A 70,820-nucleotide genomic window follows, 5' to 3' on the forward strand; every position below is an offset into this window, starting at 1 on the left:
TTTAGTCTCACTGCGACTTTCCTGCTATTGTTACTGTTCATTGATCACTTCCTCTATTTCCTCTGGTTGTTTCACAATAAAATTGTTCTACCAGCGGGAGGCTTTTATTGTGAAGCAGCGGGAGGAAATGTGATGTGTTTGTCATCACGTGAGCAGAGCTTTATGTCAGTGCTGTTCTTTAATGCACATTGGACTTATTCTGTGCTGCTTTGAAGAGGAGCAAGGTTGAGTCTGTCGGCACGACTTTGATCTTGGTTGCTTATCTAAAAGTTAAAAGATATGAAAAGAATCACACTTTTTCAACAAATAATTTAATTTTATTTTGAATAAAATGTTTTTCTTTTCTTCCACAATGTGTGTAGATATGGCTGCTGCAAACTATCTGCCATCTGAAGATCAGTTCCTGTGCTCCGTCTGTCTGGATGTGTTCACTGATCCAGTCAGCACACCATGTGGACACAACTTCTGCAAAAAGTGCATCAATGATTACTGGAATACCAACGACCAGAACACGTGTCCAATGTGTAAAAAGGTTTTCACCTCAAGACCTGAGCTGCTCGTCAACACTTTGGTCTCTGAGATGGTTTCTCATGTCAGACAGTCGGCTCAACAGAAAGCCAGCAGCAGCAGCTCAGAGCAACAAGAGTCCAAACCAGGAGAAGTTCCCTGTGACGTCTGCACTGGAACCAGACTGAAGGCCCTGAAGTCCTGCCTGGTGTGTCTGGTCTCCTACTGTGAGACTCACCTGGAGCCTCATCTGACAACGTCAGGCCTGAAGAGACATCAGCTGATCGAGCCTGTGGAGAACCTGGAAGGCAGGATGTGTACGAAGCACGATAAACCTCTGGAGCTGTTCTGTCAGACCGACCAGACATGTGTCTGCGTGCTCTGCACTGTGTTAGACCACAATACGCACAAGTTTGTTCCTCTGAAAGAAGGATATGAAGGAAAGAAGGTCGAGCTGGAGAAGACAGAGGCTGAAATTCAGGAGATGATCCAGAAGAGACGACTGAAGATTCAGGAGGTCAAACACATAGTGGAGCTCAGTGAGGAAGATGCAGACAGAGAGAAAGCAGAAGGTGTTCAGGTCTTCACTGATCTGAAGGAGTCTGTTGAGAGAAAATTGAAAGAGCTCATCAATACGATAGAAGAGAAGCAGAGAACAACAAAGAAACAGGCTGAAGACTCCATCAAAGAGCTGGAACAGGAAATCTCTGAGCTGAGGAAGAGGAGCACTGAGGTGGAGAAGCTCTCCCTCTCTGAAGACCACCTCCACCTCCTCCAGAGCTTCCAGTCCCTAAACATCCACCTCCCACCACCCACCAAGGACTGGACAAAGGTCAGTGTTCCTCCAGCTTCATATGGGGGGACTGTGAGGAGAGCTGTGTCTCAGCTGGAGGAGACTCTCAGTGGAAAGATGAAGAAGCTGGTTGCTGAAGCTGAGCTGAAGACGATCCAGAAGTTTGCAGTGGAAGTGACTCTTGATCCTGATACAGCTCATCCTCACCTCATCCTGTCTGATGACGGGAAACAAGTACATGATGGTTATGTGAGCAAGAATCTCCCAGACAACCCAGAGAGATTTTCTTATTGTGTTTGTGTTTTAGCAAAGCAGAGTTTCTCTTCAGGCAGATTTTACTTTGAGGTTCAAGTTAAAGGAAAGACTGACTGGACTTTTGGAGTGGCCAGAGAGTCGATCAACAGGAAGGGAGGCATCACACTGAACCCTCAGAAGGGTTACTGGACTATATGGTTGACAAATGGAAACGAGTATGAAGCTAATGACGACCCTTCAGTTGTTCTCTCCCTGAAGTCTGGGCCTCAGAAGGTGGGGGTGTTTGTGGACTATGAGGAGGGTCTGGTCTCCTTCTATGACGTAGAAGCTGCAGCTCTTATCTACTCCTTTACTGGCTGCTGCTTCAAGGAGAAACTCTTCCCATACTTCAGTCCTGAAGATTATGTTGGTGGTACAAACTCTGCACCTCTGATCATCACTCCTGTCAGAGTAAAGTAATCACTCTTTTTGGTTATTGTAATGATTTTATTCATTGAAGAGAATAACTGTACATATTCTGTGTGAATATCATGTAGTTTAACTTTACATCTTATTTCATACAGTCTGTTTTCTGTGGTGACGGATTTTCACGTCATTAAGACATTTTATTAAATGTATCCCGTTACATATAAACACATTCGTGGGACGCGTTCATCTCTTAAACTCTGCATCTTGACACATTATATGGAGAATATCCATTTCAACCTTCTTTAAAGACACCAAATACATGAAGCTGAAGTCTGACTTTGAGTAAATCTGCTAAATTAATTAGATCTGATGTGCAACCACAGAAAACATAATAGCTTTGTCATGAAGCTTCATTTAAGAGTGAGGCCTATTACATTTATAGTGTTTACAGAATACATTATGTGTTATTGTGTGATTAAAGTTAATAATTAGAATAGACGCAAATGTTTTTTTGGTGTGAAAAGTGGTTTGAATAACTATTAGTCACTTTGGCCAACTTTGATTTGTTTTGTGAATATTGGTGAAATGACTTATGAACCAAATAAACCAAAAGTGAAATGCATCTTTTTTTTTGTCCTTTTCTTTGGTGATCCTCTAGGAGCCAGTGAGATCTCAGATGCCTTCAAGCCCCTGAAGAAGCGAAGCAGAGCGTCGACGGACGTGGAGATGGCTTCTTCTCAGTACAGAGACTCCTCTGACTCCGACTCCAGATCTTTACTGGAGTTTCTAGGATGTCTCTTTTGTTCGTCCTCCAAGTTCACAGGTACAGAAATAGACACGACCTGCTGTAAAACGTTGCAGGAAGCTTATTTTTAAATGTTTGCTAACGAGAAGCTACTTTCTAAACAGGGATGACACGTGCACAGCGAGGAGGATGCGTAAATGAATTTAAAATAAAATAATCTCACAAGACAACTTCATAGTTTGTTCACATCTTTTATTTTCCCAAATATGTCATCTCTTTTTCGTTCTCGACTGGTAAGTCGAGAACGAACAGAAAGACGACTGATAACAAAAAACAAACAATGAATACTTTGCGGAGCATCCGAGCGGAGAGAAGATTCCTGTTTCTGGAACTTTCCACGACTGATAAAGGAACCATGGAGACGGTTGGTACAAACATGTCGGGCGGTGTAACCCTGGTACAGGATGCTGGCGGGACGTGTGCTGCACCACCCTGAAGGAAGGAGCGGATCCACGTCAACACCCGGTCCACTCAATGAGTACACAGCTCATGACGGTGGAGTGGGGATGGGCTCTTGTATTTCTCTGGCCGTTAGGATCCAGATACTCTTAATACCCCAAAACGGGTCATCTAACCTTCCTCTTGTGTTAGCTTTATAGTAGCATGTCTTGTGTTAGCTTTATAGTAGCATGTCTTGTGTTAGCTTTATAGTAGCATCTCTTGTGTTAGCTTTATAGTAGCATCTCTTGTGTTAGCTTTATAGTAGCATGTCTTGTGTTAGCTTTATAGTAGCATCTCTTGTGTTAGCTTTATAGTAGCATGTCTTGTGTTAGCTTTATAGTAGCATGTCTTGTGTTAGCTTTATAGTAGCATCTCTTGTGTTAACGGGTTGGTTTTGACCCATGTCTTAAATCAGCTGTAAAATACACTAAAAACAATTATCTATCATCCAATTTGTTTCTCATTTCTTGGTTACCTTGTTAGGCTTCCTTATTCATTAAAATATTGTTTTACATGTTTTAATATTTTTGGTGTGGGCCTCTGGGCCTTTTCTTTGTCAGGATACCTCGATTTCAATTTAAAAAATGGTAAAATGAACCTCAAGAGAATCATATAAATAAATGAAAGGTTGTGTTACCTGACTATAACTGAGGGGTATTAGAACACATCTCTTAAATATTGTTTTTTACACTTTCTAATTATTAACTATAGTACAATCTATGGTGTTATAGGTCAATTTCGACTCATATATTTACTTCAAGAAAAAGGCTAAAAAGTATTTTTTTCAGCAATAGAACTTTAATACAAACAAAATGAAAAGCAGAACAAGTCATAACACAACATATCGATTTGCAAGGTCAAAAAAACAACATCCAATCAAGCAAATCTTATTTTTATAACTGGGTCTAAACCGACCCTAACAACACAAAGGTCATAATTTCAACCCGAGCATTTTATAATTTAGTGAAACATTTTTGTTTTGCTTTATTTTGTTGAAATAGAGGTTCCTGACAAAGTCAAAAAGCCTTGACGCAATAACCACATTTTATATGGTTCTTTTATGCATTTAAAATCTAAAACGGGTCGGTGCCGACCCAAACACAAGAGGAAGGTTAAGTTAAAAAACAACAACACACTACTGTCATGGATGAACCAGGAATACAAAACTAAATCCACTTCAGGAAGTGATGGACGTCGGCCGGAGTGATGGAGGCCGAGGCGTTGGCAGGGTCGTCATGGAAGGTCCACATGAGGAAGAGGGGAGGAAGAGGAGGGGTTGGGGTTGTCTCCTCCTGTTCCTCTCATTCTATATCGTCCTCGCTCAGACTCTGTGCGCTCACAATAATACCAATAGATAAAGATAATAAGAGTCACTGAGAAATATTTGACTATTTCCAAATGTAGTCAGTTTCCTGCCCACACCACACAGCTCACTAATCTGCTTTGAGTTGATTGACAGGTGATATCAGGAAGTGTTCCAACAGGTTTGAGCTCACCTTTGCCATGCCCCGCCCTCTCTGCGACACAAAAACAAACAACACATACAGTCAGAGTCCAAACTATCACTGTTTTACAACATTAAAAACAAAGAGACAGTTGAAGCACATAAAAACAACAGACTTAGTTTGTTACATTCATTTGTCGTGGGTTTAAATGTTCCAATTGGCTGTTTATTTGAGTCACTTTTATGTATTTGTGATGTAATTAGTATTTGTAATAATTGGTAAATATGGCATTAATCTCCTCAGATTTAAGCCAGACTACTCCGTGTGAGTCACAGGGAGGTAAAGGTGAGGTGTTCACCCACAGAGCTGCAAGTAAGAGGCGGAGCTACACTGGAGAGGAGAGCTCCTACGTCACACTCCAGAAACGAAAGTTAAGTTCCTCAGAGGCAGAAACACTGCAGTCGAGACAAGTCTCTGCTTTTCTCTCAAAGACAATTCAAAGTGACTTCATCAGGTTTTCCTCAACAACACAACAGAGTCTCTTCCAAACACTGGTGAGTACATCTGATCATATTTACACCTTTAATCACCAGGATTAACTCTAAACTTTAGCTTTACACAGGCAGGAAGTTTCTCTCTGATCACTTCATACCTGATGAATTATTAACAATATAACTATGGCTGTCTGTCCAAAGTCCACTACACAGAAACTCACTTTAACAGCTTGGTAACAGCAAAGTGTCTCAGGAGGACTTTAGTAACTTGTAACTGAATCTCTGTGGTTTTAAGTTTAGTCTCACTGCGACTTTCCTGCTATTGTTACTGTTCATTGATCACTTCCTCTATTTCCTCTGGTTGTTTCACAATAAAATTGTTCTACCAGCGGGAGGCTTTTATTGTGAAGCAGCGGGAGGAAATGTGATGTGTTTGTCATCACGTGAGCAGAGCTTTATGTCAGTGCTGTTCTTTAATGCACATTGGACTTATTCTGTGCTGCTTTGAAGAGGAGCAAGGTTGAGTCTGTCGGCACGACTTTGATCTTGGTTGCTTGTCTAAAAGTTAAAAGATATGAAAAGAATCACACTTTTTCAACAAATAATTTAACTTTATTTTGAATAAAATGTTTTTCTTTTCTTCCACAATGTGCGTAGATATGGCTGCTGCAAACTATCTGCCATCTGAAGATCAGTTCCTGTGCTCCGTCTGTCTGGATGTGTTCACTGATCCAGTCAGCACACCATGTGGACACAACTTCTGCAAAAAGTGCATCAATGATTACTGGAATACCAACGACCAGAACACGTGTCCAATGTGTAAAAAGGTTTTCACCTCAAGACCTGAGCTGCTTGTCAACACTTTGGTCTCTGAGATGGTTTCTCATGTCAGACAGTCGGCTCAACAGAAAGCCAGCAGCAGCAGCTCAGAGCAACAAGAGTCCAAACCAGGAGAAGTTCCCTGTGACGTCTGCACTGGAACCAGACTGAAGGCCCTGAAGTCCTGCCTGGTGTGTCTGGTCTCCTACTGTGAGACTCACCTGGAGCCTCATCTGACAACGTCAGGCCTGAAGAGACATCAGCTGATCGAGCCTGTGGAGAACCTGGAAGGCAGGATGTGTACGAAGCACGATAAACCTCTGGAGCTGTTCTGTCAGACCGACCAGACATGTGTCTGCATGCTCTGCACTGTGTTAGACCACAAGATGCATGATGTTGTTCCTCTGAAAGAAGGATATGAAGGAAAGAAGGTCGAGCTGGAGAAGACAGAGGCTGAAATTCAGGAGATGATCCAGAAGAGACGACTGAAGATTCAGGAGGTCAAACACATAGTGGAGCTGAGTGAGGAAGATGCAGACAGAGAGAAAGCAGAAGGTGTTCAGGTCTTCACTCATCTGAAGGAGTCTGTTGAGAGAAAATTGAAAGAGCTCATCAATACGATAGAAGAGAAGCAGAGAACAACAAAGAAACAGGCTGAAGACTCCATCAAAGAGCTGGAACAGGAAATCTCTGAGCTGATGAAGAGGAGCACTGAGGTGGAGAAGCTCTCCCTCTCTGAAGACCACCTCCACCTCCTCCAGAGCTTCCAGTCCCTAAACATCCACCTCCCACCACCCACCAAGGACTGGACAAAGGTCAAAGTTCCTCCAGCTTCATATGGGGGGACTGTGAGGAGAGCTGTGTCTCAGCTGGAGGAGACTCTCAGTGGAAAGATGAAGAAGCTGGTTGCTGAAGCTGAGCTGAAGACGATCCAGAAGTTTGCAGTGGAAGTGACTCTTGATCCTGATACAGCTCATCCTGACCTCATCCTGTCTGATGACGGGAAACAAGTACATGATAGTGATGTGAGCAAGAATCTCCCAAACAACCCAGAGAGATTTTCTTATTGTGTTTGTGTTTTAGCAAAGCAGAGTTTCTCTTCAGGCAGATTTTACTTTGAGGTTCAAGTTAAAGGAAAGACTGACTGGGATTTAGGAGTGGCCAGAGAGTCGATTAACAGGAAGGGAGACATCACACTGAGCCCTCAGAAGGGTTACTGGACTATATGGTTGAGAAATGGAAACGAGTACAAAGCTCTTGACGTCCCTCCAGTTGTTCTCTCCCTGAAGCCTCGGCCTCAGAAGGTGGGGGTGTTTGTGGACTATGAGGAGGGTCTGGTCTCCTTCTATGACGTAGAAGCTGCAGCTCTTATCTACTCCTTTACTGGCTGCTGCTTCAAGGAGAAACTCTTCCCATACTTCAGTCCTGAACCTAATTACGATGGTACAAACTCTGCACCTCTGATCATCACTCCTGTCAGAGTAAAGTAATCACTCTTTTTGTTTATTGTAATGATTTTATTCATTGAAGAGAATAACTGTACATATTCTGTGTGAATATCATGTAGTTTAACTTTACATCTTATTTCATACAGTCTGTTTTCTGTGGTGACGGATTTTCACGTCATTAAGACATTTTATTAAATGTATCCCGTTACATATAAACACATTCGTGGGACGCGTTCATCTCTTAAACTCTGCATCTTGACACATTATATGGAGAATATCCATTTCAACCTTCTTTAAAGACACCAAATACATGAAGCTGAAGTCTGACTTTGAGTAAATCTGCTAAATTAATTAGATCTGATGTGCAACCACAGAAAACATAATAGCTTTGTCATGAAGCTTCATTTAAGAGTGAGGCCTATTACATTTATAGTGTTTACAGAATACATTATGTGTTATTGTGTGATTAAAGTTAATAATTAGAATAGACGCAAATGTTTTTTTGGTGTGAAAAGTGGTTTGAATAACTATTAGTCACTTTGGCCAACTTTGATTTGTTTTGTGAATATTGGTGAAATGACTTATGAACCAAATAAACCAAAAGTGAAATGCATCTTTTTTTTTGTCCTTTTCTTTGGTGATCCTCTAGGAGCCAGTGAGATCTCAGATGCCTTCAAGCCCCTGAAGAAGCGAAGCAGAGCGTCGACGGACGTGGAGATGGCTTCTTCTCAGTACAGAGACTCCTCTGACTCCGACTCCAGATCTTTACTGGAGTTTCTAGGATGTCTCTTTTGTTCGTCCTCCAAGTTCACAGGTACAGAAATAGACACGACCTGCTGTAAAACGTTGCAGGAAGCTTATTTTTAAATGTTTGCTAACGAGAAGCTACTTTCTAAACAGGGATGACACGTGCACAGCGAGGAGGATGCGTAAATGAATTTAAAATAAAATAATCTCACAAGACAACTTCATAGTTTGTTCACATCTTTTATTTTCCCAAATATGTCATCTCTTTTTCGTTCTCGACTGGCAAGTCGAGAACGAACAGAAAGACGACTGATAACAAAAAACAAACAATGAATACTTTGCGGAGCATCCGAGCGGAGAGAAGATTCCTGTTTCTGGAACTTTCCACGACTGATAAAGGAACCATGGAGACGGTTGGTACAAACATGTCGGGCGGTGTAACCCTGGTACAGGATGCTGGCGGGACGTGTGCTGCACCACCCTGAAGGAAGGAGCGGATCCACGTCAACACCCGGTCCACTCAATGAGTACACAGCTCATGACGGTGGAGTGGGGATGGGCTCTTGTATTTCTCTGGCCGTTAGGATCCAGATACTCTTAATACCCCAAAACGGGTCATCTAACCTTCCTCTTGTGTTAGCTTTATAGTAGCATGTCTTGTGTTAGCTTTATAGTAGCATCTCTTGTGTTAGCTTTATAGTAGCATGTCTTGTGTTAGCTTTATAGTAGCATCTCTTGTGTTAGCTTTATAGTAGCATCTCTTGTGTTAGCTTTATAGTAGCATCTCTTGTGTTAACGGGTTGGTTTTGACCCATGTCTTAAATCAGCTGTAAAATACACTAAAAACAATTATCTATCATCCAATTTGTTTCTCATTTCTTGGTTACCTTGTTAGGCTTCCTTATCCATGAAAATATTGTTTTACATGTTTTAATATTTTTGGTGTGGGCCTCTGGGCCTTTTCTTTGTCAGGATACCTCGATTTCAATTTAAAAAATGGTAAAATGAATCTCAAGAGAATCATATAAATAAATGAAAGGTTGTGTTACCTGACTATAACTGAGGGGTATTAGAACACATCTCTTAAATATTGTTTTTTACACTTTCTAATTATTAACTATAGTACAATCTATGGTGTTATAGGTCAATTTCGACTCATATATTTACTTCAAGAAAAAGGCTAAAAAGTATTTTTTTCAGCAATAGAACTTTAATACAAACAAAATGAAAAGCAGAACAAGTCATAACACAACATATCGATTTGCAAGGTCAAAAAAACAACAACCAATCAAGCAAATCTTATTTTTATAACTGGGTCTAAACCGACCCTAACAACACAAAGGTCATAATTTCAACCAGAGCATTTTATAATTTAGTGAAACATTTTTGTTTTGCTTTATTTTGTTGAAATAGAGGTTCCTGACAAAGTCAAAAAGCCTTGACGCAATAACCACATTTTATATGGTTCTTTTATGCATTTAAAATCTAAAACGGGTCGGTGCCGACCCAAACACAAGAGGAAGGTTAAGTTAAAAAACAACAACACACTACTGTCATGGATGAACCAGGAATACAAAACTAAATCCACTTCAGGAAGTGATGGACGTCGGCCGGAGTGATGGAGGCCGAGGCGTTGGCAGGGTCGTCATGGAAGGTCCACATGAGGAAGAGGGGAGGAAGAGGAGGGGTTGGGGTTGTCTCCTCCTGTTCCTCTCATTCTATATCGTCCTCGCTCAGACTCTGTGCACTCACAATAATACCAATAGATAAAGATAATAAGAGTCACTGAGAAATATTTGACTATTTCCAAATGTAGTCAGTTTCCTGCCCACACCACACAGCTCACTAATCTGCTTTGAGTTGATTGACAGGTGATATCAGGAAGTGTTCCAACAGGTTTGAGCTCACCTTTGCCATGCCCCGCCCTCTCTGCGACACAAAAACAAACAACACATACAGTCAGAGTCCAAACTATCACTGTTTTACGACATTAAAAACAAAGAGACAGTTGAAGCACATAAAAACAACAGACTTAGTTTGTTACATTCATTTGTCGTGGGTTTAAATGTTCCAATTGGCTGTTTATTTGAGTCACTTTTATGTATTTGTGATGTAATTAGTATTTGTAATAATTGGTAAATATGGCATTAATCTCCTCAGATTTAAGCCAGACTACTCCGTGTGAGTCACAGGGAGGTAAAGGTGAGCTGTTCACCCACAGAGCTGCAAGTAAGAGGCGGAGCTACACTGGAGAGGAGAGCTCCTACGTCACACTCCAGAAACGAAAGTTAAGTTCCTCAGAGGCAGAAACACTGCAGTCGAGACAAGTCTCTGCTTTTCTCTCAAAGACAATTCAAAGTGACTTCATCAGGTTTTCCTCAACAACACAACAGAGTCTCTTCCAAACACTGGTGAGTACATCTGATCATATTTACACCTTTAATCACCAGGATTAACTCTAAACTTTAGCTTTACACAGGCAGGAAGTTTCTCTCTGATCACTTCATACCTGATGAATTATTAACAATATAACTATGGTGTGTCTGTCCAAAGTCCACTACACAGAAACTCACTTTAACAGCTTGGTAACAGCAAAGTGTCTCAGGAGGACTTTAGTAACTTGTTACTGAATCTCTGTGGTTTTAAGTTTAGTCTCACTGCGACTTTCCTGCTATTGTTACTGTTCATTGATCACTTCCTCTATTTCCTCTGGTTGTTTCACAATAAAATTGTTCTACCAGCGGGAGGCTTTTATTGTGAAGCAGCGGGAGGAAATGTGATGTGTTTGTCATCACGTGAGCAGAGCTTTATGTCAGTGCTGTTCTTTAATGCACATTGGACTTATTCTGTGCTGCTTTGAAGAGGAGCAAGGTTGAGTCTGTCGGCACGACTTTGATCTTGGTTGCTTATCTAAAAGTTAAAAGATATGAAAAGAATCACACTTTTTCAACAAATAATTTAACTTTATTTTGAATAAAATGTTTTTCTTTTCATCCACAATGTGTGTAGATATGGCTGCTGCAAACTATCTGCCATCTGAAGATCAGTTCCTGTGCTCCGTCTGTCTGGATGTGTTCACTGATCCAGTCAGCACACCATGTGGACACAACTTCTGCAAAAAGTGCATCAATGATTACTGGAATACCAACGACCAGAACACGTGTCCAATGTGTAAAAAGGTTTTCACCTCAAGACCTGAGCTGCTTGTCAACACTTTGGTCTCTGAGATGGTTTCTCATGTCAGACAGTCGGCTCAACAGAAAGCCAGCAGCAGCAGCTCAGAGCAACAAGAGTCCAAACCAGGAGAAGTTCCCTGTGACGTCTGCACTGGAACCAGACTGAAGGCCCTGAAGTCCTGCCTGGTGTGTCTGGTCTCCTACTGTGAGACTCACCTGGAGCCTCATCTGACAACGTCAGGCCTGAAGAGACATCAGCTGATCGAGCCTGTGGAGAACCTGGAAGGCAGGATGTGTACGAAGCACGATAAACCTCTGGAGCTGTTCTGTCAGACGGACCAGACATGTGTCTGCATGCTCTGCACTGTGTTAGACCACAAGATGCATGATGTTGTTCCTCTGAAAGAAGGATATGAAGGAAAGAAGGTCGAGCTGGAGAAGACAGAGGCTGAAATTCAGGAGATGATCCAGAAGAGACGACTGAAGATTCAGGAGGTCAAACACATAGTGGAGCTCAGTGAGGAAGATGCAGACAGAGAGAAAGCAGAAGGTGTTCAGGTCTTCACTGATCTGAAGGAGTCTGTTGAGAGAAAATTGAAAGAGCTCATCAATACGATAGAAGAGAAGCAGAGAACAACAAAGAAACAGGCTGAAGACTCCATCAAAGAGCTGGAACAGGAAATCTCTGAGCTGAGGAAGAGGAGCACTGAGGTGGAGAAGCTCTCCCTCTCTGAAGACCACCTCCACCTCCTCCAGAGCTTCCAGTCCCTAAACATCCACCTCCCACCACCCACCAAAGACTGGACAAAGGTCAGAGTTCCTCCAGCTTCATATGGGGGGACTGTGAGGAGAGCTGTGTCTCAGCTGGAGGAGACTCTCAGTGAAAAGATGAAGCTGGTTGCTGAAGCTGAGCTGAAGACGATCCAGAAGTTTGCAGTGGAAGTGACTCTTGATCCTGATACAGCTCATCCTGACCTCATCCTGTCTGATGACGGGAAACAAGTACATGATAGTGATGTGAGCAAGAATCTCCCAAACAACCCAGAGAGATTTTCTTCTTGTGTTTGTGTTTTAGCAAAGCAGAGTTTCTCTTCAGGCAGATTTTACTTTGAGGTTCAAGTTAAAGGAAAGACTGAATGGACTTTAGGAGTGGCCAGAGAGTCGATCAACAGGAAGGGAGACATCACACTGAACCCTCAGGATGGTAACTGGACTATATGGTTGAGAAATGGAAACGAGTATGAAGCTCTTGACGTCCCTCCAGTTGTTCTCTCCCTGAAGCCTGGGTCTCAGAAGGTGGGGGTGTTTGTGGACTATGAGGAGGGTCTGGTCTCCTTCTATGACGTAGAAGCTGCAGCTCTTATCTACTCCTTTACTGGCTGCTGCTTCAAGGAGAAACTCTTCCCATACTTCAGTCCTGAACCTAATTACGGTGGTACAAACTCTGCACCTCTGATCATCACTCCTGTCAGAGTAAACTAATCACTCTTTTTGGTTATTGTAATGATTTTATTCATTGAAGAGAATAACTGTACATATTCTGTGTGAATATCATGTAGTTTAACTTTACATCTTATTTCATACAGTCTGTTTACTGTGGTGACGGATTTTCACGTCATTAAGACATTTTATTAAATGTATCCCGTTACATATAAACACATTCGTGGGACGCGTTCATCTCTTAAACTCTGCATCTTGACACATTATATGGAGAATATCCATTTCAACCTTCTTTAAAGACACCAAATACATGAAGCTGAAGTCTGACTTTGAGTAAATCTGCTAAATTAATTAGATCTGATGTGCAACCACAGAAAACATAATAGCTTTGTCATGAAGCTTCATTTAACAGTGAGGCCTATTACATTTATAGTGTTTACAGAATACATTATGTGTTATTGTGTGATTAAAGTTAATAATTAGAATAGACGCAAATGTTTTTTTGGTGTGAAAAGTGGTTTGAATAACTATTAGTCACTTTGGCCAACTTTGATTTGTTTTGTGAATATTGGTGAAATGACTTATGAACCAAATAAACCTGTAAACATGATTGTAATTAAAAAATAAACAAATGAACTAGTTGTTGAACACGAGGCCTGAGTAAGAACTGACTTATGTAAACAACATACACTGTCAAAAAGTATTTCTCGAAATGCGAGCAAACTACCGTAAAAGTCGGGTTACAAGCCGCTACTACCTCTGGTCGGTGTCCCCACTAGCTCCCCGCTGTAGCCTGCTAGCGCTCCTGCTAGCACTACGCTAGTTCCCCGACAACCACCGAAGGTAGCGGGACCAACCCCGGCTCGACACACGACTCGGGCAGAGGGGACGCGGGCAGTAGCAGCAGCAGCGCTAACTAGCAGCAGCGCTAAAGCTAGCTTGCAGCAGCGCTAGCTTGCTACAGCGGGGACACCCACCGAATGTAGAAGCGGCTTGTAACCCGACTTTTACGGTATGTTTAAATACCGTCCCTAGTGGTAGCTAGTATGTATTACAATGTGTTTACAGGTTAAAGGTCAAGCCAAAGGATTAACTTTAATTAAACTTAAAGGTCAAGTTAAAGGATTAGCCAAAGGAATGTATACAATTATATTAAGGAAGTAACACTGAACGTATTATGATCCTATATTAAGGAATAACACTGAATGTAGTCGGTGAATTTAGCAGATATGTACGTATAAGAGACAATATTTATTATTATTATTATTCCCCTCTGATCACTTATGTGTAATAGAGAAAAATAATGATACGCAAAGAACACAGTGACCGTTTTAAATTTAGTTTTTTTTATTGATCAATGAGAGGTTTGACTGACACAACATCTCTAATCACACAACCATGTTCCCGGTTTGTCGCACACATACACGCATATAAAAAAAGCATGGTGATTTTATACTGCCATTGTACACCTGAGAGTATACATGTTGATTCAGGCCACTTAAGAACAGGGTCCTTTGACACCGGCTGCAGGCAGGACGAGTGTCACGACATCTTAGAAAAGAGAGCAGGGACATCGTGGCAGAAAAGCAATCTGAGGGATGAAGGAATGTCAGACGTACACATTGCTCCATGATGTGTTGTGGCAGGGATTTCATTGGTATTTAGACGGTTCCAAATTGTAATTGGCATTGATTGCAGAGGCCGTGTTTTTTTTTTTTTTTTTTTGTATAAACTGGGGGTATCCGTTTAGAAACTATCAGACAGGAAGTAGTTTGTTGCCATGGCGAGGATGGGAGCTCCTGTTGGGACACCGGGGAACGGCCCACTGGACCCAGCGATGTCAATGTGGGAGTACGGCAGAGGGGCGTTAGAATCCACGCCATGCTGCGTCGGAAATGAAGAAATAAAAGTTCGTCACAGGCAGTCCAGGTTCTATTGTTCACACTTACAGATAAATAACAGCTCAGTCTGACAATATGCGAGCACCTTGTCGAGCCCCGCGGCCAGGATGAGGAACGCTGCAGGGGCCTGATGTCCTCGAGGTGTCATGGTGGACGGCAGGTTGTTGCTCTGCAGAATGTCCTCGTACTCAGACTTTCCCTTGTGGAAGGCGTAGTCCTCTCGTCTGATGCTGGACACCTCGAACACGTCGCCCAGCGCCTCTCCAGCTGCACGAGAGCGGACGAAGACCAAGAGTTAGTTGTTGGTGGAAGAAATAAAGTCAAAATGGCGACATCTGCTGGGCAGCCAGAGTTACTGCAGTTATACAAAGACTATCCAAGATGTGTAGAGACATGGGTGGGAAATAATGTTCAGTCCAGGGGGACATTTGGGCCAAATTTGAAGAATCCCCCCCCGAGGCGTTCTGGAGATACTGTGTTCACGAGACTAGACCGGACGCCTCCGGCCATGACAGTCGTGGAGGCATAAAAATGATCTTTCACCGTTAAACGGATCTCTACAGTTTTCTCACCTTTCTGCCACTGAGCAGCGTTCCCGTTGCGATGGGCCGGTCCGTTGTCCATGATGATCTACGCAGGAAATGTACAAGTGAACTCGGTACAAACAATGATTTCTACAGCGGAGAATTTGTTGTTATTTTAAAGTTTTAAACATCACCATCTCCCAGTAAGTCGCAGTACTTACAGAGTAGTCGGGTCCCATGGCTCTGATGGCGTGACCGGTCAGAGTAGCAATGGTAAACAGCTGAGGAGACTTCTCGCGTACCGCCTGCAGACAGATGATCGGAGAGAAGGAAATTAGTTACGATTTTAAAAATGATTTAAGAAGTATTCATAAACGGTGATGTTCCGACCTTCTCCTTCATCTCGCAGAGCAAGTCGGCCATCACCATGCGACCCTCGGCATCGGTGTTGCCCACTCTCACTCTGCGGCCGGCACGGGAAACCACCAGCTCATCGGCCACATAGCAGTCTGAGGAAACACACGCGGGGGCTCTAACAGAAATACAAACAGGAACGTGTGTGTGTGTGTGTGTGTGTGTGTGTGTGTGTGTGTGTCACTGACCTGCACCGACGCTGTTCCTCACCATGGCCATGGAGCCGACAACCTTCAGATGTTTTGGCTTCAGTTTGGCTAAAATCTAAAGAGTTGGGAAGAAAGAAGTGCTGTAAACTTAAAAATAATGCATAACTTTTGACCAATGGATTTCCATGACTTTTCCGTGACTTTAAACCAAATTTCCATGTAAAAAGTGAGAAAATGTAGTATTTAAACTAACAATGAGAATACAAAGCATACAGTAAACCTTAAATGACACAAATGAATGAGACAATAGTTTGATTAAAAGAGTAAACATGTGATGCATTACATTTGATTCATCAGGCATATTTGTCAATGTATTGATCCCAAAAATGTTTATTTTAGAAACAATTACAAATTATGTTCATTGCTTTTGGAACATTTGAGTTGGTTTGGTGCTTATTCTTCCCAAACGGGAACCTTTTCAGTTCGAATTGTGGAAGGTAAAAAAACATTTCTGTCCAAAAATATGGACCTTTTTAACCATCTAAAAGTAAACAACTGATAGTTTACTCCCAATTTCTTTTTTTTATTATTAGGCAATATAACAAAAGATTATGATAGCCAAGGATTTTGTATTATCTATAAAAAACATTAATGTCAACTCAATATATCTTACTTGACATTTCTACCTTTAATTAAATGATCAAAACAGTGTATTTGTCATTTTTATATGGTATAATCCAGATTATTATAATGAAATAAAATACAATGGCGATCCTTTAAATACCTGCTGTATCATATTTGATACAGCATGACTTTTCCAGGTTTCCCATGACCGTAAGGACCCTGCAGTTGCACGGTGCATGCTGGGATCACTGACCTGAAAGAAGCCGGCCACGGCAGCAGCTCCACACTTGTCCCTGTGCATCCCAGCCATGCAGCCTCCGGCCTTGATGTCGGCTCCGCCGGTGTCGTAGGTGATGCCCTGGAGAACAGCGCACGTTGAGACCTCTATTCACCAAGCCGTCACACTCTAACGCGCTCGCTGTGGCCAATTGTCCTTCATTAAAATGTCCCTAGGCTCACCAGATCTTCTTTTGTTTCACATCACAAGGAGATTTGTTTAAATGTATTATATTCATTTAACTTTCATGTAAAATAAAAGTGGAAATTAGGTTGGAACCAGTATATGTTTGGCAATTTTTGTCCAATAAATGATATAAAATAGTTGCAGTTAAATGTTCTCTCAAAGATCAATCATTCCATGTTTATTAGTGTTTAATTTAATTGTTTGCATCCATTTTTGCTCACATCATATTATCTCACACCATTTCCCTGTAATTCAGACTGACATCTGGTTTCTTTAGAAGCAGTTTGCACTGGAATTTAATTAGTTGTACATTATTTACTGACTTTCATATCATAACATTGACCTCCACTGTTCCATCTCAGGCGTCTTTCACAAAACTACAGATTGATGTTCCCGTCATTTGTAGCTCCAAAAAAAAAAAAATATATATACTTCTACATATTATGTAGCTTGTGCAACATAATTAAAGTGTTTTCAGCCTAAGAGACACTGTTGAACGATGTTCATTTCTCCCCTGAAGAGTTTATGACTGAATATGTTTTCCTCCATAAAGTCCATAAAGTCTGAGAGTCTGGTCTCACCTTTCCCACCAACATGAGCGTCTTCTGGACCGGTCCCTCTCCACAGTACTGCAGCTTGATGACTCTGGCCTGGTGACGGGGAACGTCTGTGTGAGGAGGAAACTATGAGCACGTGTGCAAACATCTAACAGAACAAATAATCTGCGTTATTAAGTGATCAAAACTAAATATGTTCTCCTACAGTCGGCACAGCGGTTGACGGCGGCCAGACAGGGATACTCCTTCTCCAGAACCTTCACGTCGCTCAACACTTCCACCTGGAGGTTCATAAACAGATGTTTTTGGGGTCGGGAACCAAACACCCACACACTCTTCCTGGACTTAGACTGAAATAGTTTCTACACATTTTTCTGAGTATAAAAGGAGGAACACCAGACCATGACTTTAAAACCAAATGTCCATGACCAAACAAAAAAACAAGTTTCTCGGTGTCAACATGAAAAAAGTGAGAAAATGTCATATTTAAACTAACAATGAGAATTCCAAAGCATGAGACAATAGTTTGATTAAAAGAATAAACATTTATATAGATGCCTGTATGTACGCCTGCTTATATTTCGAGCGTCTTTCTTTTAAAAGCATATTCATTAATTCAAACTCAGCGTAAATGAACGTCATGAACACATGAATATAACACATTTACATGACTTTTCCAAAACCTTTGAGATTTTATTTTTTTCAAGGACTTCTCTCTACCTTCACAGGGCTGTTCTTGAAGAGCTCCTGGACGTAATCAGCCACACGAGGAGCAGCCATGCGTTCGGGGTCAGAGCCGCCGATGTCTCTGCACGCCAGTCTGAGGAAAGGGGGAATAATAAAGAGAGGGCAGCAGGGGGTGAATGAGTGAAAGCCGTCACACGAGAAATCTCAGCAGGGAGGTGAAGCGTTTCCAACCCACCTCCCACTCTCCAGGGCGTCGGCGAGCTCCACCAGCCGCCGTCCCTGAGTCTCCTGCGCCGCCCACAGACCCAGGACGCACACCTTGTAGTTGGGTTTCACGTTCCCCTCCCTCAATTCCAGAGGCTTTTTGGGGGAGAGGGGGAAAGATTAGTATGTTCACAGCTGACATCTTAAATCGAGGTACATATACAACCACAGAACAGCTTTTTGTAAACATGAGTTTATGTCTCAATCTCTAGTTTGATGTCTTCTTCAATGCAGCATGATGTTCATTTAGTACATTATTTAGTAAAATAGACCATAAAGCAGGGTATGCTTTAGGGCGGGCGTTACCTTGTGATTGACAAGTTGTCTGCTCTGGGATTTTTTTTAATGGCCTTCAAACTTTATCCTTTTGGCAGTGAGGTTTTAATTCACGAAAGGTAATCGTTCCATTTTTGGTGGCCGAAAAATGTCTTATTCAGTGTTTTGCATGGAAGACAAGATGGTGACCGACAACCCAAATGCAAAACTCAAGGCTTCAAAAAGTCGAGACGTTGTCTCACCATGTAGAGGGCGTGAAGGGCCCCGAGTGCAGCCACCATGGTGCTGTTCTTGTAGTCCTTGTGTGGAGGGCAGACCAGCAGGGGGCGCTGCATGCCTGCTTTCAAGGCCCTGAAGAAAATGACGAGCAGGTGAGTGACCGACAAAGAAACCAGCGATATGAGACACTAAAAAGGGGGGAAAGGAAAATGAAAACAATAATAAATTCAGCTGCTATCGACCGACCGTTTGATCCCGTTGACGGCCGCGTCGCTGAAGCGCCTGACGTCGTCGTAGTCGCGGTTCAGCGGGCCGGTGGAGGCGAACACCAGGCGGTTACCGGGGAGACCGGGGACCTTCATGACCACCACTTCCTCCCCGAGGCCGCTGTCCACCTGGAGGGAGAGCGGAGAAAGGAAGTAAGACCACACAGCAGCACGGTGCACACGTGAAACACCAAGAAGGGGTTTAAGAGAAAAAACCTCAGTCTCAGCCTCACGGTCATAGATTTTCTTGAAGAAATCAGTGGCGGTGAGTGGTAGGGAAACCTGAATCCTGGTCCTCATCTTCAAGTTGGATTTAGAAAGTCCTGATATGAATACATTTCATACGAGTCATAACACGCAGAATATATGGAGGTGCGAAGGTCCATCTGAGGACTTTGAGTATCTATACTATCTAACTTAAATCCTAAAATGTGTTGTTTTTTCTTCCCAGTCCTATATAACGGATTGTCATGTCAGTTTAGTCTGGGTGTGATAAGAGACAAAGGCGGGTCAGGTGAGGAAACACATGTTTCTGGGGTCGGTGATTGGCTGCTGCTGGTGAAGAACACGGCTTACAGAGCTGTAGTCCTGCAGCGGTGCTTTCAGACACTCCAGCTCGGAGGGCAGCGTGTCATGGCTCCTGGTCACCAACACGATGCCGTCAAAGCTAAGAAGAAGAGAGGAGACCATCATCTAACACAACTGCCTGGTTCAACATGCACAAAATAACTCCAACACCCCGACAGCTAAAGAGGAAGTCTGGCGTTTCTGTCGATAGCAATGCAGAGAGCACTTTATACACTGAAGCTGATTGTGCAATACTGGTGTCATGTTTTTGTGCCTTATATATATATATATATATATATATATATATATATATATATATATATATATATATATATATATATATATATATATGTGTTCTTCTACTATTAGCATTCATAGCAATGTTTTTTTGTATTCTTAAATCTAATTCAATTGTTTTTTACCTTAAGTTTATTCAGGGTTTATACACATTGTGACCAATGGATTTCCATGACTTTAAACCAAATTTCCATGACCAAACATTTTGTGAAATCTCTGTGTAAACAGTAAAAAGTGATAAAATGTAGTATTTAAACTAACAATGAGAATACAAAGCATACAGTAAACCTTAAATGACACAAATGAATGAGACAATAGTTTAATTAAAAGAATAAACATTTATATAGATGCCTGTATGTATGCCTGCTTATATTTTGAGCGTCTTTCTTTTAAAAGCATATTAACTATTTCAAGCTCAGCGTAAATGAACGTCATGAACACATGAATATAACACATTTACATGACTTTTGCAAAACTTTTTTTTTTTTTTTTTTTTCCCCCCCCCAAGGACTTTTCCAGGCCTGGAAATAAACATTTTAAAACTCCATGACTTTTCCAGGTTTTCCATGAGCGTAAGAACCCTGTTTATTGCATTTCTGTGTGTAAGGAGGACCTAGAAAAATAAGCTTTTCAGTGTTGGAGTGGCTGCTATCTGTGCATATGGTGACAAAACAAATATCTTGATGCTCACCTTTGGTCCTTGAGGTCGGCGGTCCATTCAACAGGCTGGACGCTGCAGGGAGGGAAACACAGACACGGGTTATTTCCTGTCACGAGAGCACCGTCAGCAGAAGACGAGGCTGATGCCGTTTACAATGCAGGGCGATGATAACAGAGAGGGTCAAAGTGTGGAAACCTTTGAGACCAGTTTGTGCATGATAACGTTATAAAAACCTATTAACTAGTGGTTTGAATATCCAGAATACATATTGAAAAGGAAAAAAAAGGCACAGGTGGAAAGGTCAATCTAAAGACTGAGTATTTATAATAGCTAAGTGAATTTTAAGTCACAATAAACCCAAAAGTAAATCCTAAAGTCCACACAGTTTTGTCCACACTCGCCAGACATCATATGACCCACAAGGGAAGCTTAGTTACACTGAAAGTGAAATCTCAGCATAAAAAGAAAGAAAGAGGAGAAGCCTGTGTGGCCCTTTTGGAGGAAACAGAATCCAGAAATGAGCAGACCTCCTTTGCAACACGAGAGCTCCACTTTGATCTCACAAATGATCATGAAGCATCACGTTTATATCAAATGATTAAACATAAATTGTCTAAATTAAGTCAGCTGAAGAAAGAACATTATAACAGCTGTGTGTGAGTGTGTGTGTGCGTGTGTGTGTGTGGGGGGGATATCTCTGTCTCTCTTCGTGCACAAAGCGCACGCGGAGAAAGACTACCTTTCTAGAAAACCGTTGCAAAAGAATCTCGCGCGTGACGTTCTAATGAACGCAGCAGGTGATCTCACCTGGAGCACATCTTGTCCTGCTTCTGCGGGGTCCTTAGGGCAAGAGAGACAGCTGATAAACGGTGACAACGGCTCCTTCCCGTCAGTACCCTCCGGTTGATCACGTGATCCTTTAAGACGCGCTCGTGCTGCCTTCGCGAACTTCTGGTACCTCGTAAATACGAGTGTTTAAGCGGTACAATGCAACTTTTCGTCAACTAATATCAATTAGTGACTTTGTTGGAATACCTTTCGTGTTTATCTGCCTCTGATTAATAACACAAGTGAAATAGCTAATCATGCTTACGGGTTTTTGTGTGCGGTTCAGAAAGTTCCCACTGTACGTGAAGGCGCATTTAAGGAGACAGTAGGGAGTTGTAGTTCCACGAAGTGTTTAAGCAAACGAGAAAAACAGCATTTAGGTGACTATATAACTAAAATAGTAATTATTTATTGACATAATATAATATAAATCCCACCTAGCTTCCGTTGAGAAATATATCTCCTCTGACAGGACTGACCTCGTGAACTACAAACACTACCCGGAAGTAGTCAAAAAGCAGTGTGTTTTCTGCGCACAGCCGGAGAGGTGAGTATTAACGAGACGGTACAAAGGGCAGGAGAGAAGTGGCGGCTGCTCCGGTCCTTCAGTAGCAGGTTACAGCCTCACGCTCCTCTTGATATGGAGGTTTATCTCAGCTAAAAGGTCCGACTGCGCCGCTTCCGCTCGAGCTGCAGGTAAACACTGCAGGTAAACACCTCCACTGCAGGTGAGCAGCTCCAGTGTTCAGCCTCTGATCACTGCACTGGTACTTATCTGACTACTTTCTGCGGCCTCCTCGATAAACTAGTTTGGCTCCCGAGTTTAGCTCTGGTTTTATGAGTGTCGAGAGTTTTAAAAGTTTTCCTCCAGACAGTTGAAGTCAGAGGAGTTTGTAAACATCACAAGTCAGCCTGACTTTCAGCAATTTGAACATAGAATTACATTTCTTATAGTAACATACCAGAATAGTGTTCCCACAATTTCGTTTTTGCATTATATTCAAGTTTTCAACTTGCTTCAACTCAAAACATTTTTTTTTAATATATAAATAAAAGACTAGCAATGAAAAATACCAAACTTTCTCAGGTTCCAGCCCCTTAAGTGTGGGGATTTACTACTTTGCTCTCTTTTGTATGATAAAAAAAAAATCAGTACCTTGATTTTTAAAGTTTTTGGACACTTTGCACTATTTTAACAAGGAATCGCTAAATAAAAATCAAATAGGAAGATACAGAGGTTTTAATGTGTGCAGGTGCATAGATCTCTTGAGATTGTGTGTTGATGACATTGTGAATTTTTCTTCTTGCATCACTTTTTCACTTCCTCTACAGATGAGACTTCCTCTTCGGCCCTTTTGTATCTTCGGGCAACAGGCGGCAAACCCACAGAGACGAGGCCTCAGCGGTGCAGCGATGCGTCTGGTGCAGTTCCGACGCCGCGGGGACGCCGCGGGCGTCCGGGTGGGGGTGGAGCAAGACGGCGAGGGGCTCGGCGTGGTGGACCTGAAGGCCTTCGACCCCTCCATGCCCTCCACGATGAGGGAGCTGCTGGAGCTGGGAGACGAGGGTCTGGAGCGGGCGCAGAGGTATCGAACGCATCCATCTTTGCGTGTTCCGTTCCCACTCTTAAATCACGGTCTTCTTCTTCCTCATAATTGATCCTCATAATCTTCCTTAATTGCTTTATGTCATCACAAAATCAGTGTCGTCGTCACGTTACAGTAATCGCCCCAGTTTTTCCTGAATAAATGTAATTGCACACAAACAACCTCCTTGTTTAATCATTCTTGTATTTATTTGTCCCACATTGTAAAACACGCAGATGGTAAACCAGCATCCTCCTCAATCAACTAAATTGTCTCCTTAAATCTTCTGCATGAACACCCTTTCCTCAAATAACTTCCTTTTCTTGATGAATCATCTTCCTCCTAAGTCATTAAAAACGTCTCCTCTCTGTGGTGCGACGTCATCTTCCCTACATGGACTCGTTCGATGAGCATCTTCTCTTTAACAACTTCACCTGCCTCAGCGTCTTCCTCCTCCTCCTCCTCCTCAGAGCCCTGTTGTCCGGTCGGTGCGTGGTGGAGCGCTTGGACATCCAGCTGCTGTCCCCCGTGTTGGCCCCGGAGAAGGTGGTGTGCGTGGGGATGAACTACAGGGACCACTGCCTGGAGCAGGACGCCCCGATCCCCAAAGAGCCCATCATCTTCAGCAAATTCCCCAGCGCCATCACAGGGCCGTACGATGACATCATCCTGCCCGCAGAGAGCCAGGTGAGCGCGAGCGCCCAAACTTTATTTAGATGTCACTTTTTCAAAAGAGGTGGGAAAGTGTTTACAGGACTGAACGGGAGATATAAGAAACACAGGAGGATCCTCTTGGTGGTCGGAGCCCACGACAACTCTTTTAATTTAAAAACCAACCCCTCTAGGGGGGGAAGACTGAGCGATTGTTATATAAAACTGTAAATCATAGCTTGTTTTTTGAAAAAAAGAGCCCCAAACTGCTGTATTTGGATGTATTGAACACCATAAGTAATATACAAGTGAAACATATGGTTTGGTACATGAAAAAATTCAAATGTCACAGATGTGTCCCAATGCAAATCTTGGAAGACCTCGCCTGAATTTTCTGTGCACTAAACTCTCTCTAACTTTGTTCTGCTTCACTTTATCAAAGTCAACTTTTACAGGGAGAATGTTCACATATTGAGCTATGATTTGGGTTAGTGAATGTTCACATATTGAGCTACGATTTGGGTTAGAGAATGTTCACATATTGAGCTACGATTTGGGTTAGAGAATGTTCACATATTGAGCTATGATTTGGGTTAGAGAATGTTCACATATTGAGCTATGATGTGGGTTAGAGAATGTTCACATATTGAGCTATGATTTGGGTTAGAGAATGTTCACATATTGAGCTATGATTTGGGTTAGAGTTGGACCTTACAGCTGCATCATTTCAAAGAAATAATCATCCTTTTTTTTTTTTTTTTCCCCTAGGCGGACCTGAAACCTTTTAATTTTTTTCTGTGTGTCGTCTTCATTTACTCTTAACCAGTAACATGTAGACTGACATTTACACATCTGAACTAAATCTCACATGTATACATTTTATTCTAACACCAACATTATTCAAATAACCCTAGTGGTTGCAGAGATACACCCTTTTTAGTTTTGGGATGCAATTTTCGAGGAAAGGGCCTAAAAATAGTTTGGTTTTCAAAAGGTTAAGTCGAATGTAGTGCCTTCTATTTCAAGAGTAACGTTCTAATCAGTGCAGCAGGTCACAGGGAGCCAACGGAGAGAAGTGGAAACTGCTGTTCAGTGCGACTCGTGGCTGCAACGTTGCAGTGGAAGATTAGTTGAGGCGGCAGAGCAGAGCAGGACTGAACGGAGCGGAACATTTCAGTTGGGATCCAAAGTAATCCCAAAATATTTTTTTTATTTGTTTCTTTTGCAGGGACAATGCACACTAATCAACAGTAAAACTGTGAGTGAGCCAGAGAGGCTAATGTTCATCTGCTGTCCCTGGACAGATTTATGGCAGCCTGAAATTACAATATTTCCAATAACATAATGCAACTGAGATCCGTCGATAGACAGACAGTAACGTATAGACAAGACTAATTCAGTGTACCTACAGTCTACGCACATAAAATACATCCATCAACACTAAACAAGACAGATGCACTAAATAAACAGACAGTACATTAATGCTTCACACCTTATTGGCAACAAGCCGTTCCTTAAGGCTACATTTTAATTTTATACATTTTATTTAACACTTTGACAAGCAGGTGAATTATATTTGAATAATTAAGTACATGTGGGCAAATTAATTCAATTAAGTCAAGACTAATGTATTCAAGAATAATTCCTGATGCTTATTGAGTTGCATTATGATAAAACCAGAAAACCTCCATCCCAGCTGAAGATGTTCTTTCTTTCGTTTCAGAGATCAAATCCTGCACTTTCTTCCAAGTCAATACTAAATAGTATTACTCAGTACGTACAAGCTTTATATAGTGTACTGCTCTTGTGATAACAGGAAAATAGGACACTGTGGTGCTGGATTTTCCAAGAGCCAACACTATTAAATATAAAATGCTGTGCAGGTGCGAGCAGCATCTTTATTGCACTGCATTGGACCTTTAAATCAAATGTAACTTTTGCCACTTTGTGAAGACACTACAGGCTAAAACACCTGCTTTAGAACTAGTGTGAGCATTTGCTTCCCCTCTTGCCTGACTGCAGGAGGTGGACTGGGAGGTGGAGCTGGCCTTTGTGATCGGACGAGGAGGAAAGCACATCAAGGTGAGCGTCGTCACCTGTAACCTCCGGCGGCCACGCCGGTGAAGGAGCGCCTCTGACTCCGCCTCCTCTGCTCTCACCCAGGAGGAGGACGCTCTCGCCCACGTGGCCGGCTTCGCCGTGGCCAACGACGTCAGCGCCCGCGACTGGCAGATGAAGCGCAACGGGAAGCAGTGGCTGCTGGGTAAAACGTTCGACAGCTTCTGTCCCCTCGGCCCCGCCTTGGTGACCACGGACGCTGTGAAAGGTGAGGGAACTGGAAACCACAGCTTTCTGTTGGTGAAGACTATCCTGATTCATGCGCTTTCATAGTCGAGGATATCACTTCAGGTTGGCATCAGGCGGTGTACTATAACCCTCGGGGTAATAAAAATTAATACCGGCTACTTTTATGTTCCAATTGAACATTTACAGGCCTGTGATAATTACATTGAAGATAATTTACCACCTTTTACACGGCCGATGCCGATCAAAGATGACAGAAAATCGAAGTACAAAGCTGAATATTTATTAAGCCCAGGAATTTATTGGCATTTCTGTCACATCTGTAGAAACTGCTTCACATTGTTTAATAATTAATCAAATAATGTAACCTGGATCCTGATAAGCAGCAGTTCATGGATTAACCAATCAAAAAAACCACGAGCTGAATCTTAAAAAACTAAAACAATCCAGTCTTGCACAAGTCTCACTTACACACCAAAAAATAAATCTCATGTTGCAGCCTTTGGCAGGCAGGAACACGCATTCAGCAGCTGTGTAAATTCACTTGACGTCTTCTTGACTCGCTCCAGATCCTCACAGCCTGGGCGTCCGCTGCCTGGTTAATGGAGACACAGTCCAGAGCAGCAGCACCGACCAGATGATCTTCCAGACGGAGGCGCTGGTCGCCTGGGTCTCAAAGTTAGTCCACTCTGTGCACCACACACACATTTACATGTAAAACTTTGACTTTTGTTCTGCTTCAATAACTCAAGCGCAGAGTTTCCATTTAAAAAAAGAATGCCAATGTGTCAGAAATGAATCCAAACTTGGAGCGCCGAGCGTGCAAATGGAACCGTTCTTTACGGACCCCGGGCTGAAATTACACGCCTCAACGCAGACCTTCGCACCACCACTGCCACCCGCTCGCCCTGAAGGCACCCGGACCTACTGGAGCGACCCGAGAGGTCTTCCCCTCCGATGCCCCCCCCCCCCCCCACACACACACACACTGTACAGATAGGCACCCTTTCACAGGGTCTGTTCACTCAGGGATACTTTGGGGAAGTTTCCAGTCAACAGCAAGTCGTGCTCTTTGCTGAATCTCAACCTCCCCCGTGTGTGTGTGTGTGTGTTTTCTTCCTCTCCTGTCAGGTTCGTGACTTTGACTCCAGGAGATGTTTTCCTGACAGGCACTCCTCCAGGCGTGGGTGTGTTCAGAAAGCCACCCGTATTTCTCAAGGTGATTTTTAATCCTGCAAACTGGCATATAATGCACGTCTGCCACTAAGCGGAGTGTAAGAGACTCTGTACGGTCGGTGATGTCATAGACAGAGAGGGTTGAGTTTAAGAGGTGTAAAAGTTGTTTCTCCTTCCAGAAAGGAGACGTGGTGGAGTGCCAGATCGACCAGTTAGGCTCCATTATCAACAGAGTGGTGTGAAGCGCCCTCGGTCCAAGAAGGAACGCCAGCCGGTGAACTGCACTTCTGATCCGGCCGCGTCACACGATGACTTACTGAATCCACTAAAGTGTCACTGCGGATTTTTCTTCCGCTCGAATGTTTTATCATTGGGAATGTTTGTGTTCATCATTCAGTAATTGCGAGGGAGGAACCATGCGGTATTTTTACTCCAGGAAACTGTAATTACGTGACTCAGTGTGACGTTTGCAGCTCGACCTCCGCCGGCTGTAAAAATACCCCTCTAGAAATCAGCAGCCGCCCACTGTAGATTCAGGACTATGTAAAAAAATAAAGTTTTAATTATGTTTAATATTCATGGTGAATTGTTTATGACTTTGATTCGTGCGCTTGATTCATTTCCTTTTGGCTTAAATCACTGAAGTTGATTTTTTTTTTTTTTTCAATGATTTATAAACAAGCTTTAGAGAAATCCCCACACTGAATGGACTCATTTTTCATTTTGTAGTTGGTGACTTTTTATGTTTTAAATAGATACAAAATTCAGCGTTAGATTTGGTCCAAAGGAGCTTACATTCCTCCGGTACACACACTGTACGAGGGGGACGTTTGTTTTGCTCAAGGACACAAACCACCAACCCTGGAAGTTGCAGCCTGCTCTGCCTCCTTAACTCCCCCAAAATCACATCTTTCTAAATGTGAGAACCGAGGTAACAAGAGTGAAGACATATTTATATTCAAAGAAATTCCTGAAATAAGTTACTTTTATAATTATAAAAAAAAATAAAAAATAAGTCCTGCAACAAATCTTATCTTCATCAAGATCAGTGTTGTTTGTTTTGGAGGTGTCGATTCAACTACGATCGTTTTGGGGAACATAGTTTAAGATAAAATAAAATAATCCTTTATTAGTCCCGCAGTGGGGAAATTACAGGATTACAGCAACATTGCTCAAGTGAATAAAAGAATAATAAAATAGAATATAAATAAGCAGTAAAACAGTAGAGAAGAATATTAATATACAGACTGAGTAGAAGAAAAAAAAAAAAGTACTTAAACGTAATATTGCAAAGTACCTTTTTTATATATACTTTTTTTTTCTTTAACCGTGTCCCAGTACACACTAGTACTTAAAAGTAAAGTATGTAGTATATTATAACCGTTATAGAAGAAATCAAAATACTTAACTTGCACTAGTTTACTCTTGCAACACATCAGTGGTGTAAAACTAACCTGTCTCATGACGGTCTATGGTATGAACAGGAAAGGACATGTGAATGCCGTACGTTGATCAAACTGGTTAAATGTGTTTATAAATATAAATATATATAAATATATATAAGTGTTTATAAATATATATAAATATAAATATATATATATAAATATATAAATATAAATATATATATATATATAAATATAAATATATATATAAATATAAATATATATATATATATATATAAATATATATATATATATATATAAATATATATATATATATAAATATATATATATATATATATAAATATATATATATATATATAAATATATATATATATATATAAATATATATATATATATATATAAATATATATAAATATATATATATATATATAAATATATATATATATATAAATATATATAAATATATAAATATATATATATATATAAAAAAAAAATATATATATAAAAAAATATATATATATATATAAAAAAAATATATATATATATATAAAAAAAAAAAAAATATATATATATAAAAAAAAAAAAAAAATATATATATATATATGCATTGCTGAATGTTGACAACCTGCCTGCATCAGTATGGATTTCCCCCCTAGCTGCTGTGAGGAGCGCTGAGGTTCAACACCGGGGGGCAGTAGAGCTTCACAGTCGACTGGAGCCGATGGTTCGAGTTTAAAGAAAAAGGACAGAAACACCCTGGACTGTGCAAACGGACGGCTCTGAGCCATCGATTCGTCTCTGCTCCTCGGTTGTCGAAAGGCCTACGTCCAAACCGGCAGACTCTCCTGAGGTCCGAGTCGGCACACATTTAGGAGGAGAGCGAGCTGCAATGACGAGCTGGTTGGAGGGAATCACGTTCACGAGAAGCAGCAGGATACACGACTGAAAACCAGTTAGTGACCATTCCGGGCACAAGGAACCCATTGGAGTCAACATTTCTTTATTGTCAGCCTGAACATTGCTGAAGTGACCAACTTGGGAATAAACACAGAACTAAACTCAATGTTTGCGCCACAAACAAAAAAACGTTGGCGACCGCCACACACAAACACGGTCGCAGGCCACTACTGATTACGGCGACTACACACTCCTCGCCTCCCGTGGCTTTATGCTAATGCTATTACTAAAGATAAACATAAAATCAGTCGCTCATCACTGAAAAATCAGAACGCAATTAACCTAAAGGCACGAGCGCCGTGCCCCGCTCGGCGTGTATTTCAGCGACGAGGAAGAGGTCATCCTGCAACACAACAAAGCCCTCCAGTCACGCACAGTTAAACACATTAATTGAAGAGGTACTGAGAGATGAAGCGCTGCAGTTTCTTCCGGCTTTCTGGCGACTGGAACAAAGGGCCGACGCCCAAGAAGACGCCTTCTCCTCTCCGGCGCTCCTCCGAAAGGACCTGAAGGCGGACGGAAAACACAAGCGACGCTGTCAGGGCACACGCACACGCCACCGCAAGGCCTTTATTTAGAAACCTTTATTTGTTTGAACACTGGGAGCTCGGAGCCTTTCTTATCTTTAGTGGTGTGCTTGTTGTTGTTTTTTTATTGCACAAGGTCGTATAAAGAAAGAAGAAAAAAGACGGATGTAATAACAGAGATAAAAATGAGACCTTTCAAAACAAGAACACCAGAAAAGTCTGAAATAAGGAGGTGAAATGAGGGACTCAAACTTCAGCCTTTTCTGTTGTTTTACAGGTGCATCAACCCCGATTTGACCTGCAGATGTTAGAAATCCAGTTGTCTTGACATCAGGAAGTGGATTAGCCGTGGAAACCATAAAGAAAAGCCGGATGCTTGATAACGACTAATTCTGACTGGCAACCTTGTTAAGAAAGTTAATAATGGCCCCATGAGATCTTCGCAGATATATGGGTCAATGATGCTCTATTTTTAAAAAGGCAGTGATTCCCAACCCGCAGACTGATGGATGCAGACGCCGTCTACTTCATCCAGTTCAAAGGCTTAGTGGTAAATTGTGAGCGCAGGGAACTGATGAATATATATCTGTCGTTATAAAAACATTAATTAAAAAAGGCAGCATCAGAGTTACGAGGCAGCTGCGGTGTCCTCCATCTTTACGACTAGAATCGGCCTGTTCCTCTTCCAGAAGTCGCCGTTTATCAGCTTCGTCGCTGATCCCTCCTTTTTTATTATTCCGCGCTGTTGTTTGCAAAGTCGGTGCAGATAGAGATAACAGACGCTCGTATCAACCATTTGCCTTTCTCCTGAAACTTCTTACATGAAAAAATAAATTAAAAAAAAAAAACGTCCCCGGACAGGAAAACTGCCGCAGCCTGATAAGGCATCGCGGTAAACGTGAAGCCTTTATCAGGTCTCAGAGTTGGATCCTTGGTTCCTTGTGTCTGAGGTTCAGGTCGCCTCACAACTCGCAGCGCGATAAGAGAAACATGTCAGAGGGGATCCTCAAAAGTAAGAACAGGTTCCCCGCGTTCAACATATTCACTGTACTCAGCTAAATGTACTGTATTTATGGGAAATAAACGCAGCCGCTTTCTCGCCGAGAGTTAAATGTTGAGACATCTGTACATTAGCTTAGCTTAGCATGAAGCGGCTAGCCTCGGTCTGACCAAAGATCAAAAGTACTATCAGCCCCTGAGAAAGAAGCGTGAGACATCTTTCAAAAATAGCTACTGACTACAGCTGCCAGATAAATGCAGTGAAGTAAAAAGTTGTGTGAGTGTTCTTGAGCTTTGAGATGATTTTCCTTCTGTCCTACGCTCAATACTGTGCGTGAACGCATCATGTGTAGAGACAGGCGGACTGAAGCTGCTGCTCGGCATCAAATGGATGGACTTCAGTTTGTTTGTCAGAATTGTACTTTAGCACACCGCCGATTCCAGCCATTAAGACTGAATCCGTGTTAAAAAGTGGATTTGAGATAATTTACGAATGTTCTGAAAACCTAATTCATCCTTCACAGATAGAAGCATAATGCTGGTAAATGTAAAGCAGATATAGACAACACGAGTAGGATTATAGGTGCCCAGTAGAATTTTCTTATCGAAGCCTGAAATGTGAGATGTGCGTCACTTCGCCAACTAAAACCAAGTGTTGCCCGCGCTACACCTTCCCACATTTTTTATTTAAAATCGCTTATGTCCTTGGCTGAGTGAATTCTCTTTAAAGATCGACATTTCTGCCTCACACGTGATTGGATATGGCTGGCTCGAGTCGGGCTTGGTTTCTGTCTTGTTGCAGCAGATTGGATCCCTGGAAGCTCCAGAATGTTGTTGAAAAAAACCTCATCTTAGTGAATGAAAAAGATTTATTATTAGCGGTTCTCTCTGCATTTGGAACCGATCGACGTCAAAATGTAACTTTTTTTTTTTTGCCTAAACTTCTAAGTCTTGAGTCGAGCTGTGATTCTCTGCAGACAGACGCATTTAAAAACACACACACACACACAGAGAGGCTGTCACTCACCCCGAGGTCTATTAGAGATCTAACTGCAGTGCGTGCAGCTTCCTCCGAGCAGCTCTCTGTGAGATACGGCACAAAGGCACAGCATTAATCAAAAAGAACAGACAGATTTATCATAATAATAAAAACAGAACACAGCAGTTACAAGTGGGACTGATGAGTTTTCTACACTGTGCATCATTGAAGGGTGTCATTTGGGTGGTTTCTGATTGTCTTATGTTTTTTTTTTAAGAAGAGGAAAGCATGTGATGTGTGTGTGTGTGTTGACTTGTTACACGCTGACTCAGTGGGAAATAGAAGATCTTTGTGCAGGTGATGTCAGGTTTGAGCTCACCGTAGTGCTGCTTCTTCTGATTTGCTGCGTCACACAGATGGGAGTGCATCTGAGCCACGAACTCCGCCTCTGAAACACACAAACGCCGTCACCGCGTACACTTCATGACCGGGGGAAACACTGCAAACGGCTCGGGGTGAAACACGAGCATCAGAGACACGGAGAACGCCGTCAGCATTTGTTTTTGACGTGAATGTGGAATTAATTTAGGGTTTATTGTCCTCAAAGCTGTTCCTGAGATGCACGTACCGGGCAGAGGCGTGGGCAGGAGGTCCAGGCAGCTGGTCGCCCAGCACAGCGCCCTCATGTGACCAGCTAGCATACTGCAGAGGAAGAAGAGCATCTCTGGACACTGACTCGGCTGGCTTATCTGGGGAAAGTGGCGGAGGCAGAAATAAAAAATAAAATAATCTTCTGCTACGATGAGCAAGTTGATGTCAGTTGGCCCCAGAAAGTAAAATGGCTGCAGGACAGGGAGGCACACAATTATAAAAAGGAACACTTGCTGGAGCCGCACACTTTCACATGGGTCCAAATCTCAGTGCTGGCCATGTACAGAGGATCTTTACACCATTTTATTTCCTTAATCTTCCTCTTATCACACAAGGGGTGGGGCATAACTCTAATATTAATGTAAATGTAATCCTAGTTTTTTTACGCTGTTGTTTCAAATAGCCCTTTACACTCACACCTCTCTTTTTCTAGCTGTATTTAATTTAGAATTTGATGTTTTTATAGGGTTGTTTAGCCATTCATGGCTTTTATGTCCCGTAATTAGTGATTGTTTATTAGGACGGGAGAACTTTACCCTCCTCAAATCTCTGCACACTACACAAAGGAAAGCAGTGCACCCACAAACTCAGAACAGCGGTTTATTCACGGTTTCATCTGGTAATGAGGGAGACCAATACATCCCTTTATAAATAGTTAAACATTGTGTATGGGGCCATTATAAACATGTAATATGGAAATATATGGGGAATAAGTTTGTATTGTAGAGTTAAATTGATCCTGTGGCCATTACACATCCATACAAAACCCTTATGAAGGATGGATGCTGCAGCAGACCTCGTTGAGCACATATCCAGATTTCCTCTTAAAGTCATGTTTCATTCAGCGGGGCGTGCTGAATGGAACTCATCCAATTTTTCAACGAGCAGCCGCCATTTACTCGATCGAGCTAATTCAATCGGCGTTCAAAACAATCATTGTGTTAATGTGCAGCACTCAGAGGCTTCAATGCACAGTGCAACTTTAAAATCAACAGAGAGAAAGAGAGAGCAACTGTTTATAGAAAGAGTTGTATGAGCAGTAAAAACACATTAGGCCAGAGGGGCTGCATGGCAAGAACCAAACAAATAATAAGCATGGAAATGCTCTCGCAGTATAATATTTAGACAAGCCTAATAAGCAGATTGGAAAAAAATTAAATAATAATTTGCACAACACGGCGCCAAAAGAATATGACAGCATGTTAAGAAAGAATAATATACGGGCTCATCACGTTGATCCGATAAGTGAATATAAATGACCAAAACACAGAAATGTTTGATATAGATAGGGGTCATATAAATATTAGTTTTGTATGTACATCTCAGGGAATATATTCCTTCTTGTCTTGCATGAATAACTTAATAAACGCAATAACAGATAAAAAAATAAATAAACATGTGAGTGCCTCTGGAAAAACAATGTTCTACAAGGACAGTGAACACAATGAAGCTTTTAAAAGTTCAGGTGAGGCGTACATCGCTAAACTTTGAGCCAGGCCAGGCTTTTCCTTGAGAGTTAGTCATTATAGCAGCTCAGCTCGGATTACTGCGACCACCTGAAGTCGTGCCGACTGATAACCGGTGCGGAGGTCGGTTCTGACCCGGCTCAGGGCCGGAGCCGAGGACCGCAGGGCAGAGGCCCCCCGGGGGGGAAGAACAGCGAGTGCGTGGGATGGAGAAAGCTAAAAGGGTCGGAGTAAAGTGTAAAGACACCGACGAAGGCGGAGAGAGGATTGTGTAGCGGTGTGGAGGTGGCAGCGGTTTTACTGGGCCGGAAAATCGACTTCCTTGCGGCTCAGGTACCGCAGAGTTCCAGCGCTCCCTGCATGCTTCTGATCAAAGCAGCAGGGAGTCAAACAAAGGCTGCAGTGAGTGATCCCAGGGGGTGAAGGTGAAGTACAAAAGCAGCACAAATGAAGCGAAAAGAGAAGACGGTCCACACACTGAATGATCCCCCTCCAAAAAAATGTTAAAGTAAAGCTGTCATTTTTAGTTTTTTCGTTACCCGACGACAACTTTGAAGGCCGGATCGCTGATGGTTTTTTTTTGGAGCACTTTAATATTTATAATATTTAATGTGTGGACTCATTTTCATGTCACGGTTTTGAACATTCATTGAAATGCACTTTCCGTTTACTCACACACACACACACACACTTTTTGTATGTGAAGCACTTGTTGTGAAGCCTTGTTGTTAAAAAGGTGTAACAAATACATTTGCGTTGCCTTAATTGCTTAACTGTACTATAACCACACCTGTGTGGAAAAATCTCCATTTTCTGATCACTAACACATGCTGTTCCTGTTAATTTGTCATTGTAACATATTTACACAAACATTACAGTTGTTTAAAATGTAAAAACTCTTTAATTTTTTTGTTATTAAAGTCATTACAAGTGGAAAATTTGAAAAAAACTGCTTTGTCCGTAAGATGCATGTCTACCCATGTGCTTTGCTAGCTGCTCTCTCTTGATGCTCTTGAGGCACCTCAAAGTCACTTTGCGGTGTCGATAACCGACGCGTCTGCACTTCCTGCTTGGTCCCTCTGGAAGCTGGGAATCTTCCTCGCGTCGCTTTGACAAAGCACATATAACACTCATGACAGACGGGCTTCTTTTAAAGATGACACACGCCGCTAATTGACATTCAGGTTACGTCACGCAACTGTGTAGGTGCTTTTGTAATGGAGATTTAGTTACTTCAAAGTTCCTTTTCATGTGGGGTTTCTGGTGTTCTTGTACGTGCCCTATAGGTAGTCAGCTTTTGTAAGTCGGCATGCATGAAATCTCTTTCCCTGCATATAACCTCTGTACCTTGTAGGAACGCAGCTCCTGCTCCTGTGCGTCACAGTCGGAGTCGCTTTGATAAGGGTCGTCGGAGGCGGTCCAGGACAGGGCGCCGTCCTTCTTCCAGAAGTCACAGATGTGAACTTCTCTGGGAATCTACGGAAGATGGAGGGTAAAAAAAGAACAAAAAGAGAGCAGCATTTTTAGACTGTAAGTCTTCTTGGAACATCTGTGACGGCCATCAAATACTTTAAGTCTCATGCTGACATTTTGTGTATAATAACGTATAATACATTTCCACTCTTGACCCGCAGTGTACTTTTCTAATTCGCATACCATTCAACTAAACAAGGCCGAAGTAACTTGTTTATTTAACGAACACATTCAGCAGTGAAGGAGCAAAGTTATCGTTCATTTGAAGTTGTGTTTCCCGACCACCTCGTGAACCAATATTCACTCTTTCGGCTCCGTGTTTGGTCTCCACAGACTCAGAGTTAAACAGATTTCTGCCTCTTTAGCTGCTAAATGCTGCTGTATGTTCAGCAGCTAGTCGCTGACTGTGTCTGTCTGCCATGTGGTGCTGAACGGGTACTTCATAGTGGGGTGTATAGTATATATAGTTACTTCTCTTTAGAGTAAAAACTTTGAGAAACAGAGAAAAACTATTATATTCTTACTTCTTCCATGATCAGGATGCCACAGCGTACCAGACTGTCAATTGCATCCAGAGCGAAACTCTGGGATGACTGACAAGGCTGGAGAGAGAGAGAGAGGGAGAGAAAGAGAGAGAGAGTTAGACAGCACTACAACTCTACCTACTGCACTGTGTGAAATATCAGAAATTTAGATAAAAAAGGTACTTTAGGTGCATCCATCTGCTTGAAGTCAGTGTGCAACAAGCTCTGTAGTTAATCTGTCATGTTGCTTTCAAGGTTATTCATCGTTATTTAAAATGTAATTATATTTTTTAATTAAATTATATTGCATTGCATATTTGCATATTATTGCTGATTCATTTCGAGTCATCATCTGTCAATGTTAATCATTTTCTGAGCCGCTTTGGCAATATTAACATCGGACCCGTCACGCTAATAAAGCTTATTTGAGTTTGAGAGGCGCAGTGATTGGAGGGTAATGGGGGAAGCTCAGAAGTGATGAAAGGTCGGATGCACACGCAGCTCCGGCCCGTCACGTCTCCATGAAGTTCAGAGGGAGGCAGCTGACAGAGAGCGCGAGGAAGTGCAGTAGAGACGCAGCAGAGCTCAGAGGAGGAGAATGAAAGATGGCCGGCAGGAAGGTGAGACTGGCGCCATCGTTTCTTTTTTTTCGGTGAAGAATGTGGGAGACAGTAAAAAAAGCTCCGAGGAGAAGAGACAAGAAAGTGCAGCTGCCGAAATGAAAGCTGGGCAAACAGAGAAAGGAATAGTATTTCTGGCTCGGATTCGGAGCCCTTTAAGTCAGCCTGATGGAGAGCGCACACACACACACACACACACACACACACACACACACACACACACACACACACACACACACACACACAAAAACTCTCTCTGCCTGAGATAGAGGCAGCAGAGCAGGATGAATGGCTGTTCAGCTCCATTAAACATCCATTGAATGAGGCACACTGTGTGTGTGTGTGTGTGTGTGTGTGTGTGTGAGATATGAATTCCTACTCACTGGCATGAAGCCCGGAGGCAGGAGATGGCAGAGCTGCAGGGCTCTCTCCGTCAGCTCGGACTGGCCGAGCATCACATTGAACTCCATGTCGCCGTTGACCTGCTCTCCGTCCACGCCGCCGCTCCTCACCCTGCTGCTGACGCCGGTGCAGACCACCTCGCACAGCATGGCCGACACCGCACACGCTAGGAACACACACACGCACAAACATGTGATTGTTTGCTCTAATATGAAATACACAGCGTCGGAAAACTATTAGGATATTGTCCAACGTAAACAGATCTGTTTTCTTTGCAAAATACAGCAAACTGTTTCTGTTTGGGAGGAAATGTGAAGACAGTCTTTGATGAACAGGATTGATTATTGTGGAATCTCTTTTATTAGTATTGTTTATCCCTATTATCCTGCTTTCATGTGCTGGTGGGAATGTCTTGTCCTTGAATGAGTCCCAGACTTTGTCACAAAAGAAAAAGGAAGGCTGGAAGAAAAACACTGAACTGAACCACAATAATGAGAACTTTTACTTTTTGCACTTAAGATTCATTTGCTAATGCTGATACTAATGCGTTCGTACTTTTACTTAAAACGGTGCTAAACTCAAAATTCAACTGTTTGATCTTTAAAAGATATTTGGAGTAAAGTCTACCTGAACAGAGAATGTCTCTTCCTCTGTGTGTGCTGTTATCCGAGCTTCTCTGGGCTTTCAGTAGCCGTTCCAGGTCTGTTCATTTACCGCCGATAACGGCGTCACGGAAGGGTGGCGCCCACTTTTCGGCACATACTTATAACTCTGTCAGCACCGTAGACTGTATATAAACGGTAAATGGACTGTACTAGTTTTAGTCTTCCGACTAGGGCTGCAACTAATGATTATTGTCATAATCGACTAATCTATCGACTATTTTTTCGATTAGTCGACTAATCTAATGACTATTTTCCATTAAAATGACTCAAAATGTTGGAATTTGAACATCAGAACATCATTATAACAAATATATTAAATAGTAATACAAATTAAAGTGCAAATATGCTTTTAAAAGTAAAGAAAAAGTACAAATAAAGTTTTAAAAGTAACTCAAAATAGCAATCAAGCCTCTGAAAGTGCAAAATAACTGACATTCAAAGTCCAAAAGTAAAAAAAATAGTCCATCCTACCTGACAATTAAAGTGCAAGGGTTTAAAAGTAAATCAAAATGACTTATCGCAGTCCCACGTCTTGCTGCTCCCTCCTTCAGGGCAACACAATTTACACACGTTTTAAATTGCAATGCAGAAACATGAGCATATTGACATGCTCTGGTGCAGGGGTACCCACACTTTTTAAAAGCTACTTTCAAAATGACCAAGTCAAAAATATCTACCTAAATTAATAATGCTAAATATATATAAAATGACATATATATATATATTTGTCATATGTAATTACATATGACAAATATATAGCCATTCATAATTAATTAATTAATAATTACATATATATATATATATATATATATATATATATATATATATATATATATATATATATAATTACCGGTAGCTCTGAATCTTTTCATTACAAACGATGCATCCTCATGTAAGACGCGGAAGGAGTTGTCGTGAAATCATTGGTTTGTATTTTGAAGCCTTGAGTTTGGCATTTTGTCCGTCGCCATTTTGACTTTTTGCTCCCAGTGAACGGACGTGGCCATATGTGGAATGCGGAAGAGACGCCGTGACTCTGATTCGACCGTCATTTACTAAATGAACATCATGCAGGGTTCATACACATTTTGACCAGTGGGTTTCCATGACTTTTCCATGACTTTAAACCAAATTTCCATGATCAAACATTTTGTGAAATCTCGGTCTAATCATGAAAAAGTGAGTAAATGTAGTATTTAAACTAACAATGAGAATACAAAGCATACAGTAAACCTTAAATGACTCAAATGAATGAGACAATAGTTTGATTAAAAGAATAAACATTTATATAGATGCCTGTATGTATGCCTGCTTATATTTTTTAAAAGCATATTAATTATTTCAAATTCAGCGTAAATGAACGTCATGAACACATGAATATAACACATGACTTTTACTAAACTTTGGGGATTTTATTTTTTTCAAGGACTTTTCCAGGCCTGGAAATAACCATTTTAAAATTCCATGACTTTTCCAGGTTTTCCATGAGCGTAAGAACCCTGTCATGATGTATTGAAGAAGACCTGGAACTAGAGATTGAGAACATAAACTTATGTTCACAATGTTTACTGAGGGAATAAATCAAGAGAGAAGTAGAGTCATTTCTCATAGACTTCTATACAATCTGATTTTGAATTGAGCATGACTTTTCCTTGTAACCGAGTATTTCTACTTTTTTTCCGTTGAAGTAATGATCTTGAAGATTTACTTTTACTAGCCTTGGGCCGGTCATTCCCAGGAAAAACAGTAAGGGGTGCAGACTGTGAGCATCCCTGGGAAGTGAGAACCCCAAAAAACATCACCAATTAGAACAAAAACGGAACTTCAAGTAAAAGATGGGAGTACATCTTCCACTACAAATCTCATGACCGTGATACAGCATCCGTGTATTAAACTGCAGTACAACACAGAGGCTTTCAGCAGCCCACTGCCCACCAGCTTCACTTCCTATACGACCAAAACTAGGCATGCAGCAATAATGAATCATGCAGGCCAAGAGCTTCCTGTTCTACACCACATTATTTTTAACTCCAGCAACAATGCTTCAATGGGGCTGCAGTATCTGTGACGCCCCCCAGTCTGCCTGTTAGCATGGTGCACGCTGAAGTACAATGCATTTAACAGGCGCAAGGATGAGCAGATATAACACTAGGCTTTCCACGACCACATGATTACCATATATATACTTTTACTCATTATGCATTTTCCAACAAGAACGCCAAAACTGGGCGGTCCTTCGTTACCCCAGATTATGTTCAATGTTTTTTAAATTATCACGGAAAAGGGAGTTATGGAAAATAAGCCGTGAAGTTGAAGTACGGTCTCGTATAATTCTGCTCACATTACAGGTGCAGCGCTTCATCGATCATCTCCACACGTCTGGGTATCAGAGGAGATTATCATACAAGAAGTGACAAAGGAAACAGTTCAGCTAAAGAGCTGCACTGCCTTCTTTCATTCCACTGGATAAAAAAAAAAATTGCCACTTTGCCTCTTTTTAACATTCAGAATATAAAGTACGCACACTTTGAAAATGTCATGTTTCAAACGGATTTTCGATACCGACGTGCCAACAGTCGGGAGCCGCAGCCAAGGCCGCCCACTAAAAATAAGGTGCCCGCGGAACACAGGGTCACGAGATGATATTTAGGCTTAAATGTTATATCGGGAAAGTTTGGTCAGCCACACAAAACACACGCGTGCAAAGTCACTCACCGCCAACAGCTTCCAAAATAAAGGTGTGCGTGACAATCTGGGCCTGGAGGTTGAGGTGAAGCGTGGCAGCGAGAGAAGGACGGGGCACAATCAAAGGGTCTCTCCTGCAAGGTGGGAGACAAAGACAGTAATGGAGACGGAGGCGTCGCAGAAAGGGAAATTGGATTTTAGATCGCTTATCAGTGTTCTTCGTTTCGTTTCTTTTCTTCCCGACAGGCAGAAAAACAAACCGAGACGGCACTGCGGCTACGATGATGTGAGGGCGCAGCAGGGAGAGGGAATAGCGGACCACCTCCTCCAAACTCCCCCCGAAACCCACGTCCTTGTTCCTGAACAGCAGCTCCTCCGTGAGCCAGGCCACGTCCCGGGACAGGGCCGAGGCGCTCACGCCCTGCGGGGGAAGAGGGACGGAGAAGCCGGTGACGCTACGCTAAGACACAGGTGGGTATGACTGTCACGCTCTCATAAAAGCGGCAGGAAAACCAATTCTGTTTATGAGCCTCTTGGAGTAATGATGGATCCTTAGTGGCGCAGGGGGCGGATTTTTAAAAATTGCTCTGCCGGCACACCAACACGGGGGGGATGAATGATGCATGTACCTTGCGGTGTTTGTACAGCAGAAGACTTGACACTAGACTGGTGGCCATCACAGCTGTGCAGGAGGCTGCAGCTAGAAAGAGAGACCACACACACACACACACACCCAGATAATGCGGGGCAATTTGCATACCATTAAAACAAAAGCTTATGAAGATTTGTTTACGATTCAGCAGGGGAACATAATGCTGGACCTACAGAAGATGAGGTGGAGGACGACGGCGATGCCGAGGTCTCTCTCCGGATGACGAGGCGGCTCGTTGAGTTCAGACGCATAATGAGAAGAAGGCAGGAGCCACGACATCCGCCTCCGCCCGAAAACACAGTCGGCACTTGAGCGGATAAAAGTGAGACGAGGAAAGAGGAATCACTTTTTAAAACAGTTAGGATTTTTTTTATAAAGTACGCTCCGCGGTGGAGTCAGCGGATCCCACGCTGGACTCAAGTGCAGTTTTATCTCACTGCCATCAGCCTCACTGTTTACTTCTCCCTCTGCAGTCAGACCTGTAACTGCTGATGAAAAACCAAAACGTCCTGCTGACGGCACTCGACATTGAAAACGCTCAACTGGCGAAACGTGGGGTGTGTGTTCATACTGTGAAGCTGCTACGGGAAACAAAAATGAATTTTACGTTGCGGTCAGCACTAAAATCAATGCGATCTTTGATAAATAAAAGAAAACGTGGTCACATTCGACATTTCTTTGACAACGTTTTAGATATTGTGACGTAACAGAAGGTAGCCGACTTTTTATTGCACAATAGTTTGTTTGGCCGCGCCGTAAACAGACACACTCGTTGCCACTTTGCTGTATTTCCGACAAACATCGCCGCTCACACTGATTCTGTACTAAAACCACGGTAATCACATCTGTCGCTTAAATCCACCAGAACTGAAATTCTGGACTTAGAAGAAGGATAACACAGCCGGTAAGAAAAGACCCAGAGTTGGCCTCGTGCCATCTGGATGTGTCGCAGTAAATTTGATTTATTGTCAGGGGAGTTGCATAACAAATCAAGTTGTAATCAAGTATTATTCGCTACAGCTGAGAAAAAAATTTCATTTAATTATATGGGACATTTTATGTAATGCTCAATTTGCTTTTATGACAACATTTGTGGGTAGGGAGGAAGAGGAAGGAACATCCGCTGCGTTTCTGGTAAATGCTAAACGGCCGTTATGAGGGTTCAGGTGATGACTTGACACCGTGTTTCTGAGAAATGAACGGAACACCTCAGTGTGGGTGAAGACACACGTCAGCTTCATCAATCGTAAAAAACAATAATTCATGAGCTGCTTGTCTGAGGCTACGCCGGAGTGATACGAGTGTGTTATTTATGAGTCTCAGCGTGTGAGGGAGATACGCAGCGGTGTGTCAAACACAGCGTGTCATATCTGGCTCTGTTAACGCGGGAATCCTGCAGATGATGACAATGTTGGTCTCGGGCCTTAATAAAGTATTTAGATCTTTCCTTGCCTCGCGGTCGCTGTGTTTTGAAGACATGGGAACAGATACAGGAGTGCTCTCAGAAGAATTAAACACAGGAAGGGCGACGCCACTTTGCTCGTCGTGAGCCGAGCCGAGATTGAGCGAGGGTGTTGTTTTCTTTCCGTTATCTTTTCTTCTTTCTCCCGCTGGCAGGCTGTGTAATGTTGATGGTAATTGGACCAAGTCTAAGAGGATAAAAAAACGCTCATCAGAGCTCGCATCGCGTCTGTGCCAGATTCGAGGTTTATCTTCAAAGTTTGAGAGGAAGTAACTTTCCGATTTCACAGATGTTAAGATAAAACTCGATCCAAATCCGCGTTGCATTGTGGTTTGTCCACATAGAGTGTAGACACTCACTCGTGCACATAGGTGTGGGTGGGGGTTAATACCTGTTGTGGAGGATAACGGGCAGCAACAGGTCCTGCAGGGGGAGCCATTTATCTGCTCTGCACCTCCCCGACTCGCACATCTCCTACACACACAAACACAAACATAAGTAGAACGCTCTGGTGGAAACTAAACGAGGAATATTAGACCAAGTTTACATTAAAACATTTAATCCCAGCTATCATTGCTGCAGCCCACTTCCTCAGTTGGCAGTTTATTGGTCACACCTACGCAACAGTCCTCAGTGAACTAACGTTATAATGCTCAGTTTTATTTATTTTTTAACTGAGAGGAGCTTGTGGTTCGCACTGCATTATATTGGGAGATGTAACTATGCTCCACAACCAGAAGCAAATCTGGCTCTGTTGAGACAAATCTGTTCTTGAGTTTAGATGCCCCTTTATCATCATAATATATAAATATATATATATATATATGTAAAGAAAACAACGTCAACAAGCCAAGTCCGTTTCTCCACTTCCAAGGTGAGTGTGATTTATGAGAAGTCTTATTCTTTTCCTGTCCAACCTCCACAATGTGATGATTTCAAGGACAAGAAAAATAAAGGCTTTCTTTTTTTGGACTTTTCCTAAATCGTTGCTTATTTTGTTGCTACTGGAGATCTTTAAATGAAACAATCAGGGACATGAACACCACTTTTTGTTCGCATCTAAATCGCACCTCATGCCCGCTCTCCGTCTATAACCTGTGAGGACGTGTCTTCATTCAAAAAGGTCGGGCGCTGCTTTTGTAACCTTGAGAGAAAAGCACCTTGAGAGAAAAGGGCTGAGCGAAGTGAACCCTCACGCTTCCCTCCGGCGTCGTCCAGAGTAGAGACCACAACCACCGAAACACAGAGCTTAAGCCGATCTGTGAGGGAGAACACACACACACACAGTTAACGATAGTATCATAATAAGGCCTTGCCTTTAGGAGGGATATTAGAGCAGAAATACCACTAATGAGCAGGATCTATGATGAGCAGTAAGATAAATAGCCGGCCTGATTGTGCTGGTACTAGGACTGTGTGTTCAGAACTGTGTACTGGATGACAGGACAAAATGATGAGGCGAGCACCTTATTATGGCAATTAATCGAGAGCAACACCCACTCTCCAGCATCCTCTCAAAGTGCAGATAACAGAGGGCAAGACTAATGGAGACTAATAACAATCAATCTGCTTAAAAAAATGAAAAAAAAAGAATGAAATGCAAACCTCAACTAATCAGCGAGTGTTGGCCTGTGAGAAATTAGCAAAGTTGCGAAACTAAACTTTTAAAATGGCCATTTTTTTTTTTTCATGCTCTGTTTTGGAACTATGTTAAATTGCATCATCTCCATTATGCAAAATAAAAGGAATCAAATTCAATAAATATATGTTAATATTCATTGATTTTGTAACACCGATTATTATTGGTTCTATTCGGTTTTGGAACTTAAGTTTCCCATGATGCTTTGGGGGGTGTCAAATAGGCATGATGTTGCCATGCAATGTGTGCTTCAACTTCATCCCTGTTGGTTTAGCTTTTTTTTTTTTTTTGCCTGGATTTGTTTACATTTACCCAATTAAAAGTAGGCCGACTGGATTACTTTGATACTTCGCAACGTGCTGATTTTTCAGGCACGTTCTTTTATGTGATTTCTAAGCAGATGTATTAAGGGTTTGTTAGAGATGCACATCAAAGCATACTTGATATCCCCAGGAGGACTAAGTGACATTGAATCTATAAATATGTGCATCTCATCTGTGGGGTTGAGATTTGACCGAGTTATGCCTCCGAGGGAGAGCACGATTGCGTGTCACGGCCTCGGCTCCAACGTGATAATAAATCGGGCCAAACTGTAATAACCGACTTCCTGTTGTTTTTAGCAGCATTCTTCGCCTCAAGTCTTTTCCGGGGCGCTGCGTTAAACCAAGGACTTTACAGATGGCTCGTATTAAGTGTGTCTATGCGTGTGTGTTCACACCACACCCACCTGTGTGTTGGTCTCGGGCACACAGTCGTAGGAGATGCCCACAGGCACCAGACTGACATCGGGGACAGATCCCTCTTTGATGAGTTGTGTGACGTGAGCCAGCCACCGGCCGCCTCGGCCAGACTCCGCTGACACACCGACGCTCATCGCCTGACCCTCATGTAGCAGCTCACGTACCAGCTGTGGGGAGGAGGAGGGAAGGGGGGGGGGGGGATTGGCAGAGACAAAGATCTGAAAAGTCTTGGCAGTAGGGGTGCAATTAACATAAATGCCGGTCCTGCATTTCTAAAATATCCATAAGCAATATGGTAAACCAGACCTCGCAGGGAATAAAAAGAGGCAGGAAAACAAAGTGTGGAGGACGGAGAAGTCAAACTGCAGGAAGCAGGCAGGATAAAGAGCAGAAATACAGGGGACACTTCAGAGATACTCCCCTCACCCCAAGTACTGTTCTCACCTCACAAACAGGGAAAATTCAATTAGCATTGAGCCGCAGCTAAACAGGCATACACTCAATAAACAATAACGGTCTATTAACATTGAAATACAACCAATAAACACGCCTGCCTGCCATCACACGAATACTCCCATGAAAAATAAGAAGTAAACTACTCGCTGCATTACTTAAACAACCCTGCTTATGCTCCACCGTGGCTGGAGTCTGGTAGATTGATGCCAGACTGGGCCGTGTTATTGAGCTGGACGGCACAATATTGATCTTAATAACGTCAGTAACTTCTCCAAATGAAATGCGTCTTCAGGCAAACCGATGCAATGCACAAAAGAGCTCCCTTGTCCGCTATAAGCGGAAAGATATTGTCGATGAACAGGTGTTGATCATTGATAAAAAAATAAATAATAAAAACAGGAAGACGGCAGTAGGCAAAGATTACCAAGGAGATACAAGAGGAAAGTGTGATGGATGCAGACGGAGAGAGGAGGGAGAGCAGGCAGCTATTAATACAGACCACATTCATCTCTGAAATAAGGCCAAAAAAACACAAATTACCTTCCCATAAAAATAGAAACAACCCCCTCAGACCTGCCAAGCTCACACAATCAAGCTAGCCACCATTCTTCCCGTTTCCCCGCCCTCTCCTCATTGCTTTGTCACTCCGGCCAACTGCAAAGCTACAATCTCGAAAGCCAACCTCGAGCCGCTTGGTCATTTTGAGAATGAATAGAGAGTGGGATGAGGGAGAGGACGATGGAGGATGGGAGAGAGACGGGTTGTATTCTGAGTGAGGAGCTGACTGTGATAACACTTCACCGTGAAGTGAAATGAAAAGTGTGTACGCGAGTGAGTACAAATTGGACCGAATGCACGAGCGCTAAACGCCCAAATTACAAGGTATCTTTTGCTTACCCTGCAATTTTATATAATTACCTGCTGTGAGGGTTCTTTTCCTTTTTTTCTTCTCCCCTCAGCAAAATGCATTAGCGACGTGTTTTCTGATTCTTGACCCAGTGCTCCGTTTGTTGTAAACAGAATATTTATGGGTTTACATGCGCGGCTAATAAGAGCCGCTCCGATTGACACACAAAAGGATCGTGCTGAGAGGATGTTTTTTACCGCTGGTGACTCTCAGAAAAGGGAACACGAAACCAGAATTAGCTTTTGACTGTTGAAGCGGGCGTCTGTATGCGTGTTGACGGTTGTTAAAAGCCGCTACTGTCCATGTGAAGGAGTAGTCGTCACTAACCACGAGCTCCAATCAAGGCTAGCAGCAAAATTAGCTTCATGTAGCTTCTCCAAGATGGTCTTCCATTGACAGCGACACCTATAAAATACATCTTTTTAGCTAAACTACTGGCGTTGGCTCCAGGGATGGAGGTCGGTCCATCACTTTGGTCCAGACTTAACTATCTCAGCAGCTGTAGGATGGATTGCCGTGACATTTGGTACATATATTAATGGTCCCCAGAAGACAAATCCCACTGTACTGTACAAACTTTTTCCTCCAGTGCCACCATGAGGGTGACCTTTGTCGTTTGGGATGACATATATAAACTATTGCATAGGTTACCACAAAAAATTGGAACCGTCATTCATGCAATTTAGCTTTTAAGTTGTCAGAAACCTTTGTTGAGGGATGAATACGTGGAACATTTAAGACATTTCAACACACATTTCATGCCGCTAGCCTGTAGACTCTGTCATGTTAAAACTATAAACGGTCCGGATCCCAGTCAAGCGCACACTTTTGGTTCTTGGTTCTTCAATGCTGACTCAGAAGTCCATCACATCCTACCACTGTCCTAAAAAGGGTAAACAAAAACAAACATGGAAACCTTACGGAGGTCATGACAGGTAAGTACAGACTGTCCTTCTCAGCATCCTGCTCCGTCGGTGCAGAAGGAGGCAGGAGGATCACTCCGGCTTTCTGCAGGACCGATCTACAGGATTAAACACATAACTAGATTTATTCAAGACGCTTGGAGTGATGATGCGTTTCAAAAGAAGGCTGAGCTTAATTATGGTGAATAAGAGTGATAAATTCAGCATCATTGTGTCTGCAAAAAGGTGCTCATGCATTGTTTAGACTATTTTCTGTGTGTGTGTGGCTGTACCTTATGAAGGAGCTGGTGATGTGGAGGGGACACACACTGTATGGGACTCTCAGGTTGTGACAGAAGAGCACGAGACGGATGAGAACGCAGTCCGCGGCGCTCTGACGCACATACACATACAGCAGCGGAGATGCCTGCATTACAGGAGAGAAGCAGCTTGGGATAAACAAGATTCTTCACATTACTATTCATTAAGGCCGGACAATGGTGGACTTTGTGGAGGTGGCGCATGGGTTAGGAGAGTGTTTTTGGGGACTCGTATTCAATCAATATTATAATGAAGCTCCACGGGCTTCAGATTGTATCGGGAGAATGGAAGAAAAATGCACTGATAATTTAAAAACGGCACCGTGATAGTTAAGAAGGATCCAGGCAGAGATTATGGTCGTACGTGTGTGAGAGACTGAATGAACTGTAGCGTTCGACAGCATACTGAGAGTTTGGTTCAAGGTCAGCAACAGCTCTATTAATCTGAACAGTATGGGGCCCTTTATCTTTTGAGTAGCATTTTTTATTTTTTTCCAAAATACAAATGTGGAAAATAAAAAGAGAGGCCACTATCGAAAACTCAATTATATGTCGAGTGAAGTCAAGGCAGGGAGATAAAACATGATTGCACTTTAGTGGATATGATTGTGTCCCTTCAATAAAAAATAAGTTACGCAATAAAACAGAAATGCGCATTCAATGTAGTACTCCTTTTAAAGCCAGGATAAAAATGCCTTTTCTCAGAAATCTCAAAAGACTATCGCATGATTAAAAAAATTAAATAAAAGAATCTATAAATCAGTTTGATGAAGACATGACAGTCTTGTTATACTAATTAATTACAAGGTAAAAATATAGACAATCGGTTCATACATTTGAGGGAAACTTGTAAAAATGGGCTTAGTTTTGGATTTAAATCAGTTTCTCAATGTCCCATTGTTCACAGGTTTCATTTGGACAAATTACAAAAATAATTCTGAAAAGATGGGACACCATCCAAGAACCCTGGATATGCACTGACAACCAGCATCAACATAATAATGTCCTGGGTGGCCTTGCCTTCATTTATGTAATTTACTGTTTACTAATTTACTGTTTGTAATTTCTAGTTTACTGCATTTAAACTAAAGCCATAGTTCACTGGAGTCATTCATGCCCATCTTGAACCTCAGCAACAGCCGCCTGACAAGACTTATTTACTGCATTTATTTAGTCAACCATGTAATTAGTTGTGTAGTCTTCTGTAAAAAAAAAATGACAATAATTAAGTAAAACGAGAGAGAAACTAGAAAGTTTTAGCTATTTTCTATTTAGTTTTTTTTTTTACAGACTTTCAAAAGTACTTTTCTTCACTGAATAAGACCCTTACATTTTGTCTTTACCTTGCATATGTGCACACACAAGTGTGTAGGTGTTCACCATCTCATTAGATAGCTGAGCACATCCTAAGTGTGTTAGTGTGTGTGGAGCCAAAGCATCAAGCGCGTGTAAAAAATGTCTAAATGAAAAGGATGCTTTCCATGTTTTGCATGAGGAGTCGACACCCTTTGGGGGCAGCAGTTCATAGTAGCACATTTAATCATCTGTGAATAAAATAAGGTTGGCAATTTCATCTGCATAAGTATGTGCGTGCTTGTAGATACTTGCACCTCTTCTGAGGCTCTGTGCAAAGGCGGCAGATGGTTGAGGTTGACTTGAACACTGCCAAACACGGAGGAAAACATCTTCAGCATCACCCAGCTCAGGAATCTAGCCAGGGGAGGGTTGGTGGGAGGAGACATGTGAAGAAAGAGGAGCAGGGGGGGGGGGAAATGTAATTAATGACAGGAGATAATGACAGCAGGGGGGGGGGACAATGTCCACAGGGGAATAAGAGACGGATAACGCCGCGGATAAGATATAGCCAAAAGGGGCTTCTGCTATTGGGCGAGGATGGAGTTGAGTGTGAGAACATGTAAACAAGACAGATGGGAGTGTGACAACGTGGGGAGAAGAGGGATAAGGTCGAGAGAGAAACTGATGACATAGGGAAGACACGAAATGGAAAGCGATAAAGAGGGGTGTGTGTGTGTGTGTGTGACAGCTGTAGATAGAGACGGAGGCAGAGGCTGTCAATGAGGAAGAGGGAGAGAGGAGGAGGAGGAGGGGAGAAGAACGACAATACAGGGCAGATTTTAAAGAGAGATTCCTGCAAGTGGAAAGGCAGCCTAAAAAGTTAATTTTAAGCCACAACTTTCCACAACATTTCTCCAGGGAGCAAAAAACAGTTACTGGGAGCACGCACGCAAGACCTGACGAGAGTCCCGGCAATTTCAATTTAAAGCACGACGTGCATCTTTTATAGCGGCTGCGATCAAAGTGGGATGTATGTCCTCCGCTGCCCGTGGACAAGTTTATGCCTCAGCAACCGATCGAACACCAGGGGGTACTTAGAAAACATTTGCCTGCTACAATAATCCTACATGTCAAAAAGTGTGTGTGTGAACCATGTCTGTGTTTGTCTCTTCCAGGTGGCACCAGGTGTAGAAAGCAGTGCCAAGTATGTTTCTTTCTTTCTATTGTTGCCGTTTCATTTTCTCACAGTTCTGTTGCAGAGGAGGCAAAAGACAGGAGGCATTTTCGGGGGGCATCCCGGGTCCTGTTTGTTTTTTTCTGCACAGGCAATGTTACATTTTGTTTCATCGCACAATGAATTGTTCCCGAATTCGCTACGGCTCTGATCACCCGCTCTGACGGTCTTCTTCTCCACAGCAACGGCGGCGGATGCCCTTGGGTACGGGGCTTTTAGGGGATAAGGCTGGCAGTAGTCTGTACTTCTGTTATCGTCAACAAATCCTCTCGCTCAAAACATTCAAACTTGTCGCCTGTCTGTCGCTCTCAGTCCATTTGTTCTCTCAGAGGAGAAACCTGGAATATAAACTTCTTTGAAACAGCTGGGAGCTGTAGTTCTTTTTAAACGCACATTACTCTCCCAGGCATGGCAGCAGGGATGGTGTATGAGCCAATGTTCATTATAACGGGGAAAAACATGTCAGCCGGTGCAACAATGTGGCTCATTGATGGGCTTTCATTTCTTTTGGACAACGAACCGAAGGTTTAAGCTGTACCACGCTTTGTTTGTCTCCACAGAAAATACTTCATCAGATGGAGTCAGTGTGGGTTTGTTGACAAGGAGAAAATTACACAGAGTATGACCAGCTTACCCTTTACTGCACGTCGTGGAAAAGGATATAAAGGAAACTAGGATTACCGCCTCGCGGGGGTACCGAGCGCCATCGCCCTCGGCCCAAAATGTCATCACTTCATCCCATTAGACACGTGTGAGAAATTGTCTTAATTAGCATATGAATCCTTACGTTTTGGACAAGAACGTGTCGTGAGGTCACCGGGGTCGCTGACCATCAAATACTAATCAGTTCATCCTTTAGCCAGGAGGCTCCAAGTCACGTGATGAGTCACAAATCGCCGCGTGGTTTTTGTTTCACGCCGTTCCATCTAAAAACATTAGAATAATTAAAACGCTGTACTCCAGATCCCTGTGCTATTTAAAGACTACATCGGCAAGCGACACTTTAACGGCAACGCTTTTCTGTTTTGCTGCACTTGTCGCTCTTAGCGTGAACGTAGCATTAGCGTGTTCATGTTTCACGCTTGGCTGTTTGTTTTTATGGCGCCTCGCTTGCAAAATGAACCTCACAAATCTATTTTCAAAAGCACACCGACGACCGAATGACTTCTCAGTGAAAGGGTTGCTTGGTGCAGCTTTAAATCAATATGTACAATGTATTTATTTTTAATCGATAGACAAAGAGCAATCTTTGAACCTCGCTCTTTTGCCCACACACACAAACAAACAAACAAACAAACCGCAAGAAGCCAGGGGAGATGCAGGTGTTAATGATGGAGAGGAGTGGTGAGAGCTGCCCTCGGCCGTCTTCCCCCTCGGGCGCCGCTGTGAGCGCCTCCTTCACCCTGAAACACATGGTCACAGGACAGCTGGGTGAACGCATCACAAAGCCTCCTCTGTGCTGCATGCAGACAAACACCCGCCTTTCCAGTGAGACAACAACAACAACATCCCCGGGTAAAGAGGTCAGGTTACATAAAGGTTAAACTCAATCACACCCGAGGAGAGAAAACAACAGATACGAACAAGAGGCACATTGAGAGGAGGAGAAAGTGTTCATTCTCTCCGCCCAGACCCCAAGATGCCGTGCATTTTCTGTATCTTTTGTTTGTGTCTCTTATCGCCTCTCCGGCTCTCAAGAACTGCAGGGCCCTGTTTAATTTTCGGTATCTTTGTGCATCATTTATTTACTCTCTTCAGGTATCTCTCTTCCTCCTCCCCCCTCAGGTACCTGTTGCTCTGACAGACTCTCTCCAGTCTGTTGCTAGCAGGGCTGGCGTGAACCTTGCACTCACTCACAAACAGAGCGCAGCACACCCTCCGCACCAGCCAGCCGCGATACCTGCAATACAAAACACACAGAGGCAGACATTGTGCATGGGTTGACTGCGCTCCGGGGCCGCAGCACTTTGGGTGTTGTGTCGTTGGCCTGAACGATGTCATCAATACCTGGTGTGTGTCTCGTTGACGCTCAGCAGGTTTTGGAAGCCAAGGGAGGTTTGTCCGAGCTTCTTGCCCTACACCACGACAGAAGAGCACACAGACAGATGACGTGGGCGACAAGATCAACCCAGATCCATATATATACACACAAAAGGGCACATGCAGCTGAATGTGGGCATCTATAGAGAGAGAAACAATTCATCGCTCGCCACTGAGCATTGGCCTCTTTTGTGAAATGTCAAAAAGCTGCAGTGCGTTGCGATGCTTTAACAACAGGGTGAAGAACCCAGAGCTAAGTTTGTATAAGGTACCACATAAAAAGCTTGAAAGGATACAGGGCATAAGACGTGAAGCATTGTGTCTCTTAGGCTCACTATATTTATTCGCTAAAGCAGTTGGAAGGTATAAAACCTGTGTTTCAGTGGAATGTGGATACGTCTCACAGCTATGCAGTATTTCGTCGGCAAGGGCCTTCACTAACTACGGTAGCTTGCTGACACATAGCTAACGTTAGCATGCTAACGTGCCTGATTGTCATTTGAATAGACATGCGTCGGGTATTAAATCATTTTAGTTATCAAAGGCTGCCAAAAGAATCCTTTGTTAGCTTCAACCTTTTTCAGAGTCTCTATAAAAGTGTCTTTAAATTCCCTGAAGCTGAGACCGTCATGTGAGGTCAGTTTACGTTCAGGCAGTCAATTGAATTTGTTGGGGCGGTACGTAGTGCTGTAGTCAACCTTCCCCCTCCTCTCACCAGACTCTCCGGGGTGCACTGGTGGCAGCACTGGCCAACAGGCGGCCTGAACTTGCCCAGACAGGAAGGCACCGTCTCCAGCCTTTTCTTGATCTTAAATTCCCATGACAACTGAGCGGGAAAGAATCAAATGCAAAAATGAACAACACAAACAAAAAGGTTATTATTTTTTATACAAGTGAGGGTTCGGCAAAATAATAGAAACACCTCTGAATCAACTCCTCTCTCTCTCTCTCTCCAAAAAAATAAATCATAATTTTCACTTTTTTATGAGGCTATATTTTAGACTTAATTAGTTATTGCTAGTTTGGTGGAGATGGTAATACATGGGGACTCTTAACATGCACTTTAGGCTCATTTCTGCACAGCCAGAAAAAGGAGGGGAAAAAAAGGTGTTGCTTTCAACATAAGGTCAGGGGGGAAATCTGATTACTGCTGCTTTTGTACAAAGATGCACATTTGGTTATTACAGTGCAGGTGCACATGTTCTCCGTTCTCCACCTGTACAACCCCGATGTCTCCCGGTCACCTGCTCTCTCATGTGCACGCACGTACCAGAAATAGTGTATTTTATTTCATCAGCTCTGCAGAAATGTAACAGCGCTGGTCATAATAAAGAAATAATATATATATATAGCCAGTTCAAATGCTTCGATTCTCTGCTCTTGATTTCATAAGGAGTTTGTTGTGATCTCTGTGATTGGGTTACTCTGAATCCAGAGCGTGATACGGGGCCCATATTGGACCCGGCCTCAAGCAATCAATGCACATTAGGTATAACGCAGCTCGTGTCCTCACGCACAGGCCAGACTCCGATCTCCTCTAGCATGCCGACTGCTGGTCAGTTGGACACATATTTCTGTGTTAATGCAACCCATTCATCATCATGCAGCGAGTGCACGTGTGGGCCGTTACTGTGCTTGAAATGAGGCGTTAGTTCGGATTCAGACTGATTACCCCGTTTAGACGAAATGAGCTAATGAATCTCCGAAAATCAATAACACTTTCTTCCTGGTTGATTGATGATGATGGATCCCAGAAAACGGAGCAGCTGACTGAATTAGTGCCTCGGCAAAGGAAGGGTCGATTTAAAAGACAAAACATTACCGCTATAACAACGCTTGGCTGGAACTATCAATACTTTTAAATGACCATACGAGTATAAAGAAAAAAAATGTCCGCGAGGATCCGATGATGGAGCGACATGTTGGGTAGAATTCCACTCCTGCATATGTGTGAAAGGGATATTTCGACATATTGGGTAATACGCTTATTCAGTTTGTTGAAGACCGACTCCGGGATTACAGCATCCACCTCCCAGTAAAACCACAGAATGTTGTTTTTACTTTTCTATTACGCTATACTACGTTATAATGTAATAAACGCTGTAATTCAATAAACGCTCATCACATAACCTTAAACGTTAATAATGTTTTGTACATAATGAAAAAGTTGAACATTGTAATAAATTTAGCGCATGGGTACCATTTGACTTCTCTTCTTATTTTACGTGACACAGGTGGAGTCCTAATTAAAAGCAACTGGACCTTGTCTGTTTGGTCTAGACCTCATAGTTTCCTATATTATGTGCTGATTATTGTCTATTATCTATAGAAGAAGTGGACGTCACCTATTGGTTTGTGGACTGCCATTTTGCAGCCTTGAGTTTGGCATTTAGGCCGCCGCCCAAAATTATATTTGGACTGCGGGGGAGTAAAAAAAAAAGTTGTATAGGACTGTCAAAAGGTAGCCCCGCCCTAAAGCATAACCTGCTTTATGGTCTATTTTACTATTCTTTAGGACCACAACTTACTAAATAAACATCATGCTGTATTGAAGAAGAATTTAAACTAGAGATTAAGTCATAAACCGATGTTTATAATGAGGTAATAAATCATCATCAGTAGTCATTTTCTCATAGACTTCATTCACTTCTCAGAACTTGACGTAACCGCCTGATCACATTATGAGCGTCTAATTCGTTTAAATTATTACATTATGCAGATGTATTACATTATGAGTTGCTGAAATGTGCTGGTAGCCTTTTGAACCTGTTTTTCTGCTATATAACCAGCCGGCTCCAGCTCCATATTTCATACAAACACCGACCTTCTCCTTTAACCCTTCGAGGTCTTTGAGCGCGCGCACGCGCTATACGATACTGCCGTTTTGAAAATATTCACTCAATCACGATAATTCTGCACAGAAATATGGTTCCACGTCTCCAAGATTTAGTTAAACTTCAGCTTCCTCTGCCTTTTGTCCATGAGATCATATGAGATTCACACAGCAAGATAGAGCATTCTACACACCCAGACGTGTCATATGATGCGTACACAGCTTCACCGGGAGAGAGAGAAAAAGAGCAGGCTGGCTGAGCTAAGCTATACTGGAGAACAGCGCAGCTTCAACTATAAATAGAACCTGAAGGAGTCGATCCCTGAGATGTACAGGACAACGCCAAGCAAAGGGATCCATTGGAAGATGTGTAAGTGCATTTACTGAACTTTGCAATAGCATATTTACGTTAGTAATGGGACCTGTAGCCAGATAGAGCTGCTGCTAACACGAAGCTAGCGGGTAGCGAGCTAACGATCGCTAACGGGGTTATATATGTCTACAGGCTGACTATAAGACTGAACGGTGGGTGCTCAAATATTGTCACGATCCCCGTTAACTTTCTTTCAGTGAACGTAGTACTCTTAGTGTTATAGCTCTGTTAATCGTTACTGCCGTAGTGTTTACGTTAGCTGCTGCTCACACAGAGCTACCGAGCGAGCTAACGATCGCTAACGTGGTTATATATGGCTACAGGGTGGATAAAAAACTGAACGGTGGGTGTTCAAATATTGTCACGATCCCTGTTAACTTTCGTTCAGTGAACGTAGTACGCTTAGTAGTGTGGGATCTCTGTTATGTGTTTGTGAGACTGAAATGACCATGTTGTTAGGTTAGCTGCTCGCTAACCGGAAGTAGCGGTGCAGTAGCTAAATGGGTCTGAGACTGAACTGGTCATAATCAAATATTGTCACTATCCTGTTACTTTCTTTCAGTGAACTTATACTAACTATTAATAATGTATTTTACAGAGAGGATTTGCAGCTGCCAGGGTCCAGAGGACAACATGCAGCATCGCTTTAGCAGCCTCCAGTCCGTCTATGCCAAATCACTGCAGGCCACAACGCCAGCCACAGCTCATCACCTCACCATATAATAATAAATTTGATTTTAGACATTTATTTACATGTTTCTACCATTTTTGTATTCATATATTTCACTGCTTTTGTGTACCTAAGACCTTTGGTAAACTAATTTCAAGCACCAAAACAGTTCGACCTCCTGAGTAAAGCTATGTTTTCACAAGAGATATGAAGATTTTCCAAAATCTAGATTAAATTTTTCAGCTTTAGAGTAATATTTCTCTTTACACTTTTGCCTTATGACAATGGTGCCTCATTATATAGAGAGCTGAGATTGTTCTGCAATTTTAGATGTAAAACACATGGGTATCTATCATATGCAAGTGACTTTAAAAAGTGAATTTAAGAAATTATGTAAAATCAAAAAAATGACCCATGACTCCAAAGGGTTAACAGCAAATAAGAACATTTCCCAAAATGCTGTCGTATTCCTTTACAAAAAAAATTCTAATAATATCGTCACTCTGCTGGAGGAGTACGATTCACTGATAAATCACATCCTCCTATTTTGGAAAACCATCAAAGGGAGTGAAGCACATGTGGCCGTGCATGTTTCTCTGGTGATTGTGAACAACAAAGAGTTTGCACATGGGGTGAAGTGGGTCATGTCAGTGGGAGAGAGTCATGCAGGCAGTGTTCTTACTGCAGGTCTATTTTGTTGGATTAGTGGAAGGATCATGTCTTTGTCTTTCCTGTCATTCTTCTCATGCGCCATGGTGAGCCCCCTGCAGACTTCTACTCAGCGTCCTGGCAGAGAAAAGACAAAACATTGGACAGTGTCACGTTAAAACAGTGCATTCTGGTATTGTGTGCAGCCGTACGGGTCCTTTAAAAGCACATGTGACTGAGAGGGTTTTTGTTTTTTAGGAGCAATTTTGTGACTTTTCAGAGGGCAGTGCTTTTTTTGTTGTTTGAAAAAAGGCCTCTACTCTCCAATTTGAGAAAATAAACACATCCACTTGCGCACACAACATCTCAGTCACATTTATTTAGTCCTCTGGTCCTGTGGCAGGAGAGAGCTGGTAGCACTCACCGATCCATCACCATGTGCCCGCAGCTACAATTTCGCCCATCTAGCCGGCACTTCTTCCCCGCCGCCGCCCTCAATCCTCTCCAATTTCTACCCTTCCCTTCATCCTGTTCAGTTGAGGTTGAAAGTCGCTTCTCGCTGCCTGGTTTCCTCTTTGTTTCCTTCTTATTTGACTCCGTGTCCCGGGACCTCACATCAGGAAAAACTCCCCCAAATAAAGATAGTAAATAACCCTTTCACAGGGAAAAAGGGAAGAAACCTTCGGGAGAGCAACAGAGGAGGATTCCTCTCCCCGGATGGACAGAAGCAATAGATGTCATGTGACCAGAAGGGAGGACGAAACTGCAAATTAAAAGACTAGCGATTGAGAGGAACTCAAGGTTTTCTTTGCTCGGCGGCGTACAGGTGGAGCAGACATATTAAACCATTAAAAGCCGGGTCCTTAGCCGTCAGCTGAAAAGCAGTCTTTGCTGTTTCCCTTGCCCGCTCAGAAACAACAGTAATGAGCGTTGGCATCGGAGGTCACCATGTGATTTGATCGAGCTTAAATAAATTACATTATTGATGCCGTTGGCCGTGCCTGAGCTCAAATGAGTAATAATCATCGGAGATTAGAGTGGATTTAATGCAGATCAAGAGGCAGCTTTTAGTGAAACACAAATACAGATTGCTGGTTTCACGCATTGAAAGAGCGAGACGGCTGAAGGAGACATGCCTCTAGTTGCTGATTGCCTTCAAGTCCATGATGGCTCAAAGACATTTGCTACCAGGCCGCAAGGAAACGGCAAATACAGTACGGTTGCTCGTCAGCAACTGGTCCGACGGTCACTGTTTTTAATGAAAACTCAACTCCTGGCATTTGCTTCTGGTGTTCTTCACCAATATATTATATATATCATGATATTCCCCCACTGCGGGACTAAAAGTAATATCTAATCTATATCAAAGGACGTACAGAACTAGAGTTTTAAATTCCTTTTTAAATAAGTGCTGTGTGGTAGATCTAGTTTATGCCTAATTTAATTTACGAAGAATGCTCCATGTGGATTTGAAAAAGCAACTGATAGATATTTAAATCAGCTTAAAAGTTTTAAATTTGAGAACGGAAGTTTAGTGTAGTGTTGTGTTACCTAGTAGGGAAGTCATTTTAAGGGTAAAAGGTCAGTTACTTGAAATACAGTTTTAACAACAAACATGGAAAATAATTGTGCTAAAATCGTGGATCGTGATCCAGCCTGAAAAAGAAAAGGTGATATAGCTCTGCATTTTAAGCGTGTGCACTACGTTCAACACCGAGTTCTTTGGGTCTCCAGGTGCACACCTGCCAAGCGTGAGGAAGATCGGAGGGGAGGGATGGTTCTCGATCTGGGCGAAGGAAAACACAGACATGCGTCCAGGCCGAGATCTCTTGCTTTATAGTGACAGGGAAGACTTTTCTTCTGCATCTGTGTCATCCGCTCTGTTAATCCCACTCTGCCCCATTAACTTTGCTAATTAAAACTTAAGCCGTTCCCCTATGGGAGATGCTCCATTTCAACTGGCTCAAGTTCCCACATTCATTACCGTCTCTGGTGAGAACAAAGGCGGCGCTGCGAGGGTCCCAGGGCTGCCGAGTCACAGGTGCAGAGGGTGACGGAGGCAGCAAGACAGGTAGGTTGTTAAACTGTAAATTAAAACCCGCCGGAAATTCGGCGAAGGCTCTAATAGGGTTGTATAAGAAACTCCAGGGGGAATACAGGAAACGCCCTGGAGACAGCAGTATCCCAAGACTACGAAGAACAAAGAGTCTCATTTTCCTCTCAGTCTTACCGGTCAACAGCGAACAACATCATTCACACACCGACGCGTAGAAAGACGACAGGCATCAGAAGTCGGAGTCGGACGTTCCGCCTCACAATTTATGCTAATTTAGTTCATTCTCCGCCCGCGTTAATTGATCACTTATAGTCTTTAATTAATATGCTGTAGTTTGAGAATGCGATAGCCCAAGCACGTAGTGGGTCCGCGATGAGAAAAGATTAAAAATCAGAAGCCATTACGAGCTGCCAGGTCAGATTAGAGTTAATTGTCGATGGCGGCGGTCTACTCCCAAAACTGCTCAGTGATTAGAGGGCTTTAAATATATATATTAGTGCTGGGCAAAGTTGAAAAAACGTTATTGATAAATCGCATTATGCGCAAAATTCAATTATGAATGAAAAACTAGTGTATTGCATGTTTTTAATTTAAAGTAATGTTTTGCACTCTCGGAGCAACAGCAAGTTAGACATACAGTATATAAAGATGTTTTCTTCTGAACAGGTACCTGCTGAAAAGTCAGCTAGCAGCTAGTAAAAAGGTTTTTACAAAGAGATGGCACACAATGGAACTGTTAACCCACAGAATAAGAGCTCAAGAGGAGCAATGTCGTGACAAGTGGGAGAAATGGACGATGTTTACGCGTCAACAATAGAACAAAATGAGAAACACGTCAATGTTTCTCAGGATTTGAGGGTTCCTGCTAGAGTGACAAGCGACTCCTTCTTTTGTCCATTCTAAGGACGCTGGTTGGCTGCTTCAACGCTGTGTAACGCCCTTAAGTGGTACTTCAGGCTCGTAGTACTCCGGTGATAAGATCATTACAGTTTGCAGTGGTTACAAATAGCTTTGCTTTTAGCAACTACGCCGTCTGGTAGAGATTAAAAATGAAAATGTCCATTTAAAAGTGCAGTGTTGTCGGCGTTAACGCATTTATAACGGGTTAACGTGCCCAGCCCTAATAAATAAATAAATATATATATATATATATATAGACACATAAACAAATATTCAGTTCAATGCCAGGATGGAGGCTGAGTTCCTATTGGAGAGACCTCAAGGTCACACTCAACAACAAGCATGCGTAAACACGGCACACAGTGCAACGTGAATAGAGGTACAAACACAGCCATACACTGTGTGTTTTTAAAGGGTGACATTAAATAACCTGAATTGAAAAAAACAACTGGAGAGCAGCACTGCCATTGCTCACCTGGCAAGAATCCAAATGGAGTGTTTTTTTTAAACATCACATACAGCAAATTCAATTATGAACAGCCACATGAACGGCAAACCAAGATCTGTATTTTTGAGGGTCAACAGGGGAAATGTTAGCTGCCTCACCTTTGTGCGCTGCAACAAGCTAATTACACTCAAAACTTGTTGATCAAAGATGAAAGGCAACACCCAGGAAAGAGCAGTATTCTGTAGGTGCACCTTTGGGGAAACCCAGCATCTCCATCCAGAAAGAAACACACCGTAATGTGAGCTATTGACAAGATTTAAAGACCTTGATGGAGGGTTACTTGTTTTGCTTTTATATTTTCTTTCCTCCAAGAAAAACAGTCATAGGTAAATAAATGGAGGAGGAGGAGTTAATCGTTTTAGTGCAGGAGCTTTAACTATCCGTCGCGAGGAATATTTTTACTTGGTTCACCCGCTGTTGTCCAAGGAGGTCCAAACATCCGGTCGGATGGCGGCCAAACTGTCGCAGACAAATCAAGCAGTAAAGCTACTGTGAAGAAATTGTGGTGCCGGAGAATTCATTCATCTTTGATCAAATTAGTCGGCGACGCCTGCGGTTAAATTACTCCAACTTCATCAACATCGTCATCACGGCACGCAGCTTTTGGTTTCTTAGTAAATCATATTCCTCAACTGAAGTCCTCACTTAAATCCTGGATGTGAGCGGCTGAACTTATTTGACAACAACCATTCCCTCAGTTACATAATGTGGAGAAACTACACTGTGATGGCAGTTACACTGGGGAACACAGACAAAAGAAACGTTCAATCTGAGAACCGCTTTGGCAAGGAAAGGATAAGCCCTGTGATGCGTCACGTACTTTGAGATAGCGCTGACAGGATGCGGTATCCGGTTTAAGAGATGTTGTCTCTAGTTGTTTGCACAAGATGTATTTCATAAATGTAAATAAACCTTTTTGAATTTGCTTTGTTGTATTGGTGCAATGTTTCCTTTTTTAATTAAAACATAAAATCCAGCATAGCAAAAATCAAGAAATAAAAGAAAACTACAATAAAAAGTGCAATGCATCTGAATTAAAAATCAAAGCGCTGTGCATTTTTTAGAACACATCCTTGACACGCTTACGAGTCTTCTTAAACAAGCCAACGGGGAGCGAGGGTTGTGTTAGAAAGGCCGGATAGACAACGCCACAGGGACATCGACGTGAAGGGCTTTCATTTCCAGTCTGCAGGTAAACCAGACGATTCAAAAAGAATGTTTTTATGGTGAACACACGCACGTCTATGCATCCGGATGCCTCAACTGTCTCACACACCTGGAAAATCAATCAGTAGCCGTGTGCGTCACGGAGCCACAGAGCGTTATTGATTTCCAAGAACAAAAGGAATTATTTACCTTTACGCTCCGTTCCTCCCTTCCGCTCGGAGAAAATCCTCATGCAACACTCTGACGGCCGAGAACGAAACCAAAATGGGGTTTTACACTCTAATTTGACGATGTACGAGCTATTCATGTTATTTATGTCCATCTGTAATTCCAGTTTACTTACAGTACAATACTACCAACGCAGGAATCCGTCTGAAATTAAAGAACCACATAATCCTCTCGTTTTTATGAATGAAAATCAGCTCCTGCACGGCGCCAACGTTCACGGTAAAATGATTAAATAGCTACATTTTGCCTGACAAAGGCATTCTTTTCACTGCCCCAAAATGAAGCTATTCAGTATATTTAGCTCTAGCGATGACAGTGTGCCACAGAGTTTTGTCACCTTTACTTGTCACTTCACGTGTGCAAAGATCCCTTTTCTTGTGTGATGGTATTTGTATTTGTTAGTAAATGAGGGGGAAAAAAAAAATCGACCTATTTCACGATGATACAGCAGGTTTATCTCAGCTGTCATTTGGATCCTAATCCATTCAGCAATTACTGATTTGACCTCTCGGGACAGCGCCAGTGTGCAGACTGTGCTCCACTGACATTTCTCCAACTCTCTCTTGTCAGGTCGGGAAAATCTACACCTTTTATTCTTTTTTTTCTAGGGATTGTCCCGTCCCACCCCTCAATCAAGTTTTTTGCTCTTTTTTTTTTTCAGCCCAGATCCCCAATACGAGCCCTTTAATCTTGGATGTCTGCCAACACCGAGTCCTATTCGGCTTTTTTCACGAGAGTCTTGATCCAAACACTGAAGGTCCTGATTCAAACCATCAGGTCGAAATGAACTGAACTGGGGGAATGTGACTCCTGGAATTGTTGTGCAGACCTATTACGGAGTTGGAATTGTTTAGGAAAAAAAAAAACGCTTCTTTAACCTAAAAAACAGGGAACAGACACAGGCTTGCAGGGAGTCCACACCAAGTTTCATGAGCCGGTTGCTGCGTCTGAGAGCATATAACCATCCACTGACAGCCTCCTTGTCGGCTGGAGACGCGTAACCGAGTTACCAGGCCAACCCTCACGTGAACTAACGAGTCTGAACTCAAGTGGACGTCTCACACATACAGTGCATTGAAGCGTTAATGATGTCACAGAGCGGTTTGTTATGAAAGGAGCAGTGCTGGTCCCTTTGTGATTGTGTTGGCTCACTTCTACACGGCCATCTGTAGGATTTAGTTTCTATCTTTATCTTTCCATTGTCAGGCTGGTGTGTGTGGATATGACCCAAATGCACGCACGCACACACACACGCACACACACACACACACACACACACACACACACACACACACACACACACACACACACACACACACACACACACACACACACACACACACACACACTGCAGGCTGACAGAAACCGTTCCAGGTTTGCAAGGCTACGAGATGGTCGTGGTGTGATAACCACCAAAGAAAATATCACGTTTTCAACATGTCACATTTTTGTTACGATTAAAATCGGGATGATAATGACGACGATTATTATTATTGCCACCAGTTACAATGACCCTCTAAGGATTGAGAACAGGACATGTTATATAACTGAAGCATGTTACTTATTACATATCACCTTCCTAAAATAATGGCCTTAAAGTAAAGTCATTTTTTCAGGTTTTTCAGAAAACAAATACCAATGTAATAGGGGTGCACAAGCTGCCTCTAGACATTGCACAACAGGCATACTGTCATAACGGTCAAATTATGTTATGATTACTACTGTTATGTTCGAGTGAGATTTTCATTGACAACAATGCTCGCAAAAATGCTAAATTGCTAGCTTAAATGCAAGCTTCAAAATGCATTATTAAAAAGCTTGTACAATTGCCTAAGTCAGATTGTCTTTTGACTTAGGCAAAATGAAAAGGTCTAAGTCACACTCCTGACATTATACTAGAGGGGTAGAATCACATGATATGTTCAACTGAAGATGTAGGACATTTTACCAGAGGTGGCCAGTATCACGAGATGATTTAGGCAAGAAAATCATTTTGGTCAAAAAATGACGTAGGCCATTATTTTAGGAAGGTGACGATATTACATATTAGTCCTGAGGCCATCTGATGGGTGGATGGTTGGAGAGTGGTAATTAGGTGAGCTTGGGGATTAAAGAAGGGAGAGACCGACCCGGGACTCGCATAGGCGTCAAAATGCTCTAGAACCTGGATGTCATGGCGCTCATGGTTTGTTGTTGAAATAAGACAGATGGTGGATGGATATGATGTTGTCCACGCTCATCTAGCCGCAGAAAGACGAGGCCCAGACAGAACGATAAAAAGATCAAATGTTTGTGTGAGAAATAAGAGGAAATTGCTGTGACCTTTGATGTTTCTTTCACGAAACAACATTAAAGCGTGTGCAAAAACCGTACACGGTTATGATTGAGGGGAAACAGTGGGGCGGGAGACAGACAGGCTCCGGGAAAAAGAGAGATCAGAATGTTTTCGACTAACAGGATCTGATGGTAATTACACCGATCGTCGTGCTTTTGACTCCAGATCTGATGATAATTACGCCGATGGCTGAGCTGTTTCTATCCGATACTTTGAGGTAAAAATAAAGGTTTCTACCGCGCACTGGATTCACAAAGAGGGTGCTAATTACACGTCAGACACCCATCATCTCTCACTCTTCACACCTCCATGTTACTTCTCCTCTCCTGCCTTGAAACAGGTTTTCATCCCTCCCCGTCAGCCGTGATGTTTTATGAAGCGCCGTGCGATGGCAGCCGAGCTTCAACAGGGAAAGGCGAGTGTAAAAACCAATATGGAAGCCGTGGGCAAGATGAACACATCAAATGCGTTCAAGCATGTGGTGAGGAATGAGAAGAAAAAGCCTTTAACAAAACAACATGATGAAACTTGATTTCTTCTGCAACTGGCCTATTTAGCAATTGGTTCAAGAACCAAAAACAATCAGGAAGCGTTGGCAGCTTTGATGAAGAACTTTGAAGAAGTTCTGGGTTCTCCCTGCCATCTACCAGAGGAAACAGACTTCTATACAATCTGACATCTTTCTGCAACCAGAGGAGTATGCATTGAATTCAATGCATAAAAATCTGCTTGGGCAATTTAAATGGTGCCTTGGCTCAGCAAGATACTGTGGCAAGTATCACAGTGTGGAGTCCTTATAATAATATCCTCCCATATTCAGCTAACAGCTGCATTTGTGGCAAAATAAAAATGATGCAAACTACAGCTCAGTGTTGAGAAAAGTAACAACCACTTTATGAAAAGTTTAAAACTATAAACCTGCACTAAAGACAGAGACTGCGATACACAATTACCTCGTCTAAATCATAAATAACACGAACATAACTTAACATTTCTGATCGAATTCATCAGTGAAATCAAACTATTGTCTTAAGCACATCTTAATAAACACATTATTGAGAGAGAGAGCGACAGACAGACAGACACAAAGCCTAATATCCAAACTGATAAGTCAAAAAGTCTGAAATGTCATGAACAAATGTTAATGCTTCTCTGTGTATCGGTGCAAAAATCACACCTCAGACTTCCCCTAAGGATGCACCGACGGGAAAACAATGCAAGCCTGTTTGACCAACACCAGCTAGCCCACATCACCCACGTATCAACAAACAAACGTTTACTTCATCTTTGACCCGCTGGCCTCCTCCTGCTTGTACACCACCGGCGCTGCAAAGGAGGAGCCGATTACACTGATCCGATTGAAAGCGCGTCGAGCACGCCTCCATACCGTACAGCGAGCGAAATTCCTCAGTGGCTGAAAATAATTTAACAGAGAGAACTGATTGAATCTTTTTAGGTCAGAAACACTGGCTGACTGTCTCGTCTTGAAGTCACAGAGTAAAGAGAGGCAGACGGCGAAGACATCTGGTGCGGTGTTTACCGTGAGCGGATACGCTGGAACAACTTTAAGGACATCTTCAACAGAGTGGAGGCATTTTTGTGCAGAGTTTTCCTGACAGCCTGGTGTGTTGCCGAGCAGAAGGATAAGCAGCACGGCGGGATTAAGCAAAAAAAAAAAGGGACAAGCTTGAGCTCTTTAAAAACTTATCACAGTTGTGAATAATTGGTTTTGTCCGAGGGCGGCCAAGAAACCCTGAAGCTGAGGCACATTTTAAAGAAGGGCTGCAAACAACCTTTTTAATTACTATTATATTTATCAATACATTATTTGGTCAATAACACTTAATTTATTGACTCTGTTCCCATTATCTATCTGTCTACCTAACTCTGGATTAAACTCACCCTGTAGAAATAAAGAGCAAATTAAAATACATATAATCATTGACAGTGAAATTTGGGAATTTTTGATTACTTGATGATTTAGCAGATACATTTTCTGCCCATCAATGACTTTGCTCTAAAGCAAAAGAAAATCCATTGCTTTTTGGTTCAGTGACTAATCAATTAATAGACTTAATTGTTGCTCTTTCACCGTCCGCCACCGTCTGGGATCAGCTGAGGCGGACACTTAGTCTGCTAATGATGTCTATAATTCAATAACAAGAGAAAAAAACAGAAAAACGTATTCAGCTTCCAGCACATCTCTGCTGAACCCATGATCTCTGTACGCATGAAGGCAGAGCACACACACACAGGTTTGAAAGATGTGACAGAATGATAAAACTATGATGTAAAATTGAATGAATGGAAGGTGGCAGAATCTGAATCGCCTGACCGACAGATGAATAATGGGTGGCAGAGTGCTGTATAATTACCCCTGCTTTTATTCACGGTCACAGGAGTTATGGCGGTGGTGTACAACAAAAGAGTTGACAGCAACTTTAAATCAGACCAGAAACAGACAGCCGCAAAAAAAAAAAAAAAAAGCAGACGTGCTCAAGGCTTTAGTCACACCGTACACAGGGCTGCATTTATCTTGGAGATAGGAGCTACTTTTAAAAAGAGCAAGGTGAAGCGGTTCGAGCCGCGAGTGAAAATGATGAGGCGTTGGAAGGCTGCAGGATGGCGGCAAAGGGAGCAGCGCGGATGAAGCCTGAGGCCACCGGACAGAGTAAAAAGATATACGAGCTGAAGGGCGCCGCATGGAGTGCGGTGACGGATGATGGGGGGTCGAATCATTGGGAGGCACATCACCGCTTTAGTGGCCTCACACGGCGTATCGGCTCAACGGATCCATAAAGCAGTGTGTTAGATCACCTGGCGCACACATTTCAGTCAGTATTTCAGCTACGTAGACTTATACCAAGAAATCATTGCCATATAAAGCTCATAGTTTCTTAAAGTCAGCTGCAAGATCGCAAAGTGGTGGATTGTGGGAAAACGGCTTTAAATGGCCAAACTTGAAGCAGCAGAGGCCGCGATATCCTAACTTTTAGTTACTCCTGAGAGTCAGACACGTGGATGCGTGAAGAGAGCTGCAGACGGCACCATCACTCATGTCTTGCAGCCAATTTGTCAGCAGGGCTGCTCGGGAGACCACAGACCATGATAAAGGAGTGTGTCTGTAAAGCTGCTGACGGGACAACTCCAATGTTTATTTGTGAAACTCTCTGGAAGCCGAGAAAAGACATTTTTATTTGCATGACGTCACGCCAATTTAACTCTTACGATCCGGCCGACACGAGTCTGCATTTTGACAGTGTCTACGTTTTTAAAATATTCATATCTTCGCGATAATACATCGCAGAAATATGGTTTGAAGTCTACCGGAAAGAGGAGACTTCCTTCTCATCATTTTCTGGACATTGCCAACAGCATCAATATCCACAAGGAAATCGAGATTCCATTTTTCAGGTTTAGAGTCATATTTTCTCTTTTGCCTTATGACAATGGTGCCTCATATATAGAGCTGAGATTGTTCTGCAATTTATGATGTAAAACATGGGTATGTATCTTATATGCAAGTGCCTTAAAAGGTGAATTTAATAAATTGTGTAAAATCAAGAAAATGCCCTCAGGAAAGGTTCAAGCTAAAATGAGCGCGGGGCAGAGTCTGGAGGAGGAAACACGAATGAGCGGCACGAAAGAAAGCTGGAAGAGAGAAAACATTTGTGGTAATTTCTTTATGTGAGTGAACGAAAACTTCTATGAGCTTGGTATCCACTTCTTGTAATACATCCGTGACCGAGCCTCAAAAATCCTGGACATCACACTTCCCATAATGCAACGTCAGCAGGGTTATTTTTGGTGCAGAACCCCTTTAACCGGGAAAATGCATTACAGGAAAGAATTACAAAAATAAAACCAATATTCAGTGAAATATAGAGCAAAAAAAAGCTTCTGAGTTGACCTTGTGTTAATGTTTTTTTAAGGAGTTTTCAATCTCATTCATAAATGCTGTAAAGTAGAAAGCTTAGAAATCTGGAAATTTGAACATTTTCATGGTAACTTTGCTGAACATTATCTTTGGCTTTGTTTAAAAGCTCTGATGTGGACCTTGGAATTGTCAAAATAATAATAATTGTCCTGTAACTGTTTCGTTAGACCCTGATCACAACTCGACACGCTGATAGAACCGCGCCCCACGCAGAACCAATGTTCTCCTGTTCTAAGGCACGCCCTTCAAACCAGATTGAACCCGATTGAATTGCTGCATCTCAATACTGCATTTTATTTCTTAAACTGCACTGCAACTTTTATTTTGCTTTTTGCCTGTTTTTAATCCTGTTTTTATGTTTTGATGCTTTTAATGGTTTTATGTGAAGCCCTTTGAATGGCCTTGTTGTTGAACGGTGCTACACAAATAAACTTGCCTTGCCCTCCTCTGTTGCGTCGCAGTTTTGAAAACGCACAAAAAAACTACGATACTATTTTCAACTTTTCTGTCGCAAAGCTCGTCAATGTCACACTTCAGCCAATCGAATCAAGCGAAAGGCGGTCTGCACTACTTTAGCACCGCCTTCCGGTTTTAATTGCCGTTGAACATTTAGAGGAACGAACAACAGAAGATGAGACAAAAGGTGTTTTTTATTACGATACAATGTCATCCCCTCGTCAAACAAAAAAGCAACCGCAAGAGCTTGACGTCTACTTTCAATTCAATTCAGTTTATTTTGTATTGCCCAAAATCACAAATTAGCCTCGGAGGGCTTTACAATCTGTACACATACGACATCCCTGTCACAGGACCTCACATCGGATCAGAAAAAACTCCCCCAAATAATAGAAAACGTCAATCAATTCTTTTTTCCTGTTAATTACATTTGATCGCCTGGTTGTGTACACCCCCTCCCCTCGCTCGCTCCACAGGCTCATCAGCTGTTTGGCACGATGCACTTTGCACATTTGTTTTTCAAGCAGCCCCGTTGCATCGCGTCTCGATGTGACCGAGGCCTGAGGTGAGAGAGAGATGACTGGCTCCTCTGTGCGCTCAACTGTAGATCAAAACGTGGCGGGGGCTCCTGGAAAACGAGGACAAAGTGCCGATAAACACGAGGGCAATCCCGGCAGGCACTCCACAATCTAAGAGCAACGAGGGTCGGAAGTATTACCAAGCCTTTATTATAGCGGCTAAATCATGCAAAGAGCCAACGTGTTGCACATAAATAGCCTGACGAGACCTACACTGGTAAAAAAAACATGGTGTCTCTTTTAGCTATGATACAGTTGTTCTAATACTTACTTCCATGTTGCCTGGGTTGACCTGACCATGTGTGTTGTTTTTAAATTATCTTCACTGTTAATAATGGTAACTGATTTTGGCCCGATACCATCAGTTGAGACTGAAGGCCTCTTCATAACCAGTAGACTGGTCATACGTAATGCCACTGATATCATATCTAACCTTTCGTAAGCGTATTGCCAATAAAAGGGTAATGTGGATGTGGGATTCTGCCACATGGTTTACAAGCCTCCGGAGGAAAAGAGAAAGAAGGGGATTTATTGAGGTCTCATGATCATAACTTTAAATCTAATACAATCAAGGCTGAAGGCTCTGTGTCTCTCTGTCAGTGTGAGAGAAGGGAGACATGTGAGAATCATTAGGTGGACTCGATGAGTAAATATTCTATGTGAATCTCCCCCCTTCCTCCCTCTGAAGGAATACAGTGGTGTCCTTGTTTACCTTTCTTTTTTCTCTCTCTTAAGTGAAAAACACCCCAAGAGAATTCCTCCAAGGCTAATTCTCAAAATAATGTGCAATTTATTTGCGAAAACAGGACAGCACCCAACACAACTATTTCTTTCCAGAGGCAAAGGAAACAGACATACCGAGCGGGAAAGGTTGTTTTGTGCTTATGCAAAAATGTATTTCAAACAGCCTGTAAGGACGTTGATGAAGTTGGTTGGAGATGTTAACAGTCCTGGGCGTTTTGAGAAGGACAGGGTTCCTGTCAAACATCACTGTGAGACCATGAGTTCAGATATTACGACAACTAAAAAGACAAACCACGTCCCACTGAAGCGGGAACACATACAATCAATCTGTACTTGTTGTTGCTGTATGGCCAACCAGATTCCTGATGGTAATAAATTGCAATAAATGGATTATTGGGCTCCAATGAAAACGGGTCGTGACCCCGCATCACACAACAAAGATCAATTAATCAAAAGAGACGGAATTATCGACGAGCTAAGTGGTTAAACCGCCATCTAGTGCCAACGTTGGTATCAAGATGCTTCAGAAAATGGAAACAAGAGTCAGAGATCCGCCGGCGTCCACGCCAGAAGAAAAGTCGGGGCCACTGACGATCTTCCAAAATGCACAATTGTATCATTGTATTGTATTTAATGAGAGGGGCATGTGGGTAAAGTCTATTTGTGGCGTTCAAAGCAGCTCGCCACAGGCCGTGGTATGTAGTGATTGTATCACAGTCCAGGGGAAACGTTTGAAAGTTATGGTCGCATTCCAAGCCAAATAGTTTTCTGCAATAATAAAGGATAATGTTCACAACATGCCCTCCCGTGCGCATACGACGGTTGTTATGGAACGATACGGAACGCCACGTGGTTTCTGATGTCGTCTAGTCTGAAAAAAAGTTCGGAAGATGTTTTATTTTGAAAAATGACCGGATACGTCCGTATGCATGTCAAGATGTCACGTAATACGCTACCCCAAAAACGAAACTTAAAAGTCCGTTTTAACTCTGTTCTAGTCTAAAATTAAAAAGGCAGAATTATCCTGAGATCGCCAAAAAAGTTTAGAAAAACTGGCTCCATTTCCAACATCCTGTCTTTGTGAAGCGGGGTTTAAGTTACGGACTAGACAACATAAAGGTTTAAGCTAAGCAGTAGACTGGACTAAAGGTTTAAGTTACGGAGTAGACCGGATAAAAAGAACACACGTCGGATGT

General features: G+C 42.4%; 6 protein-coding genes across 10 annotated transcripts; 4 read left to right on the forward strand and 2 right to left on the reverse strand.

The window, feature by feature from the left end:
* Positions 1–364: 364 nt before the first annotated feature.
* On the forward strand, positions 365–2,919 carry LOC306740276 (E3 ubiquitin-protein ligase TRIM39-like; the record flags this gene model as incomplete). Of its 2 annotated transcripts, XR_013771045.1 has the most annotated exons (3): positions 365–2,010; positions 2,622–2,786; positions 2,873–2,897. XR_013771045.1 is itself a non-coding variant. In XM_079222379.1 (2 exons), the coding sequence occupies 2 exons, from the start codon at positions 365–367 to the stop codon at positions 2,629–2,631; spliced, it is 1,656 nt and encodes a 551-aa protein (XP_079078505.1). In that variant the 3' UTR covers positions 2,632–2,919. The 2 variants fall into 2 exon arrangements, 1 of the variants encoding a protein (XP_079078505.1); XM_079222379.1 differs by having other exon boundaries at positions 2,622–2,919.
* A 2,888-nt stretch (positions 2,920–5,807) lies between these two features.
* Positions 5,808–8,346, forward strand: LOC306739934 (E3 ubiquitin-protein ligase TRIM39-like; the record flags this gene model as incomplete). 2 transcript variants are annotated; one of them, XR_013771038.1, is made up of 3 exons in its annotated part: positions 5,808–7,453; positions 8,065–8,229; positions 8,316–8,340. XR_013771038.1 is itself a non-coding variant. In XM_079222024.1 (2 exons), 2 exons carry the CDS (start codon positions 5,808–5,810, stop codon positions 8,072–8,074), a joined length of 1,656 nt encoding a protein of 551 aa, XP_079078150.1. In that variant the 3' UTR covers positions 8,075–8,346. The 2 variants fall into 2 exon arrangements, 1 of the variants encoding a protein (XP_079078150.1); XM_079222024.1 differs by having other exon boundaries at positions 8,065–8,346.
* A 2,827-nt stretch (positions 8,347–11,173) lies between these two features.
* LOC306739994 (E3 ubiquitin-protein ligase TRIM21-like) lies at positions 11,174–13,420 on the forward strand (the record flags this gene model as incomplete). The annotated part of the gene is made up of 1 exon (XM_079222096.1): positions 11,174–13,420. The coding sequence occupies one exon, from the start codon at positions 11,174–11,176 to the stop codon at positions 12,818–12,820; it is 1,647 nt and encodes a 548-aa protein (XP_079078222.1). The 3' UTR covers positions 12,821–13,420.
* Positions 13,421–14,110: 690 nt separating this feature from the next.
* LOC306739608 (putative aminopeptidase W07G4.4) lies at positions 14,111–21,524 on the reverse strand. Its single transcript, XM_079221643.1, has 16 exons — positions 21,455–21,524; positions 20,678–20,719; positions 19,699–19,789; positions 19,103–19,251; positions 18,880–18,988; positions 18,333–18,457; positions 18,131–18,230; positions 17,616–17,691; positions 17,435–17,520; positions 16,644–16,748; positions 15,806–15,881; positions 15,594–15,712; positions 15,425–15,508; positions 15,252–15,309; positions 14,765–14,946; positions 14,111–14,662 (listed from the first exon to the last, which is right to left on the reverse strand). Exons 1-16 carry the CDS (start codon positions 21,463–21,465, stop codon positions 14,525–14,527), a joined length of 1,551 nt encoding a protein of 516 aa, XP_079077769.1. The 5' UTR covers positions 21,466–21,524; the 3' UTR covers positions 14,111–14,524.
* Positions 21,525–22,036: 512 nt separating this feature from the next.
* fahd2a (fumarylacetoacetate hydrolase domain containing 2A) lies at positions 22,037–27,797 on the forward strand. 3 transcript variants are annotated; one of them, XR_013771039.1, is made up of 8 exons: positions 22,037–22,203; positions 22,808–23,061; positions 23,532–23,748; positions 25,735–25,794; positions 25,876–26,038; positions 26,586–26,960; positions 27,148–27,235; positions 27,372–27,390. XR_013771039.1 is itself a non-coding variant. In XM_079222069.1 (8 exons), exons 2-8 carry the CDS (start codon positions 22,808–22,810, stop codon positions 27,432–27,434), a joined length of 954 nt encoding a protein of 317 aa, XP_079078195.1. In that variant the 5' UTR covers positions 22,037–22,203; the 3' UTR covers positions 27,435–27,797. The 3 variants fall into 3 exon arrangements, 2 of the variants coding, with proteins under 2 accessions (XP_079078195.1, XP_079078196.1); XM_079222069.1 differs by having other exon boundaries at positions 26,586–26,694; positions 27,372–27,797; XM_079222070.1 differs by having other exon boundaries at positions 22,037–22,184; positions 26,586–26,694; positions 27,372–27,797.
* Positions 27,798–29,938: 2,141 nt separating this feature from the next.
* On the reverse strand, positions 29,939–56,821 carry gpat2 (glycerol-3-phosphate acyltransferase 2, mitochondrial; the record flags this gene model as incomplete). The annotated part of the gene is made up of 22 exons (XM_079221851.1): positions 29,939–30,058; positions 32,106–32,161; positions 32,437–32,505; positions 32,686–32,806; positions 35,522–35,650; positions 36,172–36,249; positions 37,175–37,359; positions 40,574–40,677; positions 40,804–40,964; positions 41,173–41,243; positions 41,369–41,502; positions 43,049–43,131; positions 43,818–43,916; positions 45,024–45,203; positions 47,321–47,420; positions 47,595–47,728; positions 49,232–49,331; positions 51,450–51,554; positions 51,941–52,051; positions 52,159–52,226; positions 52,907–53,017; positions 56,750–56,821. 22 exons carry the CDS (start codon positions 56,819–56,821, stop codon positions 29,939–29,941), a joined length of 2,391 nt encoding a protein of 796 aa, XP_079077977.1.
* Positions 56,822–70,820: the final 13,999 nt, after the last annotated feature.

The sequence above is a fragment of the Taurulus bubalis genome, assembly GCF_910589615.1.
Source record: "Taurulus bubalis genome assembly, chromosome: 8".
NCBI classification, from domain to species: Eukaryota; Metazoa; Chordata; class Actinopteri; order Perciformes; family Cottidae; genus Taurulus; species Taurulus bubalis.

Coding starts and splice junctions, on each gene's coding strand:
- fahd2a (XM_079222069.1), top strand. CDS start 22,808: ATGAGACTTCCTCTTCGGCCCTTTTGTATCTTCGGGCAACAGGCGGCA. Junction 23,062..23,531: donor GGTCTGGAGCGGGCGCAGAG/GTATCGAACGCA, acceptor CCTCCTCCTCAG/AGCCCTGTTGTCCGGTCGGT. Junction 25,795..25,875: donor GAGGAGGAAAGCACATCAAG/GTGAGCGTCGTC, acceptor GCTCTCACCCAG/GAGGAGGACGCTCTCGCCCA.
- LOC306739608 (XM_079221643.1), bottom strand. Junction 17,521..17,615: donor CGTCAACCGCTGTGCCGACT/GTAGGAGAACAT, acceptor CTCCTCACACAG/ACGTTCCCCGTCACCAGGCC. Junction 15,882..16,643: donor CCGTGGCCGGCTTCTTTCAG/GTCAGTGATCCC, acceptor CCAACTCTTTAG/ATTTTAGCCAAACTGAAGCC.